The sequence below is a fragment of a genome, unplaced genomic scaffold (genome assembly GCF_019419815.1).
Source record: "Pyrus x bretschneideri cultivar Hongxiangsu unplaced genomic scaffold, Pyrus_bretschneideri_v1 Contig3, whole genome shotgun sequence".
Taxonomy (NCBI): Eukaryota; Viridiplantae; Streptophyta; class Magnoliopsida; order Rosales; family Rosaceae; genus Pyrus; species Pyrus x bretschneideri.
This window is the reverse complement of record NW_025999612.1, coordinates 3,441,100-3,513,188: the sequence shown is the minus strand read 5'-3', so window position 1 is coordinate 3,513,188 and position 72,089 is coordinate 3,441,100. Positions and strand designations below refer to the sequence as shown.

At 37.9% G+C, this 72,089-nt stretch overlaps 4 protein-coding genes across 15 annotated transcripts; all 4 read left to right on the top strand.

Annotated features, from left to right (window-relative positions):
- The first annotated feature begins 2,738 nt into the window (after positions 1-2,738).
- Positions 2,739-11,640, top strand: LOC103963868 (puromycin-sensitive aminopeptidase). 12 transcript variants are annotated; one of them, XM_048589331.1, is made up of 33 exons: positions 3,077-3,300; positions 3,786-3,860; positions 4,024-4,068; positions 4,259-4,399; positions 4,498-4,573; positions 4,815-4,891; positions 5,224-5,337; positions 5,422-5,496; positions 5,588-5,695; positions 5,777-5,989; positions 6,105-6,166; positions 6,333-6,360; positions 6,454-6,540; positions 6,651-6,676; positions 6,821-6,884; positions 6,989-7,069; positions 7,215-7,262; positions 7,369-7,387; positions 7,537-7,541; positions 7,641-7,652; positions 7,894-7,950; positions 8,064-8,173; positions 8,267-8,347; positions 8,447-8,630; positions 9,015-9,163; positions 9,255-9,393; positions 9,487-9,633; positions 9,741-9,822; positions 9,919-10,094; positions 10,767-10,994; positions 11,101-11,172; positions 11,374-11,461; positions 11,546-11,640. In XM_048589331.1, exons 1-32 carry the CDS (start codon positions 3,223-3,225, stop codon positions 11,452-11,454), a joined length of 2,940 nt encoding a protein of 979 aa, XP_048445288.1. In that variant the 5' UTR covers positions 3,077-3,222; the 3' UTR covers positions 11,455-11,461; positions 11,546-11,640. The 12 variants fall into 12 exon arrangements, with proteins under 12 accessions (XP_009375011.2, XP_009375012.2, XP_048445292.1 ...); XM_009376736.3 differs by lacking the exon at positions 3,077-3,300 and adding an exon at positions 2,739-2,879 and having other exon boundaries at positions 11,374-11,640; XM_048589332.1 differs by having other exon boundaries at positions 3,078-3,261; positions 11,374-11,640.
- Positions 11,641-17,161: 5,521 nt separating this feature from the next.
- Positions 17,162-20,094, top strand: LOC103963867. The gene is made up of 2 exons (XM_009376727.3): positions 17,162-17,557; positions 18,471-20,094. The coding sequence occupies exons 1-2, from the start codon at positions 17,444-17,446 to the stop codon at positions 19,722-19,724; spliced, it is 1,368 nt and encodes a 455-aa protein (XP_009375002.2). The 5' UTR covers positions 17,162-17,443; the 3' UTR covers positions 19,725-20,094.
- Positions 20,095-30,209: 10,115 nt separating this feature from the next.
- Positions 30,210-32,007, top strand: LOC103963864 (BTB/POZ domain-containing protein At5g41330). The gene has a single exon (XM_048590032.1). It carries the CDS (start codon positions 30,398-30,400, stop codon positions 31,817-31,819), a length of 1,422 nt encoding a protein of 473 aa, XP_048445989.1. The 5' UTR covers positions 30,210-30,397; the 3' UTR covers positions 31,820-32,007.
- Positions 32,008-47,345: 15,338 nt separating this feature from the next.
- On the top strand, positions 47,346-69,053 carry LOC103963865 (cytochrome P450 86A22). Its single transcript, XM_048589645.1, has 3 exons — positions 47,346-49,315; positions 55,800-55,806; positions 69,042-69,053. The coding sequence occupies exon 1, from the start codon at positions 47,702-47,704 to the stop codon at positions 49,307-49,309; it is 1,608 nt and encodes a 535-aa protein (XP_048445602.1). The 5' UTR covers positions 47,346-47,701; the 3' UTR covers positions 49,310-49,315; positions 55,800-55,806; positions 69,042-69,053.
- The last annotated feature ends 3,036 nt before the right edge of the window (positions 69,054-72,089 follow it).

Here is a 72,089-nt window from a genome sequence, read left to right as displayed (position 1 = left end):
ACAAAAGGATCCCTCAAAAGGAACACCTAGGTGTTTTTTGAGGGTCACATTATTCACATCGAGTTTGTTTGACTAAGTGGGATCCAAGGAGTGTAGCATATTATAAAGCATGCAGCCAACTAGGTATGGAATAGTGGTCTACATTTTAAAGCATGTGAAATTCTTCCTTTGTCCTGTGAAGACAAACGATGGATCATGAACTCGTTTGAAAATATTCTTTTAAAAAGCATTTCTACTAAAAAACGCTTATTTGGATTACATTAAGTTTTTTTAGAAAAATGCAAGTGCTTCTTGAAAGAAGCACACAACATGTCTTACTTATAGAAAACACTTCAAGTGTTTTTGTTTTTTATTTTTTATTTTTATTTTTTTTGAAGTAGAAGCACTTTTAATTTTTTTTATACTGCACGTTGTCATAAGCGTTTTTAGTGATCTGAAAACACTATTGTTTGTTTTAAAAATATTTCAAACATGCCCTATATACAAGTTGTTTTATTAATGTGATAGTCTATTCAGAATAGAGTGAAGCTAATATATGATGAAAGTATCAAAATTCACTATAAATCCAAATAGTAATTACACTCATATGTATCATATTCGAGATACAAGATTAAATGCTAGTTGATGGCTACAAATTATTGTAGCAAATATTGACAAGTATTATGGAGTGTGTTTTCTGTATTTTTTTCAATAAGGAATCACATACATCGATAATTTTCTGCATAGATTTGGCTAGCATTGAATTGCAAATGCCACATGGATTAGCAAAACCATGCGACACTGTAAGTACTACACTATAAGACTTCTCCTTATTAACTTAATATCACCACATGGCAGGTTTTATAAAAACTAACCGTGTGATTTAATAATATTTCTATTCACTTATATGAAATCTTAGATTCAATACATTTAATTGCTCATCGCTAAATAAACAGAATAATTGTAGAATTAATTACCATGATCTTTGGGCTTTTGGCATAAGCTCATTTTCAAAGCCCAAAATTTAAAGTAGACATCCCGTCATATGAAGCAATTATACCTTCTAACTCGAATTTGAATTGGATTTAAGTTCTAACTTTTTTCCCGTTATTTAGTATTACGATCTAGTAGTATTTATCTTCACTTATAAGTGAGAAGTCTTAGGTTTAATTCTTGCCAAATGTGAATTTGAACCACATTATTATGGTTAGTCTAGTGTGATGTTTAGCCCATTACCCCAACCCCTTAGACCATCTTCAACACATAAGATAAAGCTTAAAATATAAACTTCAAACCACACCCAACCGCACCCCCCCCCCCACCCAAAAAAAACCACCCCACCTCATCTCCAATCATTGGGTTAAAATAAGCCTTGGGAGGAAAATATATCTTTGGATTATATTCTCCACATGATTTAAGTCTGGCTTAAATTATTTTGAACCCACCAAATTGTCATATTTCAAGCCCTTCTTTTTTTTTTTTTTTACTTATAATGTCACATCCCCCCCAGGACGGATCACTTCTCGGCCTCGCTTCACCACCGTAGCACGATATTGCCCGCTTTGGCCTTACCATTCCCTCACGGTTTTGTTTTTGGGAACTCACGAGCAACTTCCCAGTGGGTCACCCATCATGGGATTGCTCTAACCCCCTTCTCGCTTAACTTCGGATTTCCTACGGAACCCGAAGCCAGTTAGCTCCCAAAAGGCCTCGTGCTAGGTAGGGATGAGAATATACATTTAAGGATCACCCCCTAGGCGATGTGGGATGTCACATATAATCAAACGGCTTTGATCAAATGAAATCAAATATAACGGTAAAAAAAAGATTTGACGGCCAAAAATTAAATCTAATGTCTACATAATTTAAGAAAATTATTTAAATCAAATTTCACATAAAACTTTATAAATACCTATTTATTTGTATGCTTTTTAATTACTTATCGGAATTTAAATATTTTTGGATTAAAATGTTCATAAAAATAAATTAGGATAATCTACATAAATTTTACTTTTAAAAAAGTTACCGAAAAAAAATAGGCTAAAATCATTATTTAATAAACTCAGGCTAAAATTTTAAACCATAACAATTGAAGGAGAAAAGTAGTTTTTGGGTTATGACTTAAAATTTTATGGCTTAAATCTTTATCTCGAAGGGTTGGAGATAGTCTTAGTATAGATACTATCGTTTGTTAAAATGTTCCAACTTCTTCCCCAAAAGCAAAAACTCCGACTCAACAGACCACAACATAAACAGAATCTAATTGCATCCAAAGTTTAAACTACTACACCCAACTTCAAAAGTAAAATGATACCCTGCTTACCAACATTTAAACAAAAATAAGAATGAATCACATACTTATTTTTCTTATACAACGATATATTTATACTAAATTGAATGAAGTGACTTGTCATTCTCAAGATTCGAATTTAAGACGTCTTACTTATAAGTAAAGAAAAATATCATTAAATTGCCATATTTAAGGTAGATGAACCACATAATAAGTTTGACGGTGAATTAACATAACCACCCACCGCCAATGATCTCACGACCTAAACAAACCTCAGATTATTTCAGCCATCCATATTGGGCCAAGTTAAGGCCCAACTTTGCTGTCCAGGCCCAGGAAATAACAGATAATATTAAAAAACCACAAATACAGACAGACAACCCAAAACATCGGCCAATGGAACATCAAAAATGAGGAAAAAGATTATCATCAAATTTAAAAATAAAATAAAAAGTCAAACGTAATTTAGGATATTCCTTGCATTTTGATCAACAAATCACACCATCACACTATCATCAGTGAGGCACCTAAAATTGGTTCCATCTCACTATCTCAGGTTGTTTTAAAGCCCCTGGATTTTCCTTGCATTTTGATCATCAAATCACACAAGGTAATTGCACAAGAAACCATCCAATTCCAATCTCAATTTAATTTTTTTCACAATATTATCTGAATCAATTGAAACCATGATTAATTTGTTTTAGGGGTTTTTGTTTATCATTTTATTGAATTTTGGTGTCCATAATTTGCATTATCCATGTATCCTTTTATAAGGAGTGTATCAGTAGCAATGGGCTCTGTTCATTTTTCATCTGGGTCATTTTTGATCTAGGGTTTTAGGGCCTCTTGGGGATTTTGTTGGGGTTTTGGGCATCTGGGTTTTCGTTAAAACTTCGATTACTTATTGGGATTCAAGAGATTAGTGCTTAAAGTAGGTTTGTTTGGGGTTTGGAATGGCTCGATTGGTTCTGCCATGCAAGAGCTCTGCTTTTGTGAGGACCAGTCTTTTGGGTTTGATCTCATCTGCTCCTGTGATTGCTATTAACCCATATTTTTGATTAGTGGATAGTGATTAGTTTGTATATTTGATTGGTGTGTTTGTTTGTAATTGTGTGTATTGAAAGATTGTGACTTGCAAGCAGTTTTACTGGTGTGTGTGATTGTAAGAGATGGTCTGTTGAATTTTATAGTAAAACACAGAAGCATATTTGATATCTAGACTAGGAATCTACTAAAGGGTTGTAAGTCGTGTCGCTTTTTCGTGGTTAATAGCTATGGTTCTTTGTTTTTTTTTCCCTTCAAATTTCTTCACTTTAGCTATCTTTTCGTCTCTGGCCAGCTATTTATATATTCTCTTTAGGATATAGAATGTCATATCTTTGTGCTGTATGGTTTTGCAAAGAAGAATTACGGAGCGACAGCGTGTTGCAATTGTGTGGATACAATTTTGTATTTGGTTTGTGTATTTAAAACTTCGTCCACTTGCTGAATATTTTCTCTTTCTTTTGAGCTTCAGTGTACCAGTCGTGTTAGATTGTTGGGGAATTCAGCCAAAAGGCTTTCCAGATACAAGCGCTTTCTTACTTTGGAGGTTCGTGCATATTTCTCAACTTTTTCATAGGTGAATTGTTTTAAATACATGTTCTTTTCTTTTTTATAGTATTGTGTTTCGTTGCTGACTTTTCTATATCAACTTTGAAATTCGAACAGAAGTTTCTGAAACCTAAACTCTCGTAATAAACTGATGTTTTCAGGCCACGTGTTCAAGGAATTATCGCTTTCCATATACTGCATTACCTGTGAGTTGCAATGCTTTTACCAGAAACTGTCTTGTGTGTTCTGATATTTCTTTGCACACACACATATTTGTATGAGTTGTGTCCTCGGTTCTTGTTCTGTACTCAACAAATTATTCATGCTCCACACCAATCTTGTAGTTGTTTCGTCTTATGCTTTTGTTAATCATGTGAAAATCTTGAATCATTCCAGAGGGACAAACAAGGGAGCAGGAGGCTAATCTGTTCAGTTGCCACAGAAAGCTTGCCAGATCAAGTTGACGAATCCAAAATGGCTGCACCAAAAGAAATATTTTTGAAGGATTACAAAATGCCTGACTACTACTTTGACTCGGTATACTACACTTTAATAAATCAAATTACTGTATATTCTTTTGGTTTCTGATCTTTTGTACCCTCAATTTTTCTGTACTTATGGAGCTACTACTTCAGGTGGATTTGGACTTTTCGCTGGGTGAGGAGAAAACAATTGTTGGTTCAAAAATGTGTGTCTTCCCCAGGGTTGAAGGTAGTCCTATGACCACTCTTCGCATTTAGTATTTCATTGGTAGAAAATATCTTTGTCTTTGTTATCCTGGTAACTTCCTGGTTATTTTAACGAATTGATTATGCTTGTCAGAAAATATTGTCATTTGTCTGGTGCAGTGTTCTAAATCTAGCTTTGCTTGTCTTTTCTATTATGCTACATATTATTTTGTGGAAGAATTCCTAGTAATGTTTTTATTCATAAATTTTTGTTTGTATGACAGGGTCTTCTTCCCCATTGGTTCTGGATGGAACAGATCTTAAATTACTCTCAGTTCGGATCAACGGCAAGGATTTAAAGGCATGTAATTTCTATTGTGTTTGTGCCATTCTGGTTTGGGTTAGTTTCATGATTGCTCTCTGCAGAACATAAGCATCGACTCAAGCTTATTCCTTAATGTAATGCATAGAAAGGTTTTTATTTTTTATTTTTATTTTTATTTTTATTTTTGTACTTTGTAAAATTAGCTGTTTAAGTTGCCTCTTTCGTTGACATCTTACCTGAACCTTGAGATCATGAGCATACCTTTTCTATTAGAAATATATTATGTACTGATTTCTATTTTCAAAAGTTCTTCCTCCCCTTTCTGGGAATCCTATGATTTATTCTTATTGTTTTTTCTCCCTTGATAGGAGGAGGATTACAACTTGGATTCACGCCATTTGACACTAAAATCACTACCTAGCGGTGCATTTACTTTGGAAATTTTAACAGAGATGTATCCCCAGAAGAACACATCATTAGAGGTGCATGTCGTCATCTCTACAATTTCTTTTTTGGTCTGGTATGTGTTTCTTTTTGGCCTTGACCGTAGATTAATTTTACTGCAGGGACTTTACAAGTCATCCGGGAATTTCTGCACCCAGTGTGAAGCTGAGGGTTTTCGTAAAATTACATTCTTTCAGGTTTTGTAAATTTAATTGATTATGTATTCCGGTCCTCCAGTTATAATTTTTATCAACTTATGCTGTACTGATTACATTTCACTTGGAACAGGACCGTCCTGATATAATGGCAAAGTATACATGCCGCATTGAAGCTGATAAATCGTTATACCCAGTGTTGTTGTCCAATGGAAATCTCAGAGAGCAGGGAGACCTAGAGGTGATCATCACTTACTAAACGAAGCAATATATGGAGATTTACTGTACTTTTATATGTTCTAATCTTGTGCTTGTGGTTCAGGGTAATAGACATTATGCTCTTTGGGAGGATCCCTTCAAGAAACCCTGCTACTTGTTTGCTTTGGTTGCTGGACAGCTCGAGAGCAGAGATGACACATTTATTACTCGTTCAGGTCGAAAAGTGGCTTTGAGGATTTGGACCCCTGCTCAAGATGTTGCAAAAACAGCACATGCCATGTATTCACTTAAGGCTGCTATGAAATGGGATGAGGATGTGGGTTTCTTTTCGTTTAAGAAGATTATTGGTTTTGATATCAAAGTTCTGTAATTGAATTGATTGTAGAGTTTGTTGTGCTGTGCTAAGTGCTAACATTTGACTATTCTAATAGGTTTTTGGTCTCGAGTATGATCTGGATCTCTTCAACATTGTGGCCGTTCCAGATTTTAACATGTATGTTTTTTTTTTTGTTTTCCTTTCTAGGTAGAAGTTTAAAAAATAATTATGCAACATTCCAAATTTGAACTTTATTTGGTGGAATGTGACTGATGGTTTCATTTTACTAACCTTAATTTATTCTATAGTTTAACGATACTTTTTGTTCTTATTTGATTACCAGGGGAGCTATGGAAAACAAGAGTTTGAATGTATGTATTCCTTGCAGAATCTAGTTTTGTTGATAAAGAGTTCCATATTTTCTTTATATATGTACAATGTTGATTAATTTTTAATTTTTGCAGATATTTAATTCCAAACTTGTCTTGGCATCTCCAGAAACTGCTTCCGATGCAGACTATGCAGCCATCTTGGGTGTTATTGGCCATGAGGTTTGTTTTTCACATCTATAAGATCGGGACACAAACCTTCATCCTATGCCAATTTTGATTTGTGGCAGGAGCAAATTGGTGCTGATTTTTTTTATTTTTTATTTTTGCAGTATTTCCATAACTGGACTGGCAACAGGTTGGTTGACAAAGATTATATGCATCCTATCCCATGAGAGGGTTCAGTAATTACACCAAGGCATTAGGGTTTATGTGTCTACAACCTTTTTAATGCAAGAATATGTTTAATCTTGAGCTAATTGTTTCGCTAATATACATCCAGAGTGACATGTCGTGATTGGTTTCAACTTAGCCTGAAGGAGGGTCTAACTGTTTTCCGTGATCAGGTATTACTTTTTATCCAGGCCATTTATAGTCCCATGGAGATACTTGTAGATTTGATCTTATGACATGGAGAGTTTTGCTCATTTATGACATTTATTATGTGTAGGAATTTTCATCTGATATGGGGAGTCGCCCTGTAAAGCGGATTTCTGATGTTTCCAAACTTAGAAATTATCAGTTTCCACAGGTTTGCCTTTTCATCTTATTTTATACTATTTTATGGAGCTTATTAGTTGAGTTATGAGTCCATTGTATGACTGTATTTGATGTTCGAATGATATGTTGTACGGTGCCACCTTTTAAGTACTGATATATTTTTTCCGGTCTTTTAGGATGCTGGCCCCATGGCTCATCCCGTGCGGCCACATTCTTACATCAAGGTCAGATGTCACCTTTTATTTGGTAGCTCATACAGAGTTGGCTTTTTCTAATCCATTTCTAATTATTGCCTTTAGATCATATTCATGTTTTCTTTCTTTCATGCAGATGGATAACTTCTATACAGGCGAGTTTTCTATCTTCAGTAATTTGGGTGAAGGCCTCTTTTGTTTGTCATAGGAATTTGTGCTCTCAATTCTGACATGTTTTGGGTGTCTTGTGCAATCACATTGTATCTGATTGTAATTTTGGGCTGCCATCAACATCTACTTGCAGTGACGGTAGGGATTAGCAACTGTTCTTCCTATCTCGTTTTCCTTTTCTATAATTTGTGGAGAAGACATCTAATTATCCTCTGTTATTCCATTTTCTTTTGACAGGTGTATGAAAAGGTTTCTCCTCTCTCTCTCTCTCTCTACACACACACACACACACACACACACACACACACACACATACATACATACATACATACATACATACATACATACATACATACATACATATATGTATATATATATGTGTGTATATATATATATATGTGTGTGTGTGTGTGTATATATATATATATCTATCTATCTATGTGCGCGTCTACAAAGTCAATTGCACAATCTTACGTTCCAACTTTATCAGGGAGCTGAAGTAGTCAGAATGTACAAAACCTTACTTGGAAGTCAAGGTTTCCGAAATGTAAGACTGAAAACCTATTTCTAAAACTAATGCTTGAATGATTACAAGTTTACTTAATATTTTCAGGCGGACCATTTTTCAAAGTCAACTTATCTGAGTTTTCCTGATTTCAGGGCATGGATCTTTACTTCAAGAGACATGATGGACAAGCTGTAACCTGTGAAGACTTTTATGCTGCCATGCGAGATGCTAATAATGCAGATTTTGCTAATTTCTTATTATGGTGCGTGTCTGTCCCTCACTTCTTGTTTCCTAATTTTTGTACTGGTGGTATTCATGCTTAGTTCTTACATATTAGAGTGTAACTAAACTGTAGGTACTCCCAAGCTGGGACCCCAATTGTTAAAGTTGCATCCTCTTATAATGCTGAGGCCCGTACTTTTTCTTTGAAGTTTAGGTATACTCGACTCAACAGGATGTAGTTTTGTCTTGTCTTTATCTGTCTTTTTGTTTGGTGGCACTATAACCAGCTCTGTTTGATGATGGACATGATCAGTCAAGAGGTGCCACCAACTCCAGGGCAACCCATTAAAGAACCCATGTTCATTCCCGTGGCAGTAGGTTTACTCGACTCAACTGGCAAGGAGGTGCCTCTGTCCTCTGTGCATCATGATGGGATAGTGCAGTCTATTGCTAACAATGGTCAGCCAGTCTACACCACAGTTCTTAGAGTAACAAAGGTTGGCTCAGATTTTCCATTTTTAGCTATTCTTCTCTGTCTCATATTTGCAGTTTTGATTTCTCTATCCTCCAACTTAGAGGCTATATGTCAAACAATAGTGTGACTGACATGCAATTAAGAATGCATGGTAGCTTGGATTATAACCAGCAGAACTTTTGTGTGAACTGTGAAGATATACTTACTAAATAGCTGTAAAACTGAACTCTTTTTTCAAACTTGTTAAATGCAAAGCCTCTAATTTGTTTTCTTTGAGTTATCTTTTTACCACATTACACAGTGATGTATATTGGCAAAATATAGAGGTGTTGGCGTGTAAAACTGGGTCTTTTAAATGGACACCAGGTGCTTGTATTAATAATTTTGCTTTTACTTTCCTATGCAGAAAGAAGAAGAGTTCATCTTCTCTGATGTATCCGAACGACCGATTCCATCTCTGCTCCGGGGCTATAGTGCACCTATTCGTCTGGAAACCGATCTCACAGATAGTGATCTCTTTTTACTCCTTGCTTATGATTCCGACAAATTCAACCGGTTTGTCTTGTGCAAACAGAAAATATCTCGTTTCATTAAATGAGCCTCCGTTTGAAGTTTGCTTATTTACTTATTTATATTTGTGTTGCAGCTGGGAGGCTGGACAAGTGCTGGCACGTAAGCTGATGCTCAATTTGGTTGCTGATTTCCAACAAAACAAACCTTTGGTTTTGAATCCGAAGTTTGTGCTTGGGCTCAGAAGCATACTGTCTGACTTAAGCTTGGATAAAGTATGATGAAGCCTTTTATTTTTTTCAAAAATAATTTTCTGATGTGGGAAGAATTAATTCATAAGTGAACTGTATGTGCCTTTGGTTGATTAGGAATTTGTGGCAAAGGCAATAAGTCTCCCCGGTGAAGGAGAAATAATGGACATGATGGAAGTTGCAGATCCTGATGCTGTTCATGCTGTTCGTTCTTTTATCAGGAAGCAGCTAGCCCATGAACTGAAAGCAGAGCTTCTGAGCACAGTATGATAATTTTGATTTACCTAGAGTTTTATTGAGAAATTCGTCGTGTGCTTTCTTTACTTGTTCTATTCTACCAAGAACAGACTTGAACTTTACATGTTTCACAGGTTGAAAACAACAGGAGCTCAGAAGAGTATGTGTTTGACCACCCCAATTTGTCCAGGCGTGCTCTTAAGAATATTGCTCTTGGTCTGTTTTGTTCTTCTGAGACGTAATGTTTTCTATATTGGTGAAGTTAGCCTTTCATGAACTCATTGTGCTTATATTTTTTTGTTTCGTCTATAGCATATCTTGCATCGCTCGAGGATTCAAAGTGTACTGAGCTTGTGCTAAATGAGTACAAGACTGCCACAAACATGACTGAGCAGTTTGCAGCTTTGGCAGCCTTAGCACAAAACCCTGGTAAAACTCGTGATGATATTCTGGCCGACTTCTATAGCAAATGGAAGGAGGACTATTTGGTAAAGCTCTATTTCCAACTTAATAGTCCCTAAATTGCTAGAATGAGTTATATTTATTAGTTCTTTGGTGTGTGTTTTCCTCTCCCTCCCTCCCTTCCTCCCTCCCTCCCTCCTTCCTTCCTTCCCTGTCTGCATGTTTTTTTGAGGTTCATTACACGTAACTAATGTTATCCTGTATGATGTTCATTAAACCTACATTTCCTTGTCGTTAAGTTGCACTATTAAGGACTTTAATGGAGCTACACACCAAATTTTTTGTTTTCATTTCCCACGTCAATTGGAAGGCAAGATTGAACCCAGGATGCTTTATGATAGTGACTCATAATCTATATTGCTCTGACTTCTGTTGTCTTCACCGAGCTCCTTGTCAATTTCTTATTACAAGTTTCAGCTTTTGAAATTCCTTAAATGAACATTAGTTTATCATATATCAGATGTTCTGTTTTATCGGCTTGCTTCTCACCTTTCCACCTTTGCATACTAAGTAGCTTGGTGCTTTTGGACCTCGAAAAACAAAGGGCTGAGTGCTAACCCGGCCTACAGTTGTTTAGTATGTACCTTTCTGATGATTTCTTCTCTCATTTATTCAACTAAAAGCTTCTTCACTTCTTTTTTGTTTTGTTTGTTTGTTTGTTTTTTTTTTTCTTCGTATTTTTGTATTCCTCTCCTCAGGTTGTGAATAAATGGTTTCAACTTCAAGCCATGTCAAACATTCCTGGCAATGTTGAGAATGTGCGGAACCTCTTAAGCCACCCAGCATTTGACTTGCGCAATCCAAACAAGGTGTACTCACTCATTGGAGGTTTCTGTGGCTCTCCTGTTAATTTCCATGCAAAGGATGGGTCAGGCTACAAGTTTTTGGGAGAAATTGTGATGCAATTAGATAAAATGAACCCTCAGGTTTTTTCATCGAATCCTCTTGAATAACATTTTTCTTGCTGTGAATTGCTTGGTTGTCATTACATGTTATTTCTTCCCTAATAACATCCTTGGTCATGGATTGCAGGTGGCCTCCCGCATGGTGTCAGCCTTCTCCAGGTGGAGGCGCTATGATGAAACCCGGCAAAACCTTGCCAAAGTAAGTATTTCATTCTTATCGCTCGCATTTTTGTTATTTTTCCCACAGTACATTCTTTGGGCATTGCTTAATTTCTTGGACTACAAAGCACAATTTTCTTATAAAGTTCGAACAGAAAAATCGATGTTTAGATGCAGTGTTTGTATTTGTTTCAATTCCGGAGCCAGCACAGTAATAGATTCCATGGTATGGTGTTTGCAGGCACAACTGCAGAAGATATTGTCTGCCAATGGACTGTCAGAAAACGTGTTTGAGATCGCGTCCAAGAGTTTGGCCGCTTAGTTTTTGGGTAATTTGGAAGAGGAACTGCATATGCATTTGTATCACTCTCTTGTAATATAGAGAAATAATCATCTGTTGGCTTGTTATGCAGGAGGACAAGTCTATTTTAGAATTGCTTGTTCACTGTTGTTATGCGTTGCACTTGTGAAGTTCAAATTATGTTAATGGTTATTGGGGTTGCTTTTATGAGTTGTTGTAGTACTCCAGAAACGTCATCTTGCACTTGACGAGTTCTTTATTTATTTATTTTCGTTACGGAGGATGGGAGGAGTACTACTTTTATAGAGTGTCAATATCAGCTTCGAACTAGAAACGGACCGCAAAAAGGTCTCTCACTAACAGTATAAGGAATTCAATGATGATAACAAAGCTGTTCTTTGTATTTTAAATATCTTTAAATTTTCTCATGGTGAAATTGAACTCATCTAGGATTTTATTGGCGACTTACGTCATGTTACTGTGGCATCTTAGATCAATAATAGCGTTTTTCAAAAGTAACTTTTTATAATTGGTTGAAGATACCGCAATTTTAGCGGTCCTATTTCGTGTAAGTTTGAAATGTGGGGTACGACAAACTCTTTTCTTGGCAATATCTGAAAATGGAGAGTTGAAATGGTCACGGCCGCACCACGTGAGATGTTGACTAATAAGAACCCGAAAGAAAAACTTGACCTAAATAAGACATGCAAATGCAAAGCACTTCATGTGGAATTTGGGTTTTGCCTCTTTTTCAAAGGTCCAAGAAAGGTCGATATCATGTGAGAAAAACTGAGTTCCAAACTTTCCAAAGAGGAATCTACTTTGTTTTGACCAAAAGTCCCCAAAGGGAGTCCTAATCCTTCACTCATCAAATGCGATAATTTATGAAATCTCAATCAAATTTGCATAATTAGTGTTCTTCTTAAGAGTCAAAAGTATCTCTATCCTTTTTAACTTTTAAAAGTTAATTTTTAGGGATGAGGATTTTCTCCAAAGGATCCTAAGGGTCCTCACATCCTATATGTTCATTGTACATCGTGCAGCTAACTTTCGTTAGGTACTGTTTATGTTTAATTTTAAATAAAATAATTCAAACTAATTTCTAGCCGCACGATGTACAATAAATGGATTGGATGTGACAAAGAGGATCTGGATGGAATCCAAATCCAATTTTTAGTTAGGTCATTGATTTATCCCAACCCCAAAGCCTTTTCCCCTGTACCAAACTTTGGTAACTCATTAAATCAAGCTTTTTGACTAAACTTTTTTACATGTTTAACTGCATTTCCACTTTGAAATAGGTTGGTGATTTGCTTTTTAACTCATATAAAGAGAAATAGAACATATTAATGAGTGAATGACATATTCCAAAAGCATATGTTTTCACTTTTAGATAACACTTGGTTATTTTTCTTACCCCAAAACATGTGGTTGTGAACAATGTGTACTAAAAAGGTGGATTTGTGTCCAAGTCTAAGGTAGGGATGATGAGTATGCTTTTAACACAACCACACATGGGGGTTGAACAAAAACTACAATTACGGAAACCTAGTTCGGAAGTCCATTCGTTCTAAAGAAATTCATATGTACAGCTAAATAGTCAACAGACAAACATGATTGTATACTTGAACGTTTTAAACAAAAACCCTAAATGTAACAACTGACGCTTACCAAACTTGTAGTTTGAGAGATTGCACTTATATATGTATGAAAACAAAATGCAAAGTGGTCAAAACTCAAAATGTAATAAGAAAAAGGAGAAGAGAGAGAAAAGAGAAGGGTCCTTAACCTATTGCAATGTGGAAAGAGATCCTCTCCGGATCTCTTCTACAAAGGTCACCAGATTAAGTGATATGAACCTTTGAAATTTGATCCAACGGCTAAAGTTATTATAACTTTTAAAGGGGCCCCTGTTTTTAGCCGTTGGATCAAATTTCAAGGGTCCATATCACTTGATTTGGTGACCTTGGTGGAAGAGATCCGGAGAAAATCTCTTTCCTTGCAATGTGAGGAAAAGGTATGGGTAGGTGGTTTTTGGCTCTTGGGGCATCAAATTCTCAAAAGATTAAAGCGCATACTTCAGGATAGGTGATGGAGTGTCGGCTCTTTACACTGAAGCTGCCAAGCATGGATGAATTGCTGAGAAGTGATGCCCTGAAAGACCATTTAAAAGCAAAGGGTTGCGCACCACCTCGGCTATGTAAAAGAAACAAGCAGAGAAGAATGCGGTACAAAGAGCTGGAACAAATTGCTGGAGCGCAACGCCTTCCCCTGCAGAACCATCCAGACAGAGGAGTTTAAGTCAAATCCAAGCTCGAAAAGCCTCAACAACTCTCCGCTGGCGCCGTCGCCAAATAGCAAAGCCTCGCCGCGCGACGCCGTTAAATCGTCAATACTTCTTCAAAAAGCAAAAGTATCTCATATCATGCTTTCTTCATGTCCTTTCCTTTGTCCTTGTTCTTACCCGCAGGGCAAAGAGAAAGAGAGCAATCAGCTGGCACTTGGAATCAGTCTTCCGATCTGGAACCGACTGCCTGGAATCTATTCCCTGGTTGCTTACCTAGCGTTGCTCTCGAGTAGTCATCTTCAATGGTTGATACACTTCCAGAGAAGATACCACATTCGCCTGGAGAACAGCTAGGACGAGTGACAATGAAACATCAATCTTGTGGATCGTCAGCAAACACAACAACTGCACATGTTGATTCATCCCCTAACCCTCTTTAATATGAATTGGAAAGATTGAACAAAGAAACAGGCCATCACCTTCACCTCATGCTTGCCTGCCATGTGTCTGAATCCTGAAACCGCTCATGGTCCTATTTTCATTCAAGATCAAGCCTCGATGGCCCTTGAAGAAATCACAAGTTCGATTCAAAATCAAGTGTTCACCACCCTTGAATCAAATTCAACGCCAGATAAAAGGAGTAAGTTCAGACCTTCAGAGGAGACCAAAAAAATCCTCCAGCCCAGTTCAAGATTAAGCCTGTGGAAAATCAACGATTGGAGGAAATCAGAAAATCTTCCAGTCGAATTCAAGATCAAGCCTCGACGGCCCTTAAATCGACATCTACGTTAAGGGACTTCAAAACGTATCTTCTACACATGCCAAACACATGTATACGACGCGCCTTGAAGTGGGGGCATTTGTAGACATTGAAATTTCAGTGAAATAAATGTTGACCAATGTATTAAAATTACAACCTTCACTCATTTCACCTACAACTTCCACTTACTTCACCAACCTCACACATTTATTTCACCTACATCACACACTCATTTCACCTACAACTTCCATTTACTTCACCAACCTCACACACTTACTTCACCTACCAACTCCATTTACTTCACCTACAACATCCACTCACTTCACCAAAAAAATGGATGGTGGTGATTTACTCTCAAAGCCTATAAATAGGCTTCTCCATCAAGAGAAAAAGGGGAGGAATTTACATTACACCAAAACCTTGAAGCCTTGAAACTCTAAAGCTCTCAAGCAAATCCCGAAGGATCAAGAAAGCACTCTTCATTCTTCGTCAAATCCTCCTTCAAGATCAAGCCCCAACGGCCCTTGAAGAACTTTCACCAACTCAAGATCAAGCCCGAACGACCCTTTGGATCAACAACCTCAACAAATTCACACATCCAATCGTTCTTCAATTTTAAGCCCAAAAGCCTTGAAGATCCGCTCATCCATCAACCTTCAAGATCAAGCCCAAAAGCCCTTGAAGAAATCCACACAACCATTATTCAAGATCAAGCCCCGACGGCCCTTGAAGAAAGTGTTCATCGTTCATCATCCGTTCATCCTAAGATCAAGCCCCAACGACCATTTGGATCAACAACCTCAACAAATCCACACACCCAATCGTTCTTCAAGATTAAGCCCAAAAGCCCTTGAAGATCAGCTCATCCATTAACCTTCAAGATCAAGCCCAAAAAACCCTTTGAAGAAATCCGCACAACCATTATTCAAGATCAAGCCCCAACGGCCCTTGAAGAAACTTCAAACCGTTCATCCAAGATCAAGCCTGGACAGCCCTTGGATCAATCGCACATCCACAAATCAACACCTTACGGAGATCGAATCAGAGGATCAAATTATAAAGAGATTGTAACCCCAAAATTCATTAGTACTACAAATATTATTTTGTACACGTGTTCTTGTTTCAGGAATTTTTCGTGTTTACAGTTCTGTCAACAAAAGACCGAACAAGGCTTCTTCCGCCCTGGTTGACCATCATTTTCTTGTCCACAAACCCCCTAGCCGCCACCTACTCATGCTCGTAGCCCGATTGGAAGTCCAGAGTGGGAGATAAATTGAATTTAAAACCTTTTACTTACAACTACAGATGAATACCATTAAACTGTACTACTAAATGGCAAACGAGTGGAGATGTGGGGAAAAAAAGAGAAAAAAAAAAGTCCAGCATTTCAAAAAGAAAAAGAGAAAAGGAAGGGGAGGGATAAGTGAGAGATGCACCAACCGTGCAAGTTAGTTTAAAGTGGCGGGTAGAAGGGGGGCGGAATTTGAGGGCCCCACATGTGATTAGGCAGAGGCCAGTGGGGGGCTGGTTGGGGTTGCGATTGCGCACGAAAGCCATCAATAGCTGGCTGCCCACACGTGCATACTTGTTTGACAAATGCCCCGCCAACCTTTTTGTCCCTTTTTAAATTATAATAAATTAAAAATAACAAATGTTAATTAATCTCCAACTAACGCTATCACTAATTATCCTTGCAGTACAGCATTTGACAAAACTGCCCTCTTACCCCACCGTTTACTATGAAATAGTACTAGTTTTGTGAGAAATGATAACTTTCTTCCTCTTATGCATTCGGGTTAATTCCGTTTGTTGGATATCTAATTATGACTAACTGACTAATTATATAATTATGCTCAAATACTCACTCAATAATGCTGTATAAATAAATATTATAAGTGATTACTAATGGCGAAGTCAGAATTTTGATTCAGGAGTGATCAAAAGTATACCATAAAACATTCTTCTGATTTGATATGTTATGTCCCAAGCTAACGATCCTCATCATTTGGTTTTGGTATGATGTCGTTTTTGTTATTCTCTTTCTCAACTCAAATCCCATGCCTAGTACCATGACTAAGATTGAAAATAAAAGTCCCTTTCAAGCAAAAGAATGAAGGAATGAGGAAACAAGAAAAAGAAAAAGCAAAAGTTATGTATTTAAAGATTTCAAGAAATAGAATAAAACAAAAGCAAAAATAAAATTAAAACCAACTCTCTCGATTACTTGAGTCACTCAAAACTCACAGTGATCCGGTTGATAAAATAAAAGCTACCAATCTCAAATCGAACCTGGTAAAAGAAATAAGGAAAAGATTTTAGTTGGGGTCCAAATACCCTAAAAAGTTTTTGAAAATCAAAGAGATAACTTTAAATTTTTGCGGGTGAAAAAAAATGTCAAGTAGACTCGGGACCATTATAGTCCTCTCATGGCTCCTCCCTTGGTGACTACAAGTTATACTTCTGTCTATTTATTACCTAAGATAGAAACAAGGGTATTTTAGTAAACTAAATGATTCCCAATCATAATATAATCAAATTTATAAACACTAATCTAAAGTTGAGAGGTGTTAAAAAATCACGACACAAAACAAAGTCGTTGCCGTGTTTGACCTTAAAAGTTGTCTCCTAAAAATATTAAATTGAAAACAATATAAACAAATGCCTAAATATTATCACTAAATATCATTTTTTTCATTTCTACATAACACACGCGAAAACACAGTATAGAGAAAAATCAAATCAACTCAAATCTCGGGGACTCAAAAGTTGGATTTTCATTCGTTTTTTCCATTTACCGATTCAATCTTCAAAACCCAAGTCTCCAAATTTTCGTTTGATCTTTCCGGTTCCTGTTCTGGGTTGTTTGGCTTGTTCGATTTTCTCGAGAAAATCCGACTATTTTCTCGGCCGGAGTCGAAAGTACGATGAAAAACGGCGATTTCCGGTGAAATAGAGAAGCGGAGATGAGTGGTATTAATGGAGACTCGAGAACTGGTAACACCGCTTTTGAGACTATAAACGCAGCTGCTTCCGCGATCGCAGCCGCGGAGAACCGTGCGCCTCACGCCACCGTTCAGGTAAATTTGTCACAAAATGTTATATCTTTTGTTGCTGTTGATTCTGAATATGTTGATTTGACCTTGTTTGGAGGATTCTTGAAGTGTTAATCTTTGGTCCTGGTAAAATTTATATTATTATCTTAATCCCATGTTTTTGTGAGAGATTTTTAAGATCCAATTGTGTTATGTTAATCTTTGTTCTTGTTGGTTTTGTAGATTTGATTTGGTTTGTATGAATTGCGTATTTTCTTAAATTCATTGAGCTGCCTTTTTGGAAATTTCTGGTCTGGAAAGTGCTTTTGGAAGTGGAAATTTCCACAAGAGTTTCTTAGGAGTTGACCTGCTTTTTGCAAAAGCATGGAGCTTTGGTTACTAGATTTTAAAAATGATAAGAAATTTTCTATTGGAATGATTTTGGTTTGGTCTCGCTTTCGGCCAAATGAAGAAACAAACAAAGAAACAAACAAGAAAAGAAGAAAAAAGATTCCTTGTGAATTATAATTTGTCATTGTAAAGGAGGCAGGATCGATATAAACGGTTCCGCCTTTTTGCTTAACATTAGGAGTCTCAGCTTTAATTGATTAGTATCGAGCTTCGGCAGCGGAAGCGATTCAACATTGACTTAAGGCGAGGGGGGAAAAGGTTATTGCAATTTATACAAGAAGTATACGGAAAGAGAGAGAGAAAGAGAGAGAGAGAATGAATGATGAATAAACGAGTTAAAGGCGAAACAGATGTACATCTTCTCTTGTTAATAAAAGCAGTGTACCAGGGGTTAAACTAAAACGTAACATCCGTTTGGATTTGGCATCTGGAACTGATATGATGTAATAGACTCAAATTGTTAACTATCCACAATGTGGAAAGATAACTACTGCTGTTTTTATTGTATTAGAGGTCTGTTTTAATCGTGATTTTTGGTTTAATGCAGAAGAGAAGGTGGGGTAGTTTCTTGAGCACATATTGGTGTTTTGGATTTCAAAGACACAGAAAGAGCATTGGGCATATTGCTCCAGAACCGACGGACCCTGGAGGTGATGCTTCAAGAGCGGAAAGTTCAATCCAGGCACCTTCAATTGTATTTCCCTTTGTTGCACCTCCATCCTCTCCTGCATCGTTTCTTCAATCAGAACCACCTTCGGTCACACAATCACCAGCTACTGGTTTTTTCTCTCTTTCAGCAAGCATGTACTCCCCTGGGCCTGCCTCAATTTTTGCTATCGGTCCTTATGCTCATGACACCCAGTTGGTCTCACCGCCTGTTTTCTCAACCCTCACTACCGAACCATCAACTGCTCCCTTTACTCCTCCTCCTGAGTCTGTTCATTTGACTACCCCTTCCTCGCCCGAGGTTCCATTTGCTCAGCTTCTCGATCCCCACTTCCGGAATGGTGAAGTTGGTCAGAGATTCCCATTATCTCACTACGAGTTTCCATCTTACCAACTTTACCCTGGAAGCCCGGTTGGTCAGCTTATATCGCCAAGCTCAGGTATCTCAGGTTCTGGTACTTCGTCTCCTTTTCCCGACCGCGACTTTGCTGTTGGTGGTCCTCACTTCCTGGAATTCCGAACAGGTGATCCTCCTAAGCTCTTGAACCTTGACATTCTTTCCACCCGTGATTGGGGTTCAAGACTAGCTTCTGGTTCTGTGACCCCTGATGGTGGAAAGTCAACAGTTTCTGATGGTTTCCTTCAAAAGCCTCAAACCCCTGAGGTTGTATTAAATCCACGATCCAACACTAGAGGTAGAAATAATGGAATTGTGATCAACCATAGAGTTTCCTTTGAGTTAAGTTCTGAAGCAATTGTAAGAAGTGTAGAAAAAAAGACGGTGGCGTTAGCGGAAGCTGCATCAACTTCTATACAAGAAACAGAAAAGGGCCAGAGCGAAGAGGATCCTTGCAAAGCAATGAGCAGTGCCGAGTGTCCTGCCTGTGAGACACACAGTGATGTACCAGAGAAGGCTGTGGCTGACGAGGAGGATGCACAGCTGCACCAGAAGCACCGATCCATCACGCTTGGTTCTAGTAAGGAATTCAATTTTGACAATGCTGATGGAGGAGATTCAGGTAACTCGAATACTATTGGCTCCGACTGGTGGGCAAATGAGAAAGTTAGTCCGAAGGAAAACGGGACACCAAAGAATTGGTCTTTCTTCCCTATGGTGCAGCCGGGTGTTAGCTAACTAGTATGCATCTCGCTCGTTGCCTCCGTATCCGTGGAGCATCAGAGGTACGACAGGCCTTTGGTTATTGAAACCGGTCAACACATATACAGTGCCACAATGGCCGCAAATTACTGAGAAATTTTGGGTTATAGATTGGGAAATCTACTAGATGATGACTGAGCCAGGTCTAAGGCTGTTTTTTTGTACATGGTGACCTGGAATTCAAGCTCGAAAGACAGGTATGGATACTATAAAACCACAGATTAGTGTCAGTTTTCGGATATGTTAAATGTGTTTTATGTATTATAAATTACAATAGAAGCAGATAAGGATGATGTTATTAAATAAATGATGGTAGAATGCTAATTGATTAAAGTTGTTGCCTTTATCTTTGACTCATTTGCCTTGTGACATTTCTTACGAATGTGACGCTTTTCATCGTCAGTTCACTGTTGCTGATGGTGAGTGAGATACTAACATGGAGATAAATCTCTGATAGGGGTGTTTTTCCGAAGGATCCAATTAGAAACAACGTTTTCAATTTCCGTTTTAAATTTTTAAAATCGGATCAGAACATCATTTTTTAAATTCAAAATTTTCAATATATTCAGAAATTTCAGAATCAGAGAAATTTCTGAAATTTGGAAACATAATTTGAAAATTCATATATATATATATATATATATATTTTTTTTCCTAACTTTTTGTACATGTAATTTATTGTTCTTTCTTAATATTGCTTATGTACAAAGTTCAATTAATTTTGTGGTGCACTGGCATGTTTATCCTTTTCAATAAATACAAACAACGATCAAAATGTATCCAAAACTAACAATAAGATGGAAAAATTGATTACAAAGTATGTAAGTTTGAGTAATTGGTTGTTAAAATTCAAAATATTTAGTTCTTGTACCGCAATAAGTTCGGAGCACTTCGCAAAATGCATTTCAAATTTCGTTTCAATTTTGTCGGAAAACATTGGGATTCAGGATTTCTGAGTTAAGATTTAGAAATTTTACTGGCGGAATTGGAAACATCGTTCCAACTTGCACCCCTAATCCTTGGTGACACTTGCTGTACATTCTTTTGGAATTAATTTAAGAGGAATTTAGTGGCAGCTATGTTTCATGCTCGTGTTAGGGTTTTACTTCATTTGCAGGTTTCGCGAATTACTGACCTTCTCTAAGAATGTTCTGTTATGCATTGGTCTTGAGAGCTTTCGACACTGCGGTGCAAACGCACAAGCGATTGAGTCATCTCTTCCGTCTTATGTGTAGATATATTCTAATTACATTCATTAATTCCAAAGCTTGAAATGATGAAACTAATCAAATACAAATACCAGCTGAATACGAAAAGGATTACTACGATTACAGGACCGGCATCAAGAACAAGATACTACAAGGATTACTTCTTCAAACCACAAAAAACTGCATAAGTTATTAGCTTACTTTTCTATCGTCTTGTGTTCTTGTTTGCAGTTTCCTATCTTCTTGTCACGCGAAAACTGATCTAGCGTTTCATTCCTTTGATTACAACGCAACCAAATCTGAATCGACATAAACTGTTTTGTCCTAATATTTCACCATGAGTTGAAAACAAGTCTGCATACTTGTAATTGGACCAAAAATCCACCCATCTGTTGTCTCGGCATTCCGACCTAATTTTGATGATCGACTTAGAGGTAGAAACATCAACACTCTAGAAGAGGTAGAGCTGTTTTGCTGACTCCTCCTTACACTCTATAAGAGGTAGAGCCGTTTTGCTAACTCCTCCTTAGAGGTAGAAGGGAACTTGGTGACTAGGGTACTGATGAAGGAGAACATGAGCTTCCCTCTATTTCTTAAACACTTAAGAGCAACTGACTGGAATTGATTCACAGTGATGTGTGTGGTCTAATAAGGACTTCAACACTTGGAGGGAATAGGTATTTTTTGACCTTCATTGATGACAGGAGCAGAATGTGATGGGCTTACTTACTGAGACACAAGTCTGATGTGTTCAAGAAAGTGGTTTTGAAATTAAAAAAAAAAAAACTAAGAAGTGATAGAGGTGGCGAATACACTTCACTGGAATTTGATAGGTTATGTGATGATGGAGGCCTAGACAGGCAATTGACAATAGCTTATAGCCCTCAACAGAATGGAGTGGTTGAGAGAAAAATAGGACCATAGTGAAATGGCAAGATCAATGTTGCATGAGAAAGAAATGCCATATCACTTTTGAGAGAAGCTGTTAACACAGCTGTTTACCTGCTGAATTGATGTCCAAGGCAGCGGACAAGTTGACACCCCTTGAAGATTTGAGTGGGAGAAAGCCTTTTGTGAAACACTTGAATGTATTTAGTTCTGTGTGCTATGCCCACATAACTAGCAAAAAATGTGTGTTTGTTGGGTGTGGAGGTTGTGAGAAGGGATACAGATTGTACCCTTGGTAAAAAGGTAAAATGGATATGGGAGAACAACACTGAAGTGCAAATGTCTGTACCCTTGGTTGATGATTCTTCCAACAATGTACAGCCTGACATTCAGTGGAACCTGAGATGAGCGCAATGTATTAAAAGGAGGAGGCGTAGGCGAGGCATTTCATGGATAGCCTCGCCTAAGCGTGAGGAGTGAGGCGTGAGGTGAAGCCTCACGGGCCTAAATAATTTAATATATATTGTATATATAATTATATATTGAGATTAGAATACTAAAAAACTTGAAATATATGATTGGGATTGAGAATATAGGGTTTGAGGAATTGGGGGAATTGTGGAATTGAGGATGGGGTGAAATATAGCAAAGAGAATCGGGTATTGGTTGGTGAAATATATAGAGAAAATGGGATATTGGGTGGTGAAAATAGTAGAGAATTGGTAGAGAAGAATGACTGTAGTTATTATAAAAAAATAATAATAAAAAGTTAGACTTGGCCAAAACGACATCATTTTAGGCCAAGGCTTTATATATATAAACCTTTTTGCTTCCTTGCACGGTTGTCTTCTTTGTGAAGATGCCACTACAACAAAGTTACAGAGCAGAGTTTTCCAGAAAATTTCAAATTTCAAGCAAGATTTTGGATCAAGGAACACCCAGTCAATGCCTTAGGCGCCTAGGCACACCCCGACGAAGCCTAGGCGAGTTTCCTCCCAATCCAAAAAAACAGAGGCGAAATTGCCGAAGCCCTGCCTCCAAGGGCGCCTAGGCACGCCCTGAGGCGCGTCTTTTAAAACACTGGATGAGTGCTACGATTCAATCACCTGTTCAATCTCCTTAATCTTATCAGATGTCAACACCTAAAACTACCCACATGTTTACACGATTCAACCCCAAGTTCAGCTCCTACTGTGTTGTAGAACCAGAAGACATTGAAGAAGCCAAATATGATGTAAAATGGAAGAAATCAATGGAGGATGAAATCTCAACTATAGAGAAGAATTCAACTTGGGAATTGGTCAATAACCAAGGGACAAGCCTGTTTTTGGTGTTAAATGGGTGTACAAGACAAAATTTAACTTGGATGGGTCAGTGCAAAAGAACAAGGCAAGACTTATTGCCAAAGGGTACTCACAACAACTTGGAGTTGATTTCAATGAAACCTTTGCCCCAATGACTAGGTTGGACACTATTAGAACTATAATAGCCTTGGCAGCTCAAAAACATTGGAAACTGTTCCAATTGGATGTCAAAACAGCATTTCTCAATGGAGTGCTAGAAGAAGAAGTTTATGTTGAGTAGTCACAGGGTTTCCAAATCAAAAATGCATTTTTCCGGATCTTTCTTCTATTTTCTTTTTCTTTCGTAGTTTCTATCACTTCTCAAACTCTCTCTTCCCGTTTCTTCCCTCACTGTGAGCCACATCCACCACCACCTCTAGACTTGTTGAATTAATCACCCAAACCACCATCAAATTACTCTTCTGGACCCTAGAAACGTGAAACCATCATTTGTTTCCTGAAAATCAGTTCACAGATAGGTTGTAAGAACTTTGGTTTGAGCCGTACTTTTCCAGTCAATTTCAAGCTTTTTTTCCGGCAATTTCTTAGACTTCAAACAAGTATAATCTTATTCTACTCATCTCTAGCTTCATGTTGACATAAAGATCGTCCAATTTGGTGGAGAAATGAAGAGCTTATAGGGCTTTGAAAATTATCTACATTTTTTGCCATTTTTTTGCGGAATTCGACGACATTCACCGCGACGGATAGCAGATAGCGACAGTGTTGACAACCAGAGAAGAGAGTAAGAAGACATGAAAGATTTCGTTAACCTTGGAATATTCCCTAACGCTGTCAGGTATATACCTTGAATATTCTGTTAGTTTTGATAAAGTTTTCCATTTGATCTTAGCTCGGGCATGGGAGCACGTGGTGGTGCATGGCCAAAAACCCAAAATGTCTTTCTTAGCTATTTTCAGTGCCCTGAATCTATTTTTGGCATCCATTTAGCGAAATTCAACCGTTTTAACCTAGTTTCGTAGTTAACCGCCACTTAAATTTGCGATTCACGGAAATCTGATTGTCAAATCGACATGAAATTTTAGTATGTTGTTCTAGAAGCACAAGGAGACCCTTAGGAAGTTATGGATAGGAAATTCAATGTGCAAATCTTCCGTAGAGTTACATAGGGTTCTCGACCCTACTGTTGGTGGTTAACCGATTGTTGATTTTTGGTCAACGTAAATCGAATCCATCTAGAATGTCCCAGAGGACGTGTACAACGTCAAGTTATGATTTTGGTCAACGTGTGCCAAATCCATGTAGGATGTCCTAGAGGATGTGCACAATGTAAAGTTATATGTTTTATCGCTAAAATTCTGAGACACGACTTGATTTTTTGTTCTATGCGACGATTTTGTACGTGTGTGCCTTGATCATTGTTCGAGGGTGCATTAGGACAGATTCTAGGTGAGTGACTTTAAAATATATGGTATCTATTATTACCCTAAAAATTCCTCTGTTAGTATCCTTGGTGGATACGGCATGGATTTATAAATGTGTTTCTACTAAATTGTTGTTTTTTAAATTATGCCATTGATCTATTTTATGCAATGTGATTTAAAATGTATATTTGAAATGTTTATGAAACATCGATCTATTTTATAAAACGTGATTTGATATACATATTTGAAATGTTTAAGAAACGTGAGGGCTAGTAAGGAATCGTTAACCCATGGTTATAGGGAGTTGTTGCTTTGAATTTGCGTCATGTCCCACTTTGTTGAGCCATTGTAAACTACGTTCCTTGAATTCTACTCGCTTATGTTGAGTGGTCTAGTTCCCTGCTCTGTCTGGATTCCATTGAGTGGTCCAAAATTGTATTTTGTTTGGTTCTGTTGAGCGCTCCGAAACTTTGTTGAGTGATCCGAAATCCTTCTCCTATTTGGTTCCATTGCTTATTCGGTTCCGTTAATTCGTTGATTCCTTGGATTTAGCCTTGATTTTAGAATCATAAGGGCTGTAGGCTTCAACCAAACTATGTTGATTTGATAACCTTTGTGGTTGATTTAGAAAGGCCAAAGGATGCCTGGGTGACTCATTCGGGATTTTCAGTGTGTTTATAAATCAGGTCTTTTTCCATTTGTCCTTATGTTGATAACATCCAAGATTGTGTATTTCAAGTCATTATTGTCGTACAACTTCTTCACCTTCGACGATTTTGCAAAGCTTTTATAAAATATGATTTGATGAACGTTGTTTATAAACTGTGGTCGATGGACTTGTTTTATAATTATCACATATGCCAGATTATTTTCACTCACACGAGCTTCACAGCTTATCTCAGTTGTTACTTTGCCTGATGCATCATCTGCTTAGTGTAGGAGGTGATTGTGCAGGTGAAAGGTAGTAGATACGAGGAGCTTTTTGGGAAGTAGTTTAGAGTTCAGAGTACAAAGATTGGAGTAATTTGGTCACCCCTATATTTTCCTTATGTTATATTTTTGGACTTTCTTTTATGGGTTAGTTGCTTCTGTTGTACATCTGTTATAATTATTTGTGACATAATTCACCAACTTATTTTATTGTGAATTTCAGTTCATTATTTCTTGTTTGTATTTCCTCGCACCCCTACAATTGAGCGTTGTGCGTCAATCCTAGACATATGTCGAGATCGGTGTGTGACACGTTTTCTTGTGCTAAAATTTTCACTATTTTTTCTCATTTTTGTTTATTTAATCAGGATTTTTTATTAATCAGTTCTTATCATGACAATCATGAATTTGTGTGATCTCAAATCATATAAGATTTGGGAGCACTCTAGTATTTAAGGGAACTATCGATAGAAATCCATCGATATCCAAGTGCAAATCTCTGAGCCATGTCACCATAATTGTTGTTTTCTTAAGTTTGTAAACCTAAGTGCAGTTTAGACGAAAAAGAGGTTAGGATTTCGAAGAAGTATTTTCATGTTTGGCCTCCATCGGGACCTATTTAATGAGTGGGAATCCACGTTGGTTTGAAAATTATGAGACTTGTCCACGTTTCATTAAAAAAAAAAATATGACCATAAATGTTACGTAGACATCTAACGGGGTTTTTTTTTTTAACTTGGGACGTAACAAAAGTGATATTTTATACATGTTGGTTACTCTTTTGAAATATTTAAAAAAATTGAAACTAATCTGGAATCACATCAAAAGATTGAAAAGTTTTAGATGGTGTATTCAATTGAGATTTTGAGAGATTTTAATAGATTTATAAATCCATGGAGTTTTAAGGAGGATTAATTGATTTGTAGAGATTCTATGATTTTTTTTTAATTCAATTTCCTCAAAATCTCAGCGAGAAAGGTGGAATTTGTGAATGTTTAAATTGCACTACAAAATCTCTCTAATTCTCTCAAATTCCTCAATTTTTTTTTCCGAGTACATCGGTGTTTTTACACTAGGGTGAGGGGGAGTTCGGCTGAGCCACACAATGGGCAGCCTAATTTGGTATCGGATTCGCCATCCATGAGGTTCGAACCTAAGACCTCTCACTTCTAAGCGAAGAAGAATACTATCAGACCGTGATATTGAGTGACAAATTCCTCAACTTTTTAAAATTCTTTAAAATAAATTCCTAATTGAATACACCTAGAATGTTATAAACTTTTTTGAAATCCTAATTGAATATATCCGAATTTCTAAGAATTTTAAAAGAGGAAAACTAATGAAAATGATTTGAAAACTTTGAGTTTTAAAGATAATGACATAATAAAAGGTAAAGTAAATAGTACTATAATTGAATTTTTAGTGTAAAAATATAATTTTTTGTTAAAATAAATAATATCAAAAGTTTTTCGTTAAAATTCGTTTTTAAAAAACTATCGCATACCCTAAATTCTAGAAACCAAGTTAGAGAGAAGAATATGCCTTTTCCCCTTTCCAGAGCAAAGCTAGTACTTTACACCTCATACAAAATCCCAAAAATCCATTACTCTAAACGAGAATCTAGCTCATTACACCGTGTTTGTATATATATATATATATATATATATATATATATATATTAATGAAATACAGGGTATATTATTAATTTATTATTATAATAATATTCCAAACTTTCAACACTCATTTTCCTTTGTTACAAAACTAGCAAGTTTAAATTACCAATTTACCCAAAAAAGGAAGCGGGCCGCAAAGATTCTCTCCTCGACCGTGCAACTTGCATGAAACCCCGCCTTATTGTCCTCAACGGCCGAGAGAAAGATTCCATTTTCAATGGACACTTTAAATTTTCGATGCTCTGCTCTCATCAGAACATTTCTTTAAAATGACACAAATATCGTGAGAAGTAAGTAATGCTACACTAATTATTCTTTTTAATATTATATTTGTACAATCTTTTTAATAAAAATAGATCTAGCACACGTGTAAGTCACACCAATTTTAAAAAATAGTACAAATGAGGTATATTTTTTTATTAAAAATTAGAAAATAAGAAGTAAAAATAAAAAATAAAAAATTGGATTTAGGATAGGCTTATTATATTGAAACCTCACATATTGTTGAATACACTCCACATACCCCACATTTGCTTTTTTAATTAAAACTTATTTTAATACATTTCATTTACTTTTCTATAATACTCTCACACCCTACACTCTCACCATATACCTTATATTTTCTACGTACACCCTACACTCTTCAAATCTTAAGTGCAAATACATAAGGCCATCCAAAAATACCTTCGGTGTAAAAGCTGAAGCTGGTGTGATTTCGAATTTTTTTTAATTTTTCTATTGGAGTGGTGCCAACAATTGTTTGATTATTTGCATGTGTGTTATCCCTTCATGTTTCTCTATCCCTTCCATGGAAAGAGGTGGAAGGCTGTGGGTATTTCGTACCAGTAGATGAAGAAGATGATTTTCACAACAATGGATGAGGAAGATGAGGAGGATAAAAATCTAAAAAAAAAATGGCAGCTACATAAGTGTAGAGCTTTATATAGAGTAGGAGTAGTGGCACTGGGGATTAAATAAATATTAGGGTTGATGATGATGATTCCTCTTCTTTTCCTTTGATCAAATCATGGGAATGGATTTAGTAATTGAATCATTGAATTAGAGGAAGAGATTAGGTTGTTACGCTGCTTTTAAAATCAAGGGATCTTTGTGATCTAATGTGGCTAAGGTTTATTATGTGTGTGATTCTCTTCATCAATCATTTTTTTTTTAATGGATATCATTCATAACGTAGCTCGATATAGTTGAAATCATAAAAACAATGAAAATACGAAGCCTTACCTCATGTAAAGTTTTCAAAATGTTGATTTCACGTTTCATTCGTCAAGAATAATTTTGTTCAATTAATGTGTTTGTAGTTTCATTAATTCTACAATGGAAGATGAAAGTGGTTTCGAGAGTTGAAGAGATAAATAAACTTGGGATATACATATGAAAAGTAATTTGGATTTTTATTTTTAAACCTTGTAAGGTGGAAATTATCATTACATATTAGGTATGTAAGTCATTTAATATTAAACTAGCCTTTCTGCACGCGCTGATGCGCGTGAGAAAGACATTTTTTTACATCACAACATTGGCATCAATTTCCGCCTCCATTTTCAATGCGCTTAAAACTGAACCCAAGCAGAGCAACCTGTATGGGAAAAGAGGGAAACATAGTTTAGGCAAAAAAAAAAAAAAAAAAAAAAAAAAAGGGAAAATCAGCACTTGAACTTCTTATCTGCATAATTTTCTTAAAAAAATAATCAATGAATTGAATTTTGACATAGTCTGGAATGTCAATTCCTCCTCATCGCGTGTAGTGACTTTCAAGGGAGATAAAGCCATCTGCAAAGCAACTTTAAAAAAAACCTAAATCTTGCAATAATCAAATCACGCAAGAAAAAAACAAAATAAAAAAATCCAACTTTAAGATTCTTTTTGGCCCGAAGCAACAATCTTGCTCATAGAATGAAACGAAAGCAGAGAGAAACATGAGAAGGAAAAATGAATTTGATGAATGGTAGACAAAAGTTGGATGGCGAAAGAATCAGTCGATGTTGAGGAAGAATTTCGAACTTTTGTCACTGATTTGGTCGCTCAATTCTTCTCCCGATTCTGGTATGTTGGTTGTTCTTCCTCCGGAGAAGCACCAAGTTTTCACTGAAAAGTAAATAATCGAAAACAGAAATGAAAATGAATTTGGTGAATGGTAGACAAACACTGGATGGAGAAGGAATGCAGAGGAAATGGAGAATCCGAGATTGAAAGTTACCTGCGATAAGAATCAGTCGATATATAAACTCCCAAAACAATTATATGGCTTCACCAACACAATCACCAGAGAGATACCCAATCCTTGTTCATAAATTTGCAAGATAAAAAAACATAACTATGTGCTAGAAACAATGAAAATAGTGTGGTGATTGAAAGCAGCCACTAATATCAAAAGTGAATTGCTCTAGTTGGGAGAAGCAAAACATGCGAAGAACCCAACTGCTCCCTTCCTTCTTGTGTTGGAAATTCCTCTACTCTTGTCGAGTTTCTAAGGCAACGAACCTTACAGTTTTGTAGGAGGAAATTCCTCTGCATGGAATTATCCAACAGTTTTGTGTCCTTCCTTCTATATATCTCTCATCCCGCAAACTGCTTCTTTTTGCACGATTAGGGCATTTCTTTTCCTCCTGAACACCACTGCACGTTTGGGTTTTTCTCCCCTTCCGCGAAACGGTTCCCCACGTTTATCTTCTCTTTTCTTTTTCTTTTTTCTAATTTTTAATTCTCTTTTTGTTTAACATATTTTTCTTTTTTGATTTTGACAAAAATACCCCTGTTATTTTGTTTCTATTATTTTCAGCTAGTTGTGGATTTTTTTGTTTGAGGGGCTTTATAGTCCAATTATTTTTTGTGAAGTTTTGAGACACCAAACTGCCTTCCTGACTTTCTAATATTGGAGATTTTAATGAAGGATGTATTCAACATGCTGGGGGTGCTTTTAGGAATTTTCTTTTTGTTTTTTAAATTTATCGCCACCTTTGGTTGACCGCAAAACACAAAACACGCCTGAGGTCATACCTTCTAGAAGTCAAAAGAAAAAGAAGCTCAGCCCCTTAAATACCAAACGCCCACAATTTCTCCACCACCAAACTCCACCTCCTCCAAAGCGACCACCGCCGCCGCTCTTTTCCACATTTCTGATCCTACCCCTTATTCCTCTGCCAATTTTCGCTTCTGGGTCGTTAAGAAACTAGGTTCTTCGGGGCAATTCGGGAACAAAACATGCTCAAGTTCATGCCGCCTGCCGCTAATTCGGGGCTTCCCAGAAACGGGTTTAAGCATACCAAGTCCGAGTCCAACATCGCCACCATAGACGTTGGCGGCCAGCTCTTCCAGACCACCAAGCAAACCCTGAACCTTGCCGGGCCGGACTCGCTCTTCTCCCAGATTTCCGAGTTGGCCTCAGCTCAACTCGCTCCGCCTTTCATTGATCGAGACCCAGAGCTCTTCTCGATCCTCCTCTCGCTTCTCCGAACAGGTAATTTGCCCTCAAAGGCAAAATCCCTTGACATCCAGGACCTAATTTTCGAATCCCAATTTTATGGCATCGAAACGTTTCTGATAAATTCGCTGTCGAACCCATCGCATTTCGATGCTTTTAACCTCGAAAAGTCTTTGATTTTGCCCTTGAACGGCCGAGACTCGCCGTCGTCGATTGCCACGACGCCGTTTGGTTCGGTCCATGTTGCTCACGGCAGCAAAATCACGTCTTTTGATTGGTCGCTAAGGAAAAAGTCAACGATTTTGACCCAATTCACCGCCGTCGATTCGATGCTGGCGATATCGCCGAGGACGGCCGCGGTGGGAGCCACGGACTTCTCGGGGCTCCAAATTCTTGACCTTGAAAATGGGTTTGTGAAGGATACTCTGAATTGGGAGAATGTGACTCGGTCCGGGTCAACAGTACAAGCAATTGGGTCATCGCCTGAGTTTCTCTTTGCTAGTTTCGAATCAGTTCGGAGGAACTCGAATTCGATTATGATATATGATTTGAATAGCTTGAGGCCTGTTAATGAGATTGGTCATTACGAAATTTATGGTGCCGAGATTAACTCAGCAATACCGGCCACGAAACTGAATTGGGTCTCGGGTTATGGTCTGTTGATGGCGTCCGGGTCTCACAGTGGACCTTCAGGAGTTTTGGGCAACATTAGATTTTGGGATACAAGGTCTGGCAATGTAGTTTGGGAGATACAAGAGAAAGTTGATTGCTTTTCCGATGTCACGGTTTCAGATAATTTGTCATCAATATTCAAGATTGGTGTGAATACAGGCGGGATGTTCTTTGCGGATTTGAGAAACATGGGTGCGGAGAATCCATGGGTTTCTCTTGGTGAAACGAAGAAAGTAGTAAATGGGAAGAAGGAAGGTTCCGGGTGCAAGATTGAAAGTCATGGAAGCCAAGTCTTCTGTAGCAAGGGAGGAAATGTAGAGCTATGGTCAGAGGTTGTGGTGGGCTCTCAGAAGAGCGGTAAAAACGGGACGGAGGTGGAAAGGCTCTTTAGGAAGAATTTAATGGGGAGAATGAAGGATATGGGTGGTTCCAGGATAACAAACATGGCTTTCGGAGGGAACAAGATGTTCATGACCAGGAAGGATCAGCAAACTGTTGAGGTCTGGCAGAATTCAGCTCGAGGTTTTTGATCCAATAGAATTTTTTGGGAATTGGTAGATCAGTGATGATATCATCCAGAATCAGTCACATTTTGTTGTAACATTATTTCCTAGCTTGATTTGTTTGTAAATGATCTTGTAGCTTGTGAAGTTTATCATTCTTTTGTGTGATACTGTTACAAGTTTGCCAATTGAATATAAATGATTTATTGGAGGAATTTAATGAGTTCTAGTTATATCATTGATGTTTACCCCTTTCATATTTTCTTTGCACTGAACCTTCGTTGACCAGTTTCCGTTTCTTTCTATATTTTTCTATATATTTTTTGTGTCTGGAGCCTGGAGGTTGTGATATTATCTGATTCTTTTTTGCTTAGCATGTGAGATGGTTCCTTGTCTGTAATATTTGGTTTTAAGATTTCCCAAATCAAATATGGTTAAAATTCATATAATTTTAAGTAGAGAATGGCCTTGATCTGTGTGATGTAGCTGTTTCACATGATAAACACTAATGATATTGTGCATCTTGTTTAGGTGACGTAAAAAGAAATTAGTTATGGCAGAAGCAATTATATGCTGTCATGTCTATTCAAATTCTTGTCATGATCTCTCTTAGTCTTCGCTGTTGTTGCTTGTACTTTTATGGCCATTGCAGGAACAAAGAAGCAGAAATCTGCATTTTGAAGCTTCAGTAGTTTCCCTTTCTGAAATAAAAATGACCGAATTGTCAGCCTGCCTCGCTCTCTTACGTGTGATACGGACTGATGCGGCGTAACTTGGCTTGGTGATGGGATGTGATACTAGTTATGATAATGTAAATTATGTTTGCGTCAGCATGGTGAAACGTAATGGGCCCTGATGAAATTCTAAAAGTAAAAGGAAGAAATTGAAGCTGAATTTTCAGTGGTGAAGGCCAGAACTGTGGTCTTAATCTCCAACTCTGTCTCCAGCCCAAAATCGATTATTCGGAGCCCGCATCCCAGATTGGCATGACATTTCTGCACCGGTTCCTGCCTTTAGAGCAGTACCACCGAAGTTTTTTTTGCCCAGCACCTAGTCCAATTAACAGCCTGGCACCCTGTCCAAAAGCTCTAGCCCGTGAAACAGCCTGGCACCCAGCCCATGCCAGGCAGCAGGCCAGCCCATTTCGAACAGACCCAGAAGCTGGTCCAAAACGCTGGCGTGTGCACAACACTCGCGACTGGGCGCGAGTAGGAGACCGCGTTGCAGGCGGCAAGGCCCTCGTCTCAGGCCAACTTGGCTTCGAACAGCTGAGGGCTACGTGGCCCTCCTCAGAGTCGTTGGATTTCCAACGGTAAAAAAAAATTTAAATTTGACTTTTAAAATGGACCGTCCGATCACAGATCAACGGTCACGTTTTTTTCACCAAAAATAAAATTAAAAAAAAAAAAAAAAGGCCCAACGGTCAGAATTTTGACCGTTGGCCACGTGGCAGCTGATTGGCTATTGGATTTGATTATTTTTCAAATCCAACGGTCCAGATTAATTACAACATTAAAATTTATTAAGAATTAATTAAAAATTGTGAATTTTTTTTAAAAAATACAGAAAATTTTTTAAAAATTAATTAATTTTTTTTTCTATAAATACCTAACCCTCATCTTCCACCTTACACCACATTTCAATATTTTCTACACTTTCTACATTTGAATATTTTGTACACTTTAAGAGAAAAAAATGACTTCGTGGAAGCTCATTGAAGATGTTACGTTGTGTGAATGTTGGGTTCGCACTACTCATGACCCGATTACGGGTAATGAGATGGATAAGCGAGAAATGTGGAGTAAAATTACGAAATCGTTTTGCGATGTACATGAAAAAGATGCCAGATCTAGTCAAGGTCTTCAAGGTCGTTGGAAAAAACTCAACGCATCCTTTACTTGTTGGAAAAACGCCATCTCTCATACTTTTGGTAATCTACGTAGTGGGACAAGTTTAGCGGATGAGGTAACAATATTTTTATTTATTTATATGCATTCCACCCACATCAATATTTTAATTTATTTAATTTCTTATGTAATTTCTATGTAATATGCATTCCACGCCCATCAATATTTTAATTTATTTATTTGTGTTACACCCGTATTTTTTAATACTATCTTATCCCACATTTTTATAGACACTACAAGCACAAGCATTCTACAATGCAAAGAGCCGTAACAAATCATTCAACAAATGGGAATGTTGGCAAATTGTCAAAGATTGCCCTAGATACAAAATTGTGGCAACCGGTCCAGAAGTTGTCATGCACGGTATGGGTCTACGCAGTTCGCCAGAAGCAGACACAGCCGAACAAGAAGCCAACACATTTGAAGACACGGAAGGGACGCCTGAAGAAGTGCCAGAGACCCAACCGACTCGTCAGTCCCTCAGGCCTCAAGATAAAAAGGCATCAAAGAAAAAAGGTAGTTCTTCCAAAAATGACTACACTAAATATATGGAGGAACTTGCTCGTCAAGGTGAAATGAACATGGCATGGGAAAATGCTAGAGATGAGGAAAAAGCTACTGCTATGGCAGCAATAATAGCAGCTACTGAGGCTCGTGATGCGGTGGTTGAGAGACAGAGAAATAGTTAATCGAGAGAACGAGATGATTAGAGAAGCACTTCATCGAGAAAATGAGATGCTTAGAGAAGAAAGGATGGCTCAAACAGATTGTGACACTATGAACAAGTCTCTAGTAGGACTGTCTCCGAATTCAAAATATTTTTGGACATCAGAAAAAAGAGATGTCGTGCGAAAGAGGCATGCAAGAGATGCCGAAACAAGTCAAGGGGGTTCCAGCTACAGAAATCCTAGCAACCAAGATCCTAGCACCACATATCCTAACTCCACAGACTTTGTATAATTTCACATTTATTTGTACTACTTTATTTAATTTGTTATGTAATTTCTTAACATTTTTAGGACTTTATTTAATTTCTTATGTAATTTCTTATTTATTTTTAGAACTTTATTTAATTTCTTATGTAATTTCTTATTTATTTTTAGAACTTTATTTAATTTCTTATTTATTTTTAGAACTTTATTTAATTTCTTATGTAATTTTTGTACTTTATTTAAATATTTGAATAAGATTACATAAACTCACCAAATAAACATTTAAAAAAAAAAACACCAAATAAAATTACATAACCTCACCATTTAAACTTTTAAAAAAAACACACTAAATAAGATTACTTAAAAAACAATACACTTTATTCTTCAACCACAAGCTTTATTTTAATTATCTTCGCCTTCGTGCAATCCCCACTGATGGTCAATCAAGTCATTCTGGCGGGTTATGTGCCAGTATGGCTTTTGCAATGAAGTGTACCGCTGAACGATTAATTCATTGTAACGTCCATCCCGTTCCAACAGCTCGTGTTGCACGGGATCTTCGGTCCGGTTATGAGCATAGTAGATTTGTGTTCTTGAGTTGTTCATCGGATCCGGCTCATATTCATCGACGGCATCATAATCATACCCGTCTTCAACAATCATGTTGTGGAGAATAATACACGTCGTCATGATGGATCGAAGAGCCTCGACATCAAACATTCTAGCTGCAGGCCTGACAATGGCCCAACGAGCTTGCAGGATACCAAAACAACGCTCGACATCCTTCCTACACCCTTCTTGACACTTTGCGAAGTGTTTCTCTTTTTCACTCTGCGGATGTGGCACTGTTTTGACAAATGTTGACCACCTTGGGTAAATACCATCTGCAAGGTAGTATGGTCCCTCGTATTTATTACCATTAATCCAATATGTGCATCTCGGCCCATTTCCTTGCAGCAGTTCGTCAAACACTGGAGATTGGGCAAGGACATTTAGGTCATTCTGAGCTCCTGGAACACCAAAAAAAGCATGCCAAATCCATGTATCAAAAGAAGCCATCGCTTCCAAAATGATGCTTTTGGCTCCTTTTCCGTCGCCATAAGCTCTTTGCCACGCACTTGGACATTTTTTCCATGTCCAGTACATGCAGTCAATGCTTCCAATCATGTCAGGGAAGCCTCGCATCTCACCCTTCCTCAGAAGCCTTCGCATGTCCCTTGGCGTGGGTTGCCGAAGGTACTCATTGGTGTAGAGGGCTTCAATTGCAGAGCAAAACCGCATCAGGGACTCCATAACTGTTGTTTTTCCCATCTTTGCGATCTCATCCACTTGATCTGTAGATGCTCCATATGCAAGCATTCGCAAGGCAGCCGTAATTTTTTGCTCAGGAAGAAGACCTAGAACATGAAAAGCATCATCTTTTTGCACAAAATATGGATCATGGTTGCAAACATCACTCATGATTTTATCGAACAAACTTCGTTGCATTCTAAAACGACGTCTAAAAACATGATCAGGGAAAACGCTATTGGGAATAAAATAATCTTCCAAGAGATCTTTACCTCGTCTTTCCCTTCTTTTATCGATGTTTGCCGCACGTCTGGGTTTGGCCATCTGACCCATAGCTTCCATGATACGGCGGGAATGTGAGGCCCTCCGCCTTCTATGGTGATCATCCTCATCCGCCTCCATTGCGAATGCCTCATCTCCACCTCCCATTTGGTCAAGATTGATCAATTCTTCCTGTTGTGCCAACAACCTTTTTTGCTGCTCTTGTAACTGTTTATACGCTCTCCTTGAAGAAGACATTGTAAGAACTCAAGATTTGAAAAAGATAAAGAAGAATTCTGACCTAAAAAAAAGGATTGAGTTTAGTGTGAGGATGGATGTAGGGATGTAGGGTTTATATGGACAAAAAAAGAGAAGATGAGGTTCTGGACAATGCCACTGGCACTACGTGATTGGTTGAAAATCTTATCGAAATCTTGGCTAAATTATTGTAAACAGGAAGTGACACGTGGCGTGTCGGGATTGGTTGAAAATCTTATCAGAAATCTATCTACAAAATAGTACGTTCGGATAATGACATGTGGCGTGACAAGATTGGTTAAAAATCTTATCGAAATCTTGCCTAAATTATTGTAAACAGAAAATGACACGTGGGTTGTCGGGATTGGTTGAAAATCTTAGCGGAAATCTATTCACAAAATAGTATGTTCAGATAATGACACGTGGCGTGACGAGATTGGTTAAAAATCCTATCCAAAATTAAAACTATTTTTTTATTTATTATTTTATAAAAAAATTATTTAATATTTTAAATGGACTGGGTGCCAGCGCATTTTGTAGGGGTGGAGATCGTTTGTGCCAGCGCATTTTTAGACTAGGTGCCAACATATTTTTTTTTGGGTGGAGATGCTTTGGCCTATTACTGTTCATTAGGGTCTATTATTGTTCACTGAAGTGGATAAATGGGCTGGGTGCTGGCGCAAAGTCTTTAGGGGTGGAGTTGCTCTTAAAAAAAAACGGTCTTGGGATAATCGGTTTGATTACAGACAGCAAGATGCAAATCAGGCTTAATTTGCGAGGACAACATCAAGGGGGAGGGCCCGCTTCTACTTTAATCAAAGCTGAGGTGCCATGGTCAGCTGGAAGGGGTACTCTATCTGATAAGGACCGCGTGTGGAAGGCTCTGAGGATTCTGAACAAACTGACACCACAGAAGTTTGATCTCTTCAAAGGGCAACTTATGTACCCTGACACACGGAAGAGGATTCTCTATCTTTCTATTTCTATTATTTTTTTATTCTTTTCTCTCACATATTATTTTTTATCTTATTAATTTTATTAAAAAATTAATATAAGATATTGATCTGATTTAATTATAATCGTTTAAATAAAAGAACATAAAATAATAGAGAGATTATAAAAGTAAATAATCCTCGTCATTGCATCGGCTGATATTTTAAGAGAGGTTCTGCTTTATTTTCTTTTCCTATTATTTCTCTCTTTTGTCCCTTTTTTGGCCTCTCTTTCTTTTCTTGCTTTTTTATTATTTCTTTCTCTTTCTCCATCTTTTCCTTTCCTTTTATCTTTCCCGTCCCTTTTGCCCGAAAGAGGGTCTCTCCCTCTTTCCTCTTCTTTTTCTTTCTTTTTCTTCCTTTCTCTTTCTCCCTATCTTATCTTTCACTTTGGCCGAAAGGGCTACATACATACATATATATATATATATATATATATATATATTATGACACACCCCGACCGAGATCAGGGCGTGATGGCCGTCACACGAAGGTGACGTAACCATATGCACGTGCGGAAGCTAATAAAATAGTAATAAAAGTAAGAATAATTAAAAACTAGCATACAGAGTGCTAAAACAAGTGCTAGCGTAAGTGAAACGCTAAATTCAGAGCAATAAGTCTACAACAGTCCAAAAGAAAAGATGTGACAATAGTACACCCGAAGGTGACCCTACGATAATGGGTGTCTGTCAGAAATGCCGGGACGCCCTCTGGGAAACCACCGAAACTGCTACTCAACTAGAACCTGGAGGGGCGCAAAACAAAAGCGTGAGTGGGCAAAAACAAAGCTTTCGAAAACCATTTAATAAAATACATTCTAACCCCTCGCCGTAAAACCTGTATACTTCCCAGAAAATAAATATACGTATAGTATATATGCCAATCATGCTCAAATATATACCATGTGCTCAATAATATGCCATGTCGAAACCTTATAATGATATGCAAGTGCTCAGGTATAATCATGTTAATATCATGTAATCTGGCAGCCGGAGTCACCTAACGTGACCTGTACGGCTGCGTTTAGAGCTCAAATCTCAAACTCAAATACTGAACCTGCCCACGAGTCGGAACCACCTAAAGTGGTCTGTACGACAGGCCTGTGTGTAATACATGTATACGCTCTAGTGCTACGATCACGTGAAGGCTGTGCGAATAATCGCGGTCACCTACGAGTCGGAACCACCTATAGTGGTCTGTACGACAGGACTGTGTACCTAACTTGGATCCAAGCTGAGCGTGTGGTGCGGAAGGTAAACATCACGTGAAGGACTGTGCCCTACCCTGGGCGGGAGCACTAACACCGGGGGTGCAGGTTATGAGCTCTCTAACTATCTCAAACCACTACTGAAACATAAATGTGAATAACACTTACCTGGCACTTACCTGTGCGTCCACAACACCCAATATGCATATGTATATATGTATGCAAATAATAATGTACTCACAGTGCACAACCAACGATAATGTATACATGGCATACAACTAATAAACATTTAAATCATTTCTGGGAAAATATAGTATATAGGTATATACGGAAAACCAAAAGCCCACTCACTGGTATGTGGAAAGGTCGTAGCCCCCCTGCCTCGAGTGCGCACGCTCGTCCTCGGGATACGTATCACCTATATGCGAAATAACTATAAAAACGTTAACTTTAAAGCACATAACCAACTTCTCGTAATAACTTCTCATACATTGCTCAAAATGGACAATTGAATATACCAACGTGCTCTACACAACCTCAGGATCACAACCATATTTTTAGAAAAATTTTCCACCGCCGCACGCACCTCCACGCGCCGGCCAAGGCACGGCCACACGCGCCGGCCACGCGCAGGCACGTGCCTGGCACGCTGACGGCGTCAACTGACGCCGTGAGGAATATTCCGTTAGTTCTAACAGATTTCGTCAACGGCGTCAGGAATATTCCGTCACCTTCCCCGGCGAGCCTCCGGCGACGTCTCCGGAGCCGGAAACTGGAAAAACCTGCAATCTACGTTTTCTCACTCGTTTCTCCACCATTTTTCGTGATTCTTGAACCAAAATGAAGCCCTAGACTAGAAGAACACGTCCAAACAAGTTTTAAAGGCTAAAAACCACAAGATCATACCTGTCCACACAAACCAAAACCGGCCAACTTCGAACCAGGCTGTTCCGACGTCCAAATTTGTCCAACGAGTTACTCCGGGACTCCTGGGAACCTCACTAAGACATCTACGAGCTTCAAAATTCCAAAAACGTGCTAGATTAATGTTTGCATGAACAGTACATAAATCTGCCATTGTCGAATCGACGTGAAAACGACGGATTTCTTACCTGAAAATGGTACGATTGTGCTCCCACGAACTTCACGATCACGACTGTGCTCTTAGTTTCCTCGATCTGTGATGATTTAGTGTAGTTGTGTGTGTGTCCGTACGAGTTCGAAGGAAGAAGAAGAAAGAAGGGAGCTCAGGAGAGAGAGACAGGGAAGAGACAGAGAAAATGATAGAGACAGTGAGAGTGTGTGTGTGGCCCAGCACCTGCCAACACCACACCAAGCAACCAAAAACATAACGAAACGAATTAGGGGCAAAGTTGTAATTTCACACGTACGGTTACATGAATTTTGGGACGGGCTGTCACATATTATGTGCTTATATTGCATGATATTATATGAAAAGAAATAAAAAGAGAATCTGAGCACTTGGCCTGATTGGGCTTTATATTGTATTATATTATATGAAAAGAGGCAAAAAGAAAAAGAATAATAAAAAGAATAGTTGCCCAAGTTTCTCTCGTCTCCCTCTTTTTCTGCGTTTTCCAATTTGCCTCCGACTTGGGGCACTTTTCCAGTTTATTATCTTTGCAACGGACAAGGATACTCCTATGCTTTTTTGGTATCAACGAGAAGGAATACAAGCCAGGCAACAACATTCTTTCCAATGCTAGTTGCACTACCAATTGCCTTGTTTTCCTTGCCAAGTTTATCAACGACAGAAGGGCTGAAGAGGTAGACGTGCCTCTTCCTTCAACATCATTCCTAACAGCATTGGAGCCACCAAGGCTGTTGGAAAATCATAGCAAACAAAGTTGCCCTTTCTGATCAGTACATGGAAGGCCATGCAAAGGAATGATGACTTTTTGACCAAGCCATATTTTCTTTTGTATAGAATACAAGCCATGTGTTCTTCATACTCGATCTTCTGGAAGAGCTTGTGAGAGTTCTAAGTTTCGCAAACTTTGCTCAAATTTATAAAACTTGGGGGGCTTCTGTTTACACCTAAAATGTGTCATTCGGGCTAAATATGGCATTTGGAGGATGATGGGGCAAAACATTGAACTTGGAGAGATATTTGGCTTCAAGTGGGATAGTTTTAACATTATAATATTGCTTTTCCCCTTCGTTTGGGTGGTGGAGGTTTGCCAAGAGTTTTGTTTAAACAAAACAATTGCATGCTTTCAAGTGGATTGGAAAGCACATAGACATTCCTGCAGAAGACATGTGAAAGAAGCTAGCTTGCTTCTTTTAATTATTAGTTTATTGCAAGTGGTGGAGACATGTGCTAGAAACATGTGGAAATAAAAGTTGCCCTTTTTAGATATTATTCCATATGCAAGCTAGCAAATGAAATGCATTCGGGTTGGATTGGTGTTGTCAGCAATGAGGCTTTTTCAGATCTTTATATAAAGGAGCAGAGGCAGAAGGATTATGGACACTCAAACAACCAATCAATCAACTCTACTCAAATCATCTCGTTAGCTTCCTTGTAGACATTTAGCTTTAGCCAAGCATCCATTACTTTCCTTGTTTATTAGCTCTGCTACTCACTATTAGTATCGATTTCCTTTGTAGTTCATGTACAACTCTTTTTCAATCATTTAAATTACAAGCAATCCACAATACCAATCATTTACTTTCCTCTATCAGTTGCACTTCCAGCAACCTTGCCATTTACATATTGTTCCATCTCTTCATATAAGAAAAGTCCTTATCTTTAAGGCAAATAAAGAACCTTGATTTGAGCCACTCCCACTTAATGACACAATCTCTTGGTTGGAAGTCGAATTCAGGCGCAACCTCAATCATTCAGATCTCGTCTACTAGTGGCATCTAGTAGTGGTGCGCATGCACCCACCAATTTCATGTTTGAGTAAATTTCTGGCATGCCCGCGAGGCCCATGGTGAATTTAGGGAGCAAACACCTTGTTTCTTGTATGCAGAACTTAAATTGTGGTCTTCTTCCTGCTCTTTGCCCACCTGATTCGGCGGAATTTAATATTCCAGCTCTGCTGAAACGGACTTTCACCATCATTATTATGCGGTTTTGCATTCTCTTTTGATGTAGCAGTAACGATGGCTACTTCACTTGGTTAACAATTTGCTCAATTTGCTCATCTGCAAACTAGGTTTTTATCAACTCGAACATGATGAGGTACTCAGCAGCTACAGACTACAACCCACACATGCCAATATATTGAGAGTCTATATTGTTTTATTTTGTTTGTTCAAAATATACCCCGAAGGCAAATTTCTGGTTCCATCCCTGATTATGACTTTGACTCCCAATGATATATATTTTTTGGTTATTTATTTGAGCTATTCAAATTCTTTCTCGTTATTTTTTTCACAAGACAAAGAAAAAGAATGCTGATTGCCTTGCTCTCATTCTGTATATCTCCCGCTATGAGGAAGGTGAGACACTTGGTGGTCAATTGAGATAATACAAAATAACAGCATTTTCGAACTCATAGAAACGATATCTTAGTCAGTAATTTGAGATGAGTAACACTTTCGAATTCAAAGTATTCTAGTCTTGAACATGGAGAGAAAGCTCTATTATTGGAGTTTACAAACTCTCTGTTTTAAGAGATTAACTTACATGAAACGAGTTTATTGACAAATAGCGTCCAAGTCCTGTCCCATCCATGTCGATAATGGCTAGATGACATTGGCTCCACAACTAGCTACTAGACATTGAATATTGCATGTAGCTAAGTACAAGACCCATTATATTTTTATGGATAATGTTAGGAAGACCAAAAGAGGAAGATGTCTGTTGTTTCCTGATAGTTCTAAGAAAGATTCCAGAGAGTTCTTCCCAGGCCTATAAATATGTGTACATATCCTTTGTATTACTCATACTTGGTTGAGATATCTATAAAGATTACTTGTTTATATAAGCTTCCTTTGTTTAGCCTATATTCTTGTTTGAGTCATCCTAAAGAGTAAGTAAAGATCTTAGTTAGTGTAAAGCTTAGTTTTCCCTTTGACCCCTAAACTCATAATAATTGTTAGACTTTGGCAATTTCTTATATGACCCCTTACACGACACGTAAATAACATGAAACAATGGGTTTCGGGTTGATATGATAACTAATCAAGTTGTTATCGGGTCATACTATAAAAACCCGTTAATAACGAGTCCTTAATAGGTTTACACGTCGGTGATACATGGGTAACCCGTTTCGATATGTTAAGAAAAATTTTATTTTGATAATTTTAATTTTTTAAAGGGTAAATTACACTTTCATACCTTAGGTTTAGGGTCTATTTCAATTTCTTTTATACCTCAGGTTTGGGGTCTATTTCAATTCCTTACAACATCTTTAAAACATTTCCCTTTCATACCTTAAAAACTATTTTATTTTAAAATAATACCTCCATTACATTTTTCATTCATTGATCCGTTAAGTACTCAAGTGGCTGCCAAATGTGTGTCACACATCAAATTTTTTTTTTTGTTTTAAAAAAAAATCTGAATCTTCTTGAAAAAAAAAAAAAAAAAAAAAAAAAGAGGCTGCTGAACCCGCAACCCCCACCCGCCCAACCTGAAGAAGAGGAAGAGGAAAAAAAAACAAAAAAAACCCATCCCTTCCTTGCAACCCACCCAGTTCTTCCCTCTCCCGTCTTCCCCAAACCCCCCACAATCCATCGTCTTCTCCGAGCTCACTCGGCTATCTGCACACGCCATGATTCTATCGGATTACGAAACGGATTGGTTGGGATTTTAGAACCAACAATGGGAGAGAAGATGCAGAGCAGGGGATCCAGTGCTCGTCTCTCCGGCATCGTTTTCCGGTCTCAGATCCCGACGCTCTTGGTCTCCATGTTCGCCACCTTCGCCTCCATCTACGTGGTCGGTCGGTTCGTTCTCTTTCTCTTCTCTCTCTGCAGTCTGCACCCATTTGATGTTGCAAAAAAATGGATTAGACCCATGCGTTAAATTTTCTATCTTTCCCTTCCTTTTTGTTTGATCTGGGGATTGTGTATAGGCTAGGAAGAGGTGTGGGCTGGCGGGCGGGGGATGGTTTAGGGGGATCCGGCTTACTCCCAAAAATTTCAACTTTTGAAGCATCAAAAAGTAAAACTCCTCGAATTCAATCATGCCGATCAAATCAAAATCATGGTGCTTTTAGGGAGAGAGAGAGAGGGATTGAATTGGAATTGAAGAGGGAGGGAGGCGTACCAGGAGATTTTCTAACTTTTTTATTTTATTTTATTATTATTTAGAAGATTGAGGTTTTAAAAAAAAAAAAAAAAATTTTGTCACGTGGCACAGATTTGACAGTCACGTCAGCATTTAATGGATCAATGAATGAAAAATGTAACGGATGTATTATTTTGAAATAAAATAGTACTTAAGCACGAATGTATTATTTTGAAATAAAATAGTACTTAAGCTATGAAAGTGAAATGTTTTAAAGATGTTATAAGGAATTAAAATAGACCCTAAATCTGAAGTATGAAAGTGTAATTTACCATTTTTTAAACTAATAAAATAAACTTACTATAAAATACAATAGCCATAGTGTGTGTATATGTATTATATGAAATATGAAATATGTATTAGGTATTCTTAATTCAAGTTTTATTTATTTATTTATTTTTAGTATAAAAAAATATCAAGTAATTTAAAAATACCAAACATATTAAAAAATTAATAATTTATTTATAAGTGTAAAAAATGTTAAAAAATATGCAAACTCTCGTGATTGTATCCTCTAAGGTTTATGATAGGTACATCAGCGTGTGAAAACATATATAAACGTTTGTGATTGTATTCTCAACCTTGAAACGCAACTCCCTTCATTTTGTATATCCTTGAACATTTGGTATTTTGTAGTAATGTACTAATGTTTTTTTTACTAAGCTCTTATTTTGGGGTATGTAATACTTGAAAGAGAAATGTTTTTTTTTATATGTTTTGAAGTAATATTTATGTGATAATGTGATATATGTCACAGCCCATCCCAAATTTTTATGATTTTACAAATTTTAAAAACGTGATTTTACGAAAACATCCTAGAGGTAAAGGGTTTTTGGCTTTCGTTGATCAGTGTATAGTAAGAAGTATGGAATTCTTTTAGCGTATTGCTAGTGATTCAGTTTTTATTTATTCTTAATTCTATTTATCTTCTTAGATTCCGCACTGTGCACATGGTTACGTCACTCTCACGTGACGGCCAGCATGCCCTCCTTAGGTCGGGGTGTGTCAATATGCATATACTAATTTGGTATTATGTTTTCTATTTTTTTGGGTCAAATTATATTTTTCATTTTCATTATTTATTGATTTAAAATTTTTTTTAACGAGTAACGGGTGGTTCATATTACTTGATAATATTAATGGGTCGATTTCGAGTCGGGTTATATTACCCCGTTTACCTTAATAGATGTTACACGACACGATCTGTTACGATATCGGATGTGTTACGAAAATGACACGAACAAGGGAAACACGACACGAATGCCATGTCTAATAATTGTTATTGTCTAATTCTATTTTGTGCTACACTATATTTCATAATTTAAGAAAAATAAACGAAGTTAATAAAAATGACCAACAGAGCAACACAAGATAAAATCTGACAAGAGCATCTGTCATTTGAGTTTAAGGGCAAAAATGAAAATCTGGTTATATTTAATAAATTTTGTAGAAAATTGAACGAAGTTATATAATTGAAAGACAAGAACCTTCAAATATGGGTTTAGGGATCACTAGTATAAAAAACCATTTGCTGGACGACACCATATGTTTGTCGCGCAAAGGTTGAAAAAAAACGCAGATAGAGGGAGATTTGGCGCCAACATCTTGCGCAACGACCATTTTTCCGCGAAAACTTTGAGCGATGAAGTGTTCATCGCCCAAGGTGCTATGAAATGGTAGGTGAGCCATTTAAGGCCAAGTAATTACCACGAGCTTTGCGCGACGAAGAAGTAATTACCATGAGCTTTGTGCGACGAAGTCTTCGTCGTGCAAAGGTCCCACAGGTATAAAATTACATATTTACTCTCCCTTTTCTCACATATTTTTCTCCAAAGCCCTCAAGTTCTTCTTGTTTTCTTCTTCCTCAAACCCCTCATATCGGAAATACAACTCGAGTTATACTTTCATGAACTATTCCTGTCATTATATTCAATGTTGTTTCTAGTTAGGTCACTAAAACCTCATTGATATTACATTAAACTTTCTAAAATATTCGGGTCTTATAATACGACCCATAACATGAGGAAAGAGCCACTGAGAGGTACAGTATTACTCCGAAAATGAACATCAAAATATATATTGGACGACTTTTCTTGCCAAACGTTATGGACGGATTGCAACGACTGTCCTCGAGATAAAAGCAACGCCGTATAAGCTGGTATGCTCAAAATAAATGTTGGTGGTTAGCTCACCCAACCAAACAAGCACTCCCATGTCAACAATCTGCTCTAAATTTATAATTGCATAAAAACAAATTGTCAGAGTATCACAGCTTGGTACGCGCTTTCATTTCTAGTAGAAGTTATGTTCATATGTAATGAGTTTGATGACAATATATGATTGACTAAGTGACAACTGAAATTTCCACTCTACTCAAATATTGTTGTCGCAATAAATAAAGAAAAAGAAATGGCAACAAATGAAAGTTTTCATACTCGACGATAACATCAGTATTGTACCCGAATTCTTTTAAATTACAATGGAAGGAATCAAATCATTTGTATGCCTAAGCCTAACCCATTTTCAGATATGAGCTAAACTCGAGGGCTTATTGTATCCTGAATTTTGCTCATTTATTTTCCATGATAATATTGTATTTATATTGAAAAACTATGTAGTTTTATACTTTTATAAACATACTCTTGTAACTCTAAATTCTCTACTTATTTATTTCTCATTATAATTACTAAACTGTGAATCTAGTACACTTCAGTAACTGTAATTTTCTAGATCGATAAGATTCTTGTAACTCAAATGCCTAAGAGTGTTTCTTACGAAATCTCGACCCAAAACCACGTAAATTTCATCAGGGATAAGCTCTTTATATGGAAGCTACATAAGTACATAGAGTCGTTATTCATTCACCATTCCATGTCTCCCATGCATACAAATGCACACAATAGTAGACATGTATACGGCTTGCTCAACTAATCTCAATAACTCCCACACTGCTTCATTGAATGCGAAAATTTAAGATGAAGGTGCACTTTCCTCCAAGTTAGGTGAGAAATTCATGGGATTTTCCTCTAAAGCTCCATCGTTTCTAGACAGAGATTGACAGAAAGGTGATAATATAAGGTTTTGTTCATCTCCATTACTATTGAAATATATGGGATATTATATCCATACACGCTTATAATTAATTTATAAAATTTTTACATAGGAAGGGTGGCCAACTACCTTACCTCCGCTAGTATTAATTATAAATTTTGACAGTTTCTAGATAATTTCTCTTGTATATGTGTGTGTATGTGTGTATGTATGTATACATATGTATATGAATGATTAGACAGAAATTGAGAGAAAGTGAAACGAAATTAATGGACTGAAAAGAAAGAAAAAGAGAAACGAACCGCTTTTTCAGCCTCCCTAATTATTCCCCGGCCCCTCTTCTCCCCTCCTCTTCGTGTTATAAGTGACATTTTTTCTTTTCCTTTCCTTCTATTCATTGCCTCACTCTCCATCTTCTTCTTCTTCTTCTTCTTCTTCTTCTTCTTCTTCTTCTTCTTCTCCTTCATCATGCACATTGTCGCAGAACCCTAATCCAGATCTCACATTCCAAACCCTAGCCTGCCAGATATTCATTTTTCTTCACAATTTATCTGGGATTTCTTTCGTCTTTCAGTTTCGATTCGGGTTTTTCATTTTGTTACTTAATTTTTCATGTTCTTGCTTGTCCGTCCATTTTTTCTTGGATCAGTTTAATTACTTGGGTCAGGGGTTAACTTTCGTATTACTGGGAAGTGAAGTGGTTTAAATATTTTCAAGCGCGGGCTTGCTAATCAGTTATTAGATGGAGGCATCAATGGCTTTAATGATCTTATCAGCCATAGCGGCGTATTTATTTTGGTTCAAGATGATCTCACGGTCAATGTACGGTCCACGTGTCTGGCCGGTAGTCGGCAGCCTTCCGGGTCTCATCCAGAACGTGAACCGGATGCACGACTGGATCGCCGATAATCTCCGCGCGTGCGGTGGCACGTACCAGACGTGCACCTGTGCCATTCCCTTCCTGGCACGCAAGCAAGGGCTTGTGACTGTCACATGCGACCCCAAGAACTTGGAGCACATTCTGAAGCTTCGGTTTGATAATTACCCCAAGGGTCCTACCTGGCAAGCTGTGTTCCATGATCTGCTTGGTGATGGGATCTTCAACAGTGATGGTGACACGTGGCTGTTCCAGCGCAAGACGGCGGCACTGGAATTCACCACCCGAACGCTCCGCCAAGCCATGGCCCGTTGGGTGAGCCGAGCCATCGAGCTTAGGTTTTGCCCGGTTCTTGAGACGGCTCAGAACGAAGCTAAGCCTGTAGATCTTCAAGATCTCTTGCTCCGGCTCACTTTCGATAACATATGCGGGTTGGCCTTCGGGAAAGACCCACAGACGCTAGCTCCGGGCCTTCCCGAAAATGAATTCGCAAATGCTTTCGACGGAGCCACGGAAGCCACGTTGCAACGCTTTATCTTGCCGGAAATCATTTGGAAGTTCAAAAAGTGGCTTGGGCTCGGAATGGAAGTCAGCTTGAACCATAGCCTCCATCGCATCGATAAATACCTATCCGCCATCATCAACGCGCGTAAGCTCGAGTTGGAAAGCCAGCAACAAGGTCTTTGCAATGGGACCCCACATGATGACTTGTTGTCTCGGTTCATGAAGAAAAATTCCTACTCCGACAAATTCCTCCAACAGGTGGCGCTCAACTTCATCCTAGCTGGACGTGACACGTCATCGGTCGCGCTGAGTTGGTTCTTTTGGTTGGTGATTCAAAACCCACAAGTTGAGGAGAAAATCCTTTTTGAAATTTGCACCGTTCTGATGGAGACACGTGGCAGTGATACTTCCAAGTGGGTGAAAGAGCCCTTGTTCTTTGAAGAAGTTGATCGACTGACATACCTTAAGGCCGCATTGTCCGAGACCCTAAGGCTTTACCCTTCCGTTCCACAAGACTCCAAGCAGACAATCAACGACGACATTTTGCCGAGCGGGACTTTTGTACCGGCCGGATCTTCAATCACATATTCAATCTACGCAATCAGTCGCATGAAGTTCATTTGGGGTGAAGATTGCCTAGAGTTTAAGCCGGAGAGGTGGTTGTCTTCTGATGGCAAAAAAATGGAGGCACAAGATTCTTACAAATTTGTATCTTTCAATGCCGGTCCGAGAATTTGCTTAGGCAAGGATTTAGCTTACTTGCAAATGAAGTCAATCGCGGCAGCGGTGCTGCTGAGGCACAGGCTCGCGGTGGTGCCAGGCCACCGGGTTGAGCAGAAGATGTCATTGACATTGTTCATGAAGTATGGCCTCAGGGTTAACGTGCACCCTAGAGATTTGACGCCTATTTTGGCAAAAATAGGCAAGGGTGGCCAATGCGGAAAAGAAGATGTCGATATTGTGGTTTGAGAGGGCTAATTAAGGTCAATGTCACATATAGCTCTTATAGTTCTAATATTATATCTTAGAATTAACACTCCTAAAATTCTCATTTTGCACTCCAAACTTTCTGTATTTAGAAAGAAAAATACACTTGTGAGGAGTGCCAAATGAATTTTTTAGAGCGTCAATAATAGTTCTTTATATCTAATAGTATTAGTAATATATATATGAGAAAAAAAAATGGAGAAATTATGGAGTTTATTATGGACCTTATATTTTGAGTGATTCTATATTATTATGGTAAGCAAGACATTGATTGGTGGGAGACTTGAAACATAATTATGTATGTTTGTAGTGGACTTTTGGTCTATGTATCTACATGTCATATTTAATAAGAAATAAGAGAAATGAAGCTCAGTTTGTATATTACCCTTGCATTATTAAATGTGTCATTAATTAGATGAGTGTGGTTTAATCCACCAAGTATATGTACCGTACACGAATCGTGATTTTAATGCCACCCGTGACCGAATCGTGGTGTAATGTCACCCGTGACCAAATTGTGATATATTCTAACCTTTTATGTGTCATTTACATTTAGGGTGCGTTTGTTGCACCGGACTGTCTCGGACTGGACTAGTTGCAGGGATTAAGCTGGACTAGCTTAGACTAGATTAAGTTGGATTAACTTAGTGATGCGTTTGGTGCAGTGTCGGACTAAGAAGCAGGATAATAAAATTTTCAACATGCAATTCACAAATCCGACACCAAATTAGCACAAACAACTCAAATTGGGTCCAAACAGGGACTCTTTCTTCTTCTTCGGAAATTACAAGCAAGGACTCTTTCTTCTTCTTCTTCCTGGAAATTACAAGCAGGGACTCTTTCTCCATGTCATTGTCCCTGGAGCCCTGGAGCACATTGCACATTGCACACTACACACACACACACACTTAACAATCTGCTTGTAACCCATCAAATAGTCAACGGAACGGGTAGAATCCAATCAGTCCATAAAATTTAACAGATTGACAAACTCTAACACATAAACCTTAACTAAATCACATTATACAACCTGCAAAAACTCAACTTAAATTTTGAAATTCAACACCTTTCAATAAACCTAGATTCCATAAATAAATAACAAATAAAAAAACAGATGGAAAAATTTCAAAAGAACCAAAGAGAGTGAGAGACGTAAAGAGAGAGGGTTACTTCGACGGGGATCGAACGGGGGAAGAGGAGGAGCGATTTAGGTGGAGGGTGACCAGGATGCTGATGAGGGCAAGCAGGACGTAGAGATGAGGATGAGGATGAGGAAGCATGGCAAGGAGGGAGTAGGGAATGCAGGGAGTGATGGCGACGACTCTCTCTCGCATGAAGAGCAAGGTTTTCTCTTGCAGGTGGTCTTACAAGTCCCGCCGAAGTTCTTGGCCAAGAACTCCTAACGAAGTCTTTAATCCCAGCGAGTCCCATCTAATCCCATTAAACCTAATCCTTGTGCAAACCAAACATGAAACTACACTAGCAATTAGTCTAGTCTGGTCCAATCCCCCCTAATCCGGTCAAACAAACACCCCTTTAGGACTTCAAAGTAGTGGGGTTTGCAGAAGCTTTTCACCTATGACTCTGTGCCATCTCCTTCCCCCAAAGTAAAGCGCCTAACCTCTGAAACCTCCTTTGCCATCGGCCACTTTGCTCAGGCTTGAGGTCGGTGGCAGCCTAGCCCTCCCTTCCTCGTCCTCCTCTATCTTCCTCGTTCGTCCACCCTATATTTTCATCCCTTTCGTCTATCTCTTCCTATTTTTTCGCCCTTCTTCCTCTTCCTTTTTCTCCCCCTTGTTTCCTTTTTTTCTCCCCTTCTTTCGTTGTCTATCCTCCCGATTTCCCCATCTCCTCTTTCTCCTCCAGCTCCACCACAGTTTTTCCCTCTCCAAGCCACCAAGGTTGGAGATTTAGTTTATCTATTTATGCTTTTAGCTTTCTTTTGCTTTCTGTCTGAGCATTTTGTGTCTCAGGTTGCTTTAAGCTTGGTCTCAGTATTCCTTGAGTTTATCTCAAATCTATTTTCTTTGCCTTGTTCCTCTCCAATCATCGCTTCTCACCGTGAATCTCCTACCATCTACCCTTGCTGCTTCGCAAAATTTAAAGTGCTTTTTGCATTACTTGGTAGGATTATGGGAGCGCTTCCAATGTGGGTAACTTGCCTACCCCCATTTTCCGTTCATCCTTTTGGTTCTTTGGCCCTTTTTCCGGGTGGTGGTGACGGATCCGCGGTGGCGATGCGACTGTGTTGGTGGAGGTGGCTGTCTATGGTTTTCGATTTGGTTGTTGCTATGGGCTGCTCACTTTGGGCCCTTCTCATTGTAATTTTCATTTATGGTGTTGAGCTTTTGCTTGGCTTTTCTGGACTTTTCATTGTAATTTTCGTTTATGGTGTTGGGCTTTTGCTTGGCTTTTCTGGACTCTTTTTTGGAGTTGTCCTTACCTTGTATTAGCTTTCTCTTTAATGAATTATACTTTGTTCGTCCAAAAAAAAAAAAAAAAAAAGTGTCATTTACATTTAAGGGGCAAAATATTCTTGGAATTTTTAATTTATTATGTGCTTAAAATTGATCTGGTATGACATATTAACGCGATGGTTTAGACAGAAGCTCCTCGATTGTGCTTTCTAGAGAGTTTTTACAAAGTCATGAAGTAGCAAAAAAGGGTATTTACAAAAGAGTTTGACAAAGGTTATAAATAAAAAACAAAGTTAACAGTGTTTAAATAATTCTATGGACCGCAGGACCACTAGTACTATATATAGTGAAGTGCTCACTCCAACCAAAGCATATCGTTATATCATAAAATAAAATCAAAAGGACAAAGAAAGGAAATCGAAGCAGACTTGGAAGATTAAAACATCACAATAGGCGTAGAGCTACAGGAGGAATATAGAGTACTTGAATACGTACAGATCTGCCAAATCTAAACAACAAATACTATTTCAACATAATTTCATTACTTGGAACTATTTAACCTAATTGATTACAGCACTGTCGCTATATAAACTCGACGTCACGACGAATGGAGAAGGGAAATTAACTAACTAGTTACAATTAGTTGCAAGGTAAAATTATTCTTGATCATGAACCAGACATGCCCCTTTAAGTACAGAGAAAGTAAACATGAATTTGGAAGGTGTGGGCAGTGGCGAAGCCAGAATATGTCAGGGGGAGGGGCGAACTTAAAATGTCCAAGTTCAAAAAAATGGCACATTCAAATCCTTTTATATAGTAATGTATTCCATAACTTATTAAAACAAACAAAAGCATGCAAGGATTTAGCACTGTTTTTTCTTGTAGTATCGTTTTATTACGTAACAGTATGGTGGAAAAAAAACTCTTTGACTCTCAGACCAGAGAAAAACTTGTGTGGGGCTTGGCTTGCCACTGGATTTTGTTGAGTGGCACTACAATCCACTCAAAACTCGCCACGTGGCAAGTCTTAAATATATTCTTTTATCATTCTTTTATATTTCAAATTTTTATAATTATTTTTTTAACTAATTAATATATTATATATATTAATGTTATGTTTCCTTTTTTATTTCTTTCCCCCTATATTTTTTCTTCCCAAATCCACCCCACACCCCCTCCCCCGGGGCAACTTTGTTTTGTCGTAGATCTTAGGTTTCAGTACTCTTACTCCTTTCTTTCTTTCCCAGTTTCGTTTCTTTCTTTCTTTTAAAAAATAAAAAAAAAAATAAAAAGTTCTACACCCACTCCAATTTTATCATGGAAAGCAACTAAGAATCTGTAAGTTTTTTTTCTTTCTTTATACAATAGTTGCTTTGATCATGTGACATGAATAACCCACATATATAGATGTAGTAGGGTTATTTTCTTTTCTTTTAATTGGGGGTTTTTGGGTTCGGGTGAGGTTTTTTGGATTTTTTATATTTATAATATGAATTAGGGTATCTTCTATGTTTGCTACCTTCTTTATTATGAGTCTTTAATTAATATATTAGTCTAATCTTTGATTTTTTTTTTTTTTTTTCAATTGATAGGTTGCTGCTGAGGCAATGGAGTTTGAAGAAGATCTGAAAATCGGAATGGTGGTGCATTCAGACGCTGAAGCTTACAGATACTTGGTTGCTTTCCATGATAAACTTGGAGTGGGTGCATAACTTTATTTTATTTTATTTAAAGAAAGAAAGAAATGAAATTGGGAAAGAAAGAAAGGGGAGGGAGTCCTATGACCTACGGCAAAACAAAGTGTGTGTGGGGGGGGGGATTTGGGAAGAAAAAAAAAAGGGGAAAGAAATAAAAAAGGAAACATAACATTAATATATATAATATATTAATTAGTTAAAAAAATAATTATAAAAATTTTAAATATAAAAGAATGATAAAAGAATATATTTAAGACTTGCCACGGTGGGGGGATTTGGGAAGAAAAAAAAAATAGGGGGAAAGAAATAAAAAAGGAAACATAACATTAATATATATATATATATATATAATATTAATTAGTTAAAAAATAATTATAAAAATTTTAAATATAAAAGAATGATAAAAGAATATATTTAAGACTTGCCACGTGACAAGTTTTAAGTGGATTGTAGTGCCATTCAGCGAAGTCTAGTGGCAAGCCAAGCCCCATACAAGTTTTTCTCCTCCTGCTGTGGATTGGATTTTAGCCAAGAGTTCATACGAAGCCTAATTGGCTTCTTGGACATTTTTACCCTTCCGTAACTAGGAAACAATAATGTTTTACTTTACAATTTTTTACTTCCTTTCCTTATGTAACTAATGGCCCAAGTAAAATGAGAGCTACAACCCAAGATACAACGGGAGGCCGTCACAAACATAGGCCCAAAGGTTGCAAAAACAAAAGAACCCTTACCTCAACCTGCATAAACCAGATTGCCGCCGTTGTCACATCTTCGGAGGAAGCCAAACTCTGACCCGAGAAAGTAGACACCAGATCCAAGTCCCCTTCACAAACCCCTGCAAATATATACAAACAAAGTATCATACGGGTAGAGAGTGAGGCTAAGGAGGTATGTAAAATACCCAAGACTTGGCCTTGATAGGGATTCGGCATAGGCATGCCGGTTGGGAAAAGGAAAGTGAAGGAGGGTAGTGGATTTGGTATCCAATTCTTGATCGGAGCCCGCCTATCTGAGTACATGGTGGGATGAGGATGGAGTATCATAACTAAGGAAGAGAGAAGACAGAAAATTAAAAGACATAAAGCAGTAAAAGTGGGCAAAAGACGCCGGATAAGGGGCATGGAGCCCAAACTTGAGACAAGCTCAACGGATAGTTGAGACTCGATTAAGGAAGAACTGAGATAAACTCGGGGAGAATCATGAATAAAACAAAAGAATGAGACTGGAAAGAGGAGAGGAAGATATGGATGCAGAGGAAGTGAGAGGGGAGGAAAAAGAAGAAAACGGTAAATGAGGGAAGAAGAAGACTAGAAAGAGGAGGAAGTAGCAAGTTGCCACCTAACCCGAGCAAGCGCAAGGGGCGGTGGCTAAAAGTTGAAGCTGGAGATGAGGCTCTGGATCTGGGTTTCTAGAAAGGGAAAATGTGTTACTCGAATTGTACTGTTTAACAAGTTTTAAAAACGTTATTAGAGAATAATAAGTGTACAATTGCTAGAGAAGCCTCATTTGAAAAAGGAAGAAAAAAGAGATATAAATATTGAGATATACATAGGTGAAACATATTTCAGATATATAATTGAAAAACATCAGTGTTTATTGAATAACACAACAAAAGGTTATAGTGCCAAAGAAAATGAGATTCATTGGCTCGTTACCTGGTTTGAATTGAACTTGTAAACCTTATTATGACTGTCTGTAATTTAGTTGTACACATGTTCATAGTCGAGAAGTGTACGTACACAACTTCTGCTTGGTATTAATTGTTACAGGATGATACTCGTATTCCAAGAAGCATATGCAAGCAATTCCTGGTTGATTTCGAAAGAGGCCATATTCTGTTCTTTCAAAGTCGTGCACAATTCTATGGTGATGCAATCACTTACATCCACCAACGTCATCGTGTTTTTCATTTCTCGGTTACTAGGGATGTCCATCCATGATGGTCTTCCCCTTCAAACTTGGCTGAGTGGAAAGGAAACCTGCACCAACTTGAGTTACAATAACTGTCCATATCCTCATTTTGGATGCACTTAACAAATTCCATAGAGAATTGAAATACATCATTCCCCTTATTCCATTAGCATAGCGCACCTTAAATTCCTCAAAGCCTTTCCTCTACTTAGCAACCAAGTTTTGAATATCATCGTGATCTTCATCACTTCTTCTGTCTTTACTACAAAATAACCAACAACATTTCCCAATACATCTTCTATCGAAGGCTGAACCAATATATATATTCCTTATGTTCACAATTTGACACCAGATGGATGGCCTTACAAAACTCAAGTTTGATCTTGATGCTTCCATCGCGGATTTCCAAATGAGAACGGACACAACTTCGATGCGGGTAGGATTTGGCATGGTGGAACTTGTAGTTTTGGTCTTGAGAGCAACAATCTTTGGAGCATTAATTTAACACAAACGTTTTCTGAGTCACATAGCTTTCTTGGACAACTTGCATGGAAGGTTTGTCAGGAAATCCAGTGGTAGAAAAAGTAATGCTAGAGCATCAAATTCTGATACAGGCACTATATCACTAGTAGTATTGGAGCCAAGGGCAATTGCAGCCCAACTTTTAAAGAATCTGCTGGTTATAAACGCATTAGCTACCTTATGCAAAATAGCAATCCCGATCACCATGTCACCATATACAAAGAAGTTGGCTTGGACTAGGAGAAGTTAGTGTTGAGAATATCAATCCCGCATTCAGATTTTACACATGTAATTATGTTATCGGAGAGTTCTTTTATTAACTCGTAAGCTATGTAATGGTACACTTTCCATTAGCTCATAGGCTAGATACAATGGAAGGCTGAGGTTGATTGAGTTTGTTAGTTCTCTCTCTCCCCTCCAACGGTTCTTTTTGTACTGATGTTGAGCTTATATGTTCAGTGTGATGAATGAGAATCCTAGCTGCAAAAGTTATATTCTCTCTGCGACAAACCCTCTGTGTATCCATTCTTTCTTCTTTATTTTTCACATCATACGAGAATTATAGCTTACATTTTGAATTACATTTATGGTAATCAGAGTTTGAATTTTAAGATGGCCTCAGAGCCTGTTTTGATTTGAAATCTGGGCGTTGGTTCAAGAACAAAAATCTTGAGCTAGTGATTTGAGTCTAACATGGCTGTATCTAGAGGGACTGAACTGGAGGCATCAATATTCAATAGGGATAACTTCGATTTCTAACAAATCAAAATGAAAACCATCTTCCGATCTCATGAGCTCTAGGACTTGGTTAAGAATGGGTTTACATCGCCAGAAAAGAAAGATGAAGACCTCTCCGCTGACGAAAAGAAGCTATTGAGAGAGAACATAGTCAAAGATGCTTGAGCACTCGGAATCATCCACGGTGTTGTATCCGATCAAAATTTTCTTTGGATGCCAATAAAGAAACTGCTAAGGCTGCTTGGGACATCCTCAAGCAAGAGTTCAATGGTGATAAAAAGTGAAGTTAGTCAAGCTTCAAGGACTCAAGCATGAATTTGAATATCCACGAATGAGTGATGATGATTCTGGCATGAATTTGAATATCCACGAATGAGTGATGATGATTCTCTTTCTGTTTATTTGGTTAAAGTGTTTGATCTCATTAATCAGATGAAAACTAATGGCAAGGAATTAGTAATCAACGAATTGAGCAAAAATTGTTCTTCAACAAATAAAAATATAAGATGATACAATCATATCAGTAAGGAAAGAACTAATTTACATGAAATCATCCTTAACTAAGAATCTTGAGATTATAGGAATATAAAAAAGTTAACACTCTCAAGTTAGTGCATATATGTCGCACATGCCCAACTCGTGTAAAAAACTTGAAAACTTATGACTTGAAATAGCCTTTTTAAGGATATCTGCTAACTGATCTTCCGTTCTTATGTTGGTACCTCATTTATTTTCCCTTCTAATTTTTCTTAAATGAAGAATCGATCAACTCTAACATATTTTATCCTATCATGTTGTACCGAATTATGTGCAATGTCACGAGCAGCTTTATTATCACAAAATAGTTGCATGGGATGATCATGCTTTATACCTAATCGCTTGACAAAAGTTTAAGCCACAAAATATCACAAATCCACAAGGTCATACCTTTGTATTTAGCTTCTGCACAACAATGGGCAACCACATTCTGTTGCTTACTTCTCTAAGTAACCAAGTTACCACCAACAAATATCAAGTAACCTGATGTTAAGTGCCTATCATCCACCGAACCTACATCAGTATAACTTTCAATTCTAAAATGGTTATTCCTTTTAAACAAAATTCCTTTGCCCGGACTTCCCTTCATATATCGCAAAATCCTCATTACTGCATTCATATGTTGTTTTCCAAGGTCGTGCATGTATTGACTTACAACACTCAAGGCATAAGCAAGGTCTGGTCTTGTGTGTGCTAAGTACATTAAATGACCTATTAACCTTTGGTATCTCTCTTTACCAACTAGTACTAGATTAGGATCAACACTAAGCTTCAACCCTTCCTCCTATGGTGTAGCTACTGGCTGACAAGCTGATGTGCCAGTTTCATGCAGTAAATCAATAATATACACTTCCTTTAAGACAAGAAAATTCCAGAACTGCTTCTCAATACCTCAATTCCTAGAAAATATTTCAGGGATCCAAGGTCATTCATCTTAAATTCTATAAACAGGTATCTTCGCAAGGTCGCACGCTCTTCCAAATCATTCCTTGTTACCACCATGTCATCTACATACACAATGAGTGTAGTTAGCTTCCATTTCGTTTTTCAAAAACAAAGTATGATCTGTGTTACTTTGTCTGTAGCTAAAGGTTCTCAAAGACTTTGTGAATCTTTCAAACTATTCTCGAGGGGACTGCTTCAAACCATACAAAGATTTCTTCAACTTGCACACCTTTCTTTTGTACTTATCTGGAGCGTTACATCCTGATGGAAGATCCATATAAATCTCTTTTGTCAAATCTCCATGCAAGAAGACATTCTTCACGTTGAACGGTTGTAAGGGACATACCTTTATAAAACACGAACTGTGTTGATCTTGGCCATAGGGGCAAATGTATATGTATAGTCGATTCCATATTTTTTTAGTGTACCATTTCGCCACCAATCTTTCCTTAAAGCGATCCACTGTCTCATCAGCTTTGTACTTCATAGTATAAACTTATTTACATCTAGCTGGCAAGTCTGTGATCTTCTAGTTACTATGCATTCATCTCTACAAGTCTGTGATCAGTTTCGTAAATAATTTTGGGAATACCTTGGTTGACATAGTCAGGGAAATGATGTGGAGGTGGTGCATCTGGGATCGAAGACGATTGCTTATAGGTATGGGGCTTAAGGGTGGTGAGATTGACTGTGAGATGACTGGTGGCACTGAGTTGTCTGGCAGTGAGGATGGCAGTGAGGTTTCTTGCATCGGCTCATCCCTTTTAAGGTTTTCAACATTGTTTTCATGTGAATGATCACCACTTGTCTCCAAGGTATTACCACTTAATTCCAAGTCATTCACAACAATATTTTCTTGTGAACGATCACCATTGGTTTCTAAGACATCACTAGTTAAATCTAAATCATTCACAATATCTATATCCAAAATAGTATAATCAAGAGTTTGAACTTCTTTCTAATTCTCCCCCCTAAAGTGAAAACCCGGGATTGGCAAAGTACATATCAGTCTTATGAAATGCAACATCTATAGTGACAAACAACTTTTCGACGGATGGTGATAACATTGATATCCTTTTTTATTTAAGGCATATCCTACAAACACTATGTGGCCCAAAGTTCAAGCTTATTTCTTTATTGTTTATGGAGATGAATGAATGTTCCACAGCCAAACACATGAGGTGAAAGATTAGGGACTGTAAGAGCTTCAACATGTGAGGATAGAGCTTGAAGTGGTGTTTGAAAATCAATTGATCGAGATGGAACACGATTAATGAGATACGCGATTGAGGTAAGAACTTATCTCCAATAAGATAAGGGAAGACGTTCCTTAAGCAAGATAGCATGAACAACCTCCAGAAGTTGATGGTTCTTTCGTTACAACCCTATTTTATTGTGAAGTAAATGGACATGTGGTTTGATGAACAATACCATGATGATCAAGGAAGGCATAAAGTTCAGAGTTCACATACTAGCTACTATTATCACTCTTGAAGACCTATATTTATGACTTATACTGTACTTGCACCATTTTGTGGAAACATTGAAACAAATAAGGAACTTCACTTTTGGACTTCATCAAACAAGCCTAAGTCATACGTATGCAATCATCAATAAAAGTAACAAACCAATGAGCCCCCAAATGTAGTAGTTTTACAAGATCCCCAAACATCAGAATGAATGATCATAAATGGAACTGGACTTTTATTCAAACTTGACAAAAACGAAGTACGATGACTTTTAGATAGTTCACAAACACCAAGGCGACGATGCCACAACCTCTGTAAATACTTGAAAGAAGCATGTCCAAGGCAACGATGCCACAAGCAAACCTCCAAAACTTTTTTCCTCTCCTTTTGAGATCATTCCATGACAAATGCTTGAGTAAACATTCAGATACTGTTCGATGTTAGCTCCAACTAGTAGAGCCTCCCTTTTCTAACACCATAACCAATCGTCTTGCAAGTTTGAATGTCCTTAAAAATACAAAAAGAAGGCAAAAAAATTACAAGACAATGTAGGCGATAGTTATTTGAGTAACAAATGACAAACTATAATCAAGGGAAGGAACAACAAGTACGGTATCAAGATTAAGGGTATCAAAAATGAAGAGCAGCTCCCCTAATAATGGGGGCAGCATTATTGTTGGCAACCCTCACGAAAGTTTTGTTGGACGATTTTAAGGCTTGTACCTATTTAGGATCACAAGTCATATGTTCAGTGTAACAACCCGTCCCGGGATTTACGGAAGAAAATGGGTATTTTTGTATTTTCACTAAGTTTGGGGGATACCTTTCTTTTTAAAATTGTTTTTTTAGCCTTAATTTGTGAGCCCAAGGGGCCCACCCCCTGTTTTGTCCCCGGTTCCCTTTCCCTTTTCCTTTCCCTTTCTTTTATTTCTTCTTACTCTCTCCCTCACCCATTCTCTCTGTCTTTCTCTCCCTCCCTCCGAGCAGAACACACACACACACACACACACACACACACACACACCTATGCCTACACCTATAACTCTTTTCTAACCCCGTGGTTGTGTTTTGGACGTCAAACCATGAAGAAATCACCTCAGAGACATTTCCCCATTTTTCCTGCGAGCACCACCCTTTTCGAGGCAATTTCCGGCTAAACCACGGCGAGTTGGCCAGCTTGTGAGGTATCATTCTCTTCGTCTCGCTGAGTACTACAACTTTCCTTTTTGTTTCACCTAATTTCATTGAGTATTGAATAAGTTACACTCATTTGAATCTTACCCAGTTTCCGGCGGACACCCGTGGCTTCCAGGCTGTTTTCCGGCCAACTCCGACCACGATGACGGGAACCAAGGGTATATTTCAATTACTTACCTTCGGGGCTTCAATTTGATATATTGAATGACATGTTTTGGTTGAGTTTTGAGCTTCATCGGAGCTTGGGAATTCTCCGGCCGAAAACCGGCCTTCTCCCTCCTTGGAATCTGGCGAACATTCAAGGCCTTTGGGCCTTTTCTGCCAAGCCCAAAACCCTTTTTAATTGGGCCATTGGGCCGTGAGGTTCAAGCCCAAACCCAACCCACCTAAAACCTAAACCCATTTACCCTAACCCAAACCCTTTAACCCAATCCGGATCCAAACCCAGACCCGTTTGACCTGTTGACCCGGACCCGGTCTAACCGTTGACTCGATCAACGGTCATTGTTGACTTTGATTTTGACCGGTCAACGGTCAACGTTGACTTTGACCGTTGACTTTTTGGGTTTTCGTGCGGGACCCCTCCTAGGCTAATTTCGACGTTCTGAACCCGTTTCCGATGTCCGTTTTCCCAAATTCAATCGGTTGAGTAGAGTTTGACTAAATGTACCATTTATGTGCTTAGGGGCGATTATCTGTGGCGTTTACTTCTTCGCTAGATGACATGGCTTTTCGACGGTAAAGTACTGTGAGTGGACCCCTTCTAAAAATGCATGTTTTGATAGTATAAATGCATACATGAAAAGCATGATTTGATGATTATGTTTTATGAAACGTTTTACGAGATAACATGCTTACTGAGGCTAGTTTGAATTATTACTATTTTTCCTATAACCCATGTTCTTATAGAATATCTGATGGATGACGATATGATATTGAGAACATGTTTAGAACACCTCTTTATAGTATAGATGATGGATGACTTTATACTATGAAGTTGATTTTCAATATATGTAGGGATAGATCCAGTCCGTCCCGGGCGACGGTTTGGTGTTGGCATAGGGTCTGAAGTGTGTTTTCCTCTGACTGTCTGCTCAGAGACGGGGAGCTGGCAAGGGGCCTGAAGTGTATTTTCCTCTGACTGTCTGCTCAGAGACGGGGAGCTGGCAAGGGGCCTGAAGTGTATTTTCCTCTGATTGTCTGCTCAGAGACGGGGAGCCGGCATGGGGCCTGAAGTGTTGTATCGAACATTCACTAGTGTTTATTGTTTATGCGAATTATGATTTAAGACATTGCACGACATGCTAGGTTTCGGAAAACCTATGTTTATCATTATATTTGTGTTTTCATAAAACCTGGGGGTTAGTATGTTGATAACTGTTTTATTATATATATATATATATATATCAACTTGGTCCACTCATGTTTGTTTTGCGCCCCCTTCAGGACTTAGAATCGAGGCATACAATCCCGACGTCCAGACACTTCCGCATCGGCATCTTCGAGTCCTCTCGGTGTAGGACCCACTATTTTCTTCTAGTGTTCTAGATTAGAGATGTGCTCTGAACACTGTCCTTATTTGCATATTAATTATTCTTTTATATTTATAAACCTTATTTATCCCTTGTTTTCAGCATTTGCACTCAATAAATGGCTTTCGTCACCCACGGGTGTCGGCCAGCACGTGCCTATCCTGGTATTCGGGGAATATTGGGGTCGGGGCGTGTCATTCAGTATCATCATAATCAGTTCTATGCCTTATCTGTAATGTATAAACTTGGAAAGCCTTACAATTGGTCATACTTTCCTGTCTTGTTCGGTTAGATTGATTTTGATGGACACAAGCCTCTGATGTCATTGCACTAAGTGAGTTAAGCGGAACGGGAAAGAATGATGGACCCTAAATTTGTAATCAAATCAAGCCCAGATAAGTGAGCCTACGCGGGCCCAAAAAAAAAAAAACAAAAATCAAAAATTTTCTTTTTCTCTTTTTTCTTGTCTTTTTCTTTTCTCATTTTGTAATACACTGTATTTAAAAAAAAAAAGGTTATATATATATATATATATATATATATATATGTGGGTATGTGGGTAATTATTTTTTTTACGTAATGATTTTATTAGATTTATTTTATGCAAGAACCTACTTTCGATATGTAAAATAGTTTCAATGTAAACTCCTTTTTGCTACAAATTATTTCAAAAAAAAAAAAAAAAAAAAAAACTAGTTAGTAGTATTTCATGTTCATATGTAATTAGAGATATTTTTAGTTTGAAGTGGAAAAGGGTGATTGTGACAGCCCGTCTCGGGAATTTTAAAGCGTACACGTGAAAATACGATTTTGCCCCTAGTGCGTTTCCTTTACGTGTTGTGGTTGTTTTGGGTTTTTGTTGGCATGTTTTGGGCCACACACACACACTAACCTACACCTACACACTTTCCCTGCCCTGTACCCCCTATCCCGTGCCCAGTTCCCTTCCCCATTCCTCCTCCATTGTACGGACACACACACAAACACACTAAACCTCCACAGGTCGATGAAACCAAGCACATATCCATGCTCGTGAGGCTCGTAGGAGTCCAATCATACCCATTTCAGGTAAGAATACCTTCGTTTTCACGTCGAACTCGGGATACCCGATGTTGTTACTGTTCATGCACACGTAATTTCTCATATTTTTGGGAATTTCAAGCTTGTAGGAAGCTTGGTGAGGTCCCTAGGAGGCTTGGGGTGGTTCGTTTGAAGGTTTTGGACGTCGGGATCACGAGTTTCGAGGTTGGCCAGAGTTGGGGTGATTTTCCAGGTGAGATTTCGTGGATTTTAGCACTTGAAAGTGGTATGATTGTGTTCATCTCGTTGTAAGCTTCATTTTGGTACCAATTTTGTGAAATTTGGTTGAAAAACGAAGAAGATATCGCGATTTGAATTTTTCTCGATTTTCCGACGCCGACGACGGCGCCGGAGCCTCGCCGGAGAAGACGACGGAATATTTCGTCAAATCTGACGGAATATTCCTGACGCCATTGACGGTTACCGTTAGGGATAACGGAATATTCCTGACGGCGTCAACTGACGCCGTCAGCGTGCCAGGCATGTGCCTGCTCGTGGCCGGCGCGTGCGACGGTGAAAAATTATTTTAAAAATATGGGGATGTTCCTGAGGTTGAGTAGATCACGTTGGTGTATTCATACACCCCATTTGAGCATTGTATGAGAAGTTATTTATAAAGGTTGGTTATGTGTTTTAAAATTAATATTTTTGTAGTTGTTTCGCATATAGGTGAATCCTATCCCGAGGACGAGCGTGGTCACTCGAGGTAGGGGGTTACAACCCTTCCACATACCAGTGAGTGGTCTTTTGGTTTTCCGTATATACCTATATACTTATATTTTTTTTCCAGAAAGTGAATTTAAAACGTTTATTCTTTATATGCCATATTTATATTGCCGGTTGTTATGCATGATTAGTTGCATTGTTAATTGTTTATATATATGTATATTTGGTGCTGCGGACGCACAGGTAAGTGACAGGTAAGTGTTATTCATGTTTACATTCAGTAGTGATTCGAGATGCTTAGAGAGCTCATAACCCGCACCCCCGGTGTTAGTGATCCCGCCCAGAGTTGGGCACAGTCCTTCACGTGATGTTCACCTCCCGCACCACACGCTCAGCTTGGATCCAATTTAGGTGCACAGTCTTGTCGTACAGACCACATTAGGTGGTTCCGACTCGTAGGTGACCCACGATTATTCGCCCAGCCTTCACGTGATCGTAGCACTTGAGCGTATTTATACATTACACCCATGCCTGTCGTACAGACCACTTTAGGTGGTTCCGACTCGTGTGCAGGTCTAGTTAGTGAGATTGAGATTTGAGCTCTAGATTCAGCCGTACAGGTCACGTTAGGTGACTCCAGCTGACAGTTTATATGATGTTGATATGACTTTTACCTGAGCGCTTACATTTCATTTTGAGGTTTGGCATAGCATATTCTTGAGCATGATTGGTGTATATATATATATATATATATATATATATATATATATATCTATTTTCTGGGAAGTATACAGGTTTTACGGCGAAGGGTTAGAACTCATTTATTAAATGGTTTTCGAAAAGCTTTGTTTTTGCCCACTCACGCTTTTGTTTTGCGCCCCTCCAGGTTCTAGTTGGCTAGCACGTTTGGTGGTTTCCCAGAGGATTTTCCCGGCATTTCTGACAGACGATCACCAGCGTAGGGCCACCTTCGGGTGTACTGTTGTTGCGTCTTTTTCTTTAGGACTACTTTAGGCTTTATGCTCTGAACTTAGTGTCGCACTTATGCTTGCACTTGTTATTACTTTATGTAAACCAGTTTTTATTTATTCGTATTACTATTTCCATTATTATTTTATTAGCTTCCGCACTGTGCACATGGTTACGTCACTTCCACGTGACGGCCAGCATGCCCTGATCTTGATCGGGGTGTGTCAGTGATTATATGAGTTTGGTTTGATTTTCCTTACAAAGGGCCGAGAGTTCGAGGTTGGACTAAATGAGTAGTTTTGTTTTGTTATTTTCTCTCAAAGATGAGGTGGAGAGTTTGTAACATTAGGAGTTAATGATTTGGTGATTACTCACCACTCTAAATGTGAAGGTGGAAGTTGACTTAAGAGTGAGTTGGCAAGTTTGTATTCATTAGGAATCTAAGAGTTAAATGTTTGGTGATGATTCATCCCTCCAAAATTTGAGGAGGTGGGATTCATATCCCTTAGACTTTGGACGTGGCTTTTAAGTGTTTGTTCACCTTGCATGATATTGATTAACTTCACATTTGTTGTTTTTCTATTGGACCACATTTCATTGCTAAGGATTAGGACAACATTTGTTGCCTTATTATTGGAACACATTTCATGGTGATAATTAGGTTAACATTTGGTGTGTTTCTATTGGAACACATTTTATGTCTAATGATTGGCACAACACTTGTTTTCTTTCTATTGGCACACTTGTGGAGATTCTTTGGAGAGGAAGATGTCATGCAATCTCTATCAAGGAAGGTGCACTCACAAATGGAAGACATGGAGAAAAAGAGAGAGGAAGAAGAAGAAAAAAGAAGAAGAAAGAACCACTCCAACAAGAAAGCTATTCTCCCTTTCATATTACCTTCTTATATTTTTTTAAAATGTTCTTAAGGCTTTAAGCCATCTTTCGCTGTATTTGTAAGTCCCTTGTATATATAGTGAAATACAATGAAAGCAAACCCCAGTGAATGTAGTTGATTTGGCGAACCACTTAAATCATATGTTGTTTATATATTTTGGAGATCATTCCCATGAGAAGCACTTCCACCAAACTATCGAAAATCTCCATTTATTTTCCTTAAGAATGATGTACAAAAAGTGTGAGACAAATCCCAGAAAAAATACATGAGACCTTACCCAACAAATCTCCACAAAACTCACCGTCATTTTCATCTATCAAAAGAAAGATATCCAAAAACTAGAAATTCGTCCAGCCTATTTAACAGATCAAAAAACCAACATCCATAGATTATATCATAGTACTTTCTTCATGAGAGTTGTTCGTCTATCTCTGTAACATGATATATCCAAATTTCAGGAAAATCCAACAGTGCGATCGTCCAATATGTTTGAAATACCAACTTAGTCTCTAATCCTGCAGAAAACTGGACAGCTATGTTATGAGTACCAAAACCCCATTTTTCATAGCTCCGATCAAAACACTTCCTTCACAAAAGTTGTTCCTTATCATTTCCTCTATAACATATCCAAAACCCACGACAATCCAATCTATGTACTGACTTGTACCCCAGTTTGAACAGTTGATGTTCGGTTAAGCTAGCCTTCTCTGTGAACCTCTTTGCATGGCCAACATCTCCAGTTTCTTTCTCTCCCTTCCATGGAAGTTTTTTCAGCAATCTGAACCCTACTACGTATGTAGAATTTCAGATATATTAAAGAAGAGGAAAGGGAAGTGGTGAAGAGAACAAGAGGGAGGAAATGGTAACATATTGCTTATCATTTGCATTAAAGATTATTATTTTGTCAATATTATGCTTATATTACTCTTGTTACTAATCAATTTGATTTAGGTTGAAGCTTACAGGCTTGTTAAAAAAGAAGAAGTGAGTATTGATATCTATGTGAACATGACATATACATATGCATTGCAAAGCAAGAAAAAAAGTTGTGTTGAGTCTTGTAAAGTGTTTGAGTTGTGAGGATATTCAAGAGCTGAAATTTGCGTTGAATATAAAATAATGAACCTTGTATATGTCAGGCATAGGGTGCAGGGCTTGAGTATACAAATTGAATGATGAAATCTTGTATATGTCAGGCGTCGAGGGAAAGGCTTGAATATACCACTGGGCATTGGGGGATGTTCCTGTTTAATAAAATGGAAACTGAGAGTTTAATTACAAAAATTGGGTTTAAGGGATGAACGGGAGTTAACTCATATTCTAACGTACTCGGAGCCAAGTGGTATAAGCATGGGTGGAACGTGCATGCTTGGGTGCATTAGGTATGTGTTAGCGGGATTAGAAGAGAGTGAATACATTCATCCATCTCATTTGCATATATTTCATGCATTTGAAAGAATTGTTACAATTTAATTATCATCTAATTGGTAGTTTTTTTTTTGTGAATTAATTTGTACACTATTTTATTCCGCTGCGTATTTGATAAATTTGTATGTAACATTTGTTATATGTTGTATGGTGTAATCATTATAATTTTATTTTATTTTCCACCATATCTTGGTTGTAGAATTTATTTCTATAGCTAAGATATGGCTCACACCATAGCTCATGAATAGTCATTATTCGCAGGCCGGGGTGTGTTTCTTTCTTCTTTCTTTTTTTTGTGAGAACACGTACAAGAATGGATCAATGCATGAAGACGACGATTATGGGATTTGCTGGTTTCTAGTGGTGTGCAACAAGTCTAGTGCGAGCGTGATTCTAGAGTCCATGGTTGAGATACGGTGACAAGTGATTGCAGAAAACATGATGGTACGATGCGTTCATGGTCTACTGCAACGTCGGGTCGGACTGCAACGATGCAAGGCAATAGGTCTAGTTGGTTGGGTTGTAGTAGTTGGATGCAGTCGGGTCGGGGTCAAAGACGATTTGGGTCGGTAGGATGCATGTGGTTGTTCCTGGCAGCCGTGTGATAATAATGACGATGTTAATAGAGGGTCGGTGGCAGTGGTTCAAGTCTGGTGCGTATGCGTCAGTGCGTATGCATCAGTGCGGTGGTTGGCAGTTAACTCAACAACAAACTAATGATTAGGTTATGGGTTTCTGATTGAAATTGATTTCAAAGAAATATAGGCAGCAATGGCACACATAGTTTACTGTTCATTTTGAATTCAGAGAGGAGTAGCAACGACAATAGTCACTTGCTAATCAATAATTAGCAACGACAATAGTCGCTCGCTGATCAAAGATCGGTGCACGAAACACGATTGAGCTGCGACAGTGCTATCGTGCACAACTAGGTTTTTTCCTATTTTTACGACCTAACACTGGTGCCAAGAAGAGAATGCTTTTGGAATTGTGTATTATATTTCTATTCATCTCTCAAACCATCTCCAACAATGGGCTAAATGCCAAATTTCCCCCTATTTCTCCCCCAAACCCGCTCCAACCCAAGCCAAATCTTTGGGCTAAAAGCCAAATGCCAAAGCTGGGCCAAATTCCCCCCCATGCGAATGGACTCGTTGGAACTTGGGCCACTCTCGGCCCGCCCACACGAGTACACGCCCCACGCACTGGGCCTACAATGCTTTCCCGATAGGGGTGGGCCCCGCAGTCAGCTGGTTGTCGGCCAACATCATCATCCCAACGGCTATAATTGACATCCAATAGCTAGGGTTTAAGGACTGTTGGTTGATCTAACGGTCCAGATTCAAATTTATTTTTTTTAGAATATGTTATTTTAAAATACATTGAATCCAACGACTGAGATTGAATATAATCAAATCTAACGGTAAAAAAAAGAAGATCTAACAGCCTAAATTTAAATCCAATGGTTAAAATAATTAAAAAAAAAATTATTTAACTCAAAATTCACCCAAAAACTCTATAAATACCTATGTATTTGTTCAAACATCCACACAAAACTCAATTTTCTCCTACAATTCTTCCAATTTATCTTTCTACCATTTCTTTCCATTTCCAAATTGTTCGACATGGCAAGAGAGCATATTAGAGGTCATAATTGGATCTGTGAGGAAGATGTTGCTTTATGCTTGGCATGGGTTTTTGTTAGCGAAGATGGTGCAGTTGGCACAAATCAAAATAAGAAGGTTTTGTGGGATAAAATCATTGCAAAGTTTCAAGAAAATTGCAATGGTGGCAGGCGGGACAGTAGTGGTGTTTATGATCGATGGAAGACTATCAACAAAGCATGCACTTTATGGAAGGGAAGCTTGGAGAGAGCCGTGGTTGGCATGGCTAGTGGAAGGAGTGCTATAGAAATTGTGAGTTTTGTTCTTGATATTTTATTTGTCATGTACATAATATTATTTTGCAACTAATTATTATTATGTATTTTTTGCATAGGGTGACAAAGCAATGGAAATTTAAAAGACAAGAGTAACACCAAAAAATCAAGTTTTTAAGTTGCAACATGCTTGGAACGTCCTCAAGGATTGTCCGAGGTGGGGAACTGATGCAGACCAACAATGGGGAAGATTATTTCAACGTGAAGCCGCACAGACAAATGCTAGAGATGAAGGTGTCGATGAAATGACACCGTCTCCTTCTTTTGCAAGGCCCTTGGGAATAGATAAGCAAAAGGAAGCAAAGAGAAAAGGTAAGTCCCAAGATCCGATGAGTGGACACTTTGCTACCGGAATTGCAAAATTGAACGAAACCCATAGCGCTCGCGAAGAAGAATCGGCTCAAATGCGTTTGCAAATGAAGGAAATCTCAGATATGGAGGAAGCTAGGTTTGAAATTAATTTCATGATGGAGGACCTCATCAAATACAATCCAGAGAGGAGGAAGTTCTTATGTCTTAAGCAAAAGGAAATTATGCGAAAGTCTGCCTCAAGGAGTATGTTTCAAGATGATGACTCCTCTGAACCCTATATCCCAAGTCCTGTAAGAAGTCCATCACCAAGTGAAGATGGTGGATATGATTATTAAGTTTATGTAGTGTATCAATTATGTGCTTTATTAATTAAGTTTATTAATTGTCGTTTGTATTAAGTTTATGTAGTTTATTAATTATGTGGTTTATGAATTATCGGTTGTATTAAGTTTATGTGGTTTATGTACTTTATTAAATTTATGTCTTATTAATTATTGTTTCCATTAATCTAGATGTCTTCAATAATTATTGTACATATTATTCCACACTTTGATGTACCTATTATTCCACACTTTGATGTAGAAAATTTGGTGTTGAATGGTTGTTGAATTGAAAGTTAGCCCATGGTTGAAAGATTGGTGAAAGTTGAAGGCTTGCTTTGTGGAAAATTTAGTGATTTTTCAATATTTATCAGAATTTAAATATTTTTTAGATTAAAATGTTCATAAAATTAATTTACGATAGTCTACATATTTTTTTTTAATTTAATTTAAGAAAAAAAATAGCCTAAGTTCATTCTTTAATAATTCAGGGCTAAAATTTTAGCCCAGAACGGTTAGAGCAGAAAAACTGTTTCTGGGCTAAAAAATTTGGCTTTTAGCCCAACCATTGGAGTTGGTCTCAAGGAGGAATTTATAAGATGATACAATCATATCAATAAGGAAATAACTAATTTACATGAAATCATACCAAACTAAGAATCCCAAGATTATAGGAATATACAAAAATCAACAAAGCTTGCCTAAATCCAATGATAGTATAGCTTCTATGATTGAAAAGACCAAAGAAATGGAAACCATTGATGCACCGGATGTTATAGCTATTTTAAAGGGCTATAAACATAGTTTGAACATGCACAGTAAAAGCAATAATGAGAAGGCTTTTGCTAGTATTGATTTATCATCCAAACAAGTGAATAGAGGTACAAATCAAGTTGGTGGTTCTAAGTTTCAAAAGGGGCTCAACAGTAAGGGAAAACAATGGCCTAATAGAACCACGACTCCTATTAAGCAATGGCAAGGGAACAATGTCATTAACAACCTTGCAAGATATGGGGTAAACTACATATGGTGAATGTTGGAACAAGGGAAAGCCAAAATCCCATAAGCGCACACATTGCCAAAGACTGCAATCTTAACAAGGCAGTGCAACAAGTTAACTATGCAACTCAAGTTGAAGAAACTGGGAATTTATTCTTTGCTAATTGCTTCTTCTGATTTGTTTCTCCTTTATAAGAATCTTCTAGGACAACCAAGAATCCATACTCACCCGCAGTTATAACAAATCTTTCGGGCCATACTCTCAGATTTGTATCTTTGTAAAAGTTTCTAAATGAATTTTTTGATGGGTTTGAAAAAATTTAGATAGGGGTTGGACAAAAAGGAATTCTCTAGCTCTATCCTTAAAGGCCTCTTATTGGAGTAAAATTTGCTTTTTATTTATGAAAGGCAAATTTTGCATTCGGTCCCTAGTCACTAAAATTCATTAACCAAAACCTTAATGATATGTAATGTTTTTTTTTTATCAAAGTCCCTTGACCTTGTACACCTCATTATATTAATATTAATATATGTGAGATTAATTGTTTGACATATATGAGATTTATAATCCCATATTGTGTGTATCTATATATGTGGCATATAAATCCTAGATTTAAAGTCCCTCATTATATTACAATGTAATGAGATGAAATGGCTATAATGAAAAATTTATTGGATTAGAACATTGAGAAATAATCGAGTGAGTAGCACCCGAGTCAATTAAAATTCTAGCAAAGTGGCCTAGAACATTCAACATACCTATGATTAAGTTGGGATTACTCTGAGCATCTTGTATGGTGATGTTGTTTACGCAACCTTGCACTTGCTGTCTGCCTCCACGACCTATGTTTGCCTAATTCTGATTGCCACGTCCTTGATTACCTCGACCCTGGTTATTTTGGTTGTCTGCCTGCCCGACCCGCCACTGCTAGAAGCTACATCAAGATTTTAATAGTGTCCTCCAGTATAACATTATGCTTCGCCACCCTGATACGGTGTATAACCTCCCTGGTACTGTTGATAGCCGCCCTGGTAATATGGAACGTCAAGTGAGTACTGGTATGCTCCTCTCGGATACTGGGATATGTTGCCATAGTAATGGAAAACACCACCATAACTTGTTTGCTATTAGGCACTACGTACCATAAGTAATTTCTATTGTGGAGGGACATCAGTTAGTAGT

What these genes read in the sequence shown, in the direction of transcription:
- LOC103963868 (XM_048589331.1), top strand. Translation starts at nt 3,223, where the DNA reads ATGGCTCGATTGGTTCTGCCATGCAAGAGCTCTGCTTTTGTGAGGACC. An exon ending in GAGAGCAGGGAGACCTAGAG is followed by an intron (nt 5,696 to 5,776) that starts GTGATCATCACT and finishes CTTGTGGTTCAG; the next exon opens with GGTAATAGACATTATGCTCT. An exon ending in GAAGTCAAGGTTTCCGAAAT is followed by an intron (nt 7,951 to 8,063) that starts GTAAGACTGAAA and finishes TCCTGATTTCAG; the next exon opens with GGCATGGATCTTTACTTCAA.
- LOC103963867 (XM_009376727.3), top strand. Translation starts at nt 17,444, where the DNA reads ATGAGTGGTATTAATGGAGACTCGAGAACTGGTAACACCGCTTTTGAG. An exon ending in CGCCTCACGCCACCGTTCAG is followed by an intron (nt 17,558 to 18,470) that starts GTAAATTTGTCA and finishes GGTTTAATGCAG; the next exon opens with AAGAGAAGGTGGGGTAGTTT.
- LOC103963864 (XM_048590032.1), top strand. Translation starts at nt 30,398, where the DNA reads ATGCTCAAGTTCATGCCGCCTGCCGCTAATTCGGGGCTTCCCAGAAAC.
- LOC103963865 (XM_048589645.1), top strand. Translation starts at nt 47,702, where the DNA reads ATGGAGGCATCAATGGCTTTAATGATCTTATCAGCCATAGCGGCGTAT.